The sequence below is a fragment of the Natrix helvetica genome, assembly GCF_964273705.1.
Source record: "Natrix helvetica genome assembly, chromosome: Z".
NCBI classification, from domain to species: domain Eukaryota; kingdom Metazoa; phylum Chordata; class Lepidosauria; order Squamata; family Natricidae; genus Natrix; species Natrix helvetica.
The window spans coordinates 109,897,150-109,958,420 of record NC_138554.1 but is presented as its reverse complement, the minus strand read 5'-3'; the positions used below and the strand labels follow the sequence as shown (position 1 = coordinate 109,958,420).

At 38.0% G+C, this 61,271-nt stretch overlaps 1 protein-coding gene across 3 annotated transcripts; it reads left to right on the top strand.

Annotated features, from left to right (window-relative positions):
• Positions 1–15,758: 15,758 nt before the first annotated feature.
• CASD1 (CAS1 domain containing 1) lies at positions 15,759–61,068 on the top strand (the record flags this gene model as incomplete). 3 transcript variants are annotated; one of them, XM_081971659.1, is made up of 18 exons in its annotated part: positions 15,760–16,283; positions 29,972–30,068; positions 30,551–30,671; positions 36,201–36,245; positions 36,719–36,781; positions 37,024–37,068; positions 38,494–38,617; positions 42,826–42,905; positions 43,853–44,278; positions 44,975–45,064; positions 46,573–46,692; positions 48,182–48,338; positions 48,938–49,017; positions 54,555–54,656; positions 54,852–54,992; positions 55,311–55,388; positions 56,625–56,717; positions 58,441–58,698. In XM_081971659.1, exons 1-18 carry the CDS (start codon positions 16,151–16,153, stop codon positions 58,696–58,698), a joined length of 2,253 nt encoding a protein of 750 aa, XP_081827785.1. In that variant the 5' UTR covers positions 15,760–16,150. The 3 variants fall into 3 exon arrangements, with proteins under 3 accessions (XP_081827786.1, XP_081827785.1, XP_081827784.1); XM_081971658.1 differs by having other exon boundaries at positions 15,767–16,283; positions 42,826–43,040; positions 58,441–61,068; XM_081971660.1 differs by lacking the exon at positions 43,853–44,278 and having other exon boundaries at positions 15,759–16,283.
• Between the last annotated feature and the right edge of the window lie 203 nt (positions 61,069–61,271).

The following is a 61,271-nucleotide window of genomic DNA, read 5'->3' as shown; positions in this document are numbered from 1 at the left end:
GAAGAGAACTTTTTTTTTAATCTTGTAAGTGTGCTTTAGATACTCCCCTTGCAGTTCAACTAAGTAAAGTGCATGATTATAGTACAGTATGTGTTTAATTTCTCTGCATAGTTCCAAGACACGTGGTTAAATTCTTTGTTAGGGAAATGGCATGCATCATACAAACTATCAAAGGGGAGGGGGAGGGAGAAACTAAACTTTCTTAGACGTAATGCATGGATCCAGACTGCCACCTGTTGTCTCAGAAAGAAATTGCAGAACTACAGAAATTTGGGGATCAGACTTTTATATACTATACATACACCTCCTAAAACAGCTCCCAAAAGAAACCAGCATGGCTGCATAAAGAACTCTCTGACAAAAAAGATAAGTATAAAAAGTGGAAAGAGGGGGACATAACTAAGGCAGAATATCAGCAAATAGCCCGAGCCTGTAAACATGAAGTGAGGAAAGCTAAGGCTCACAATGAAGAAAGGCTTGCCACAAAAGTAAACAATAACAAAAAAGGCTTCTTCCAACATGTTAAAAACAAGAAAAAGGTTAAGGAAACAATTGGTCCATTGCTGGGAGAAAGTGGCAAGAAGGTGACAAGCAACAGGAAGAAAGCAGAACTATTTAACTCACTTTTTGCATCTGTCTTTACACAAAGAGATAAAACAGTCCATCCTATCAAAAACAGCACCACAAAAATCAGATTAGGAACACAAGTTGAAATAGGGAAGAAAATGGTAAGTGAGCACCTGTCTACCCTAGACGAGTTCAAATCACCAGGACCGGATGGATTACACCCCAAGATTCTGAAGGAACTGATCTCAGAACCACTGAACTATATCTTTCAGAGATCCTGGAGCACCGGGGAACTGCCAGAGGACTTGAAAAGAGTTGATGTGGTTCCCATCTTCAAAAAAGGGAAAAAAATTAGATCCAGGAAACTACAGACCTATCAGCCTGACCTCAATACCAGGAAAGATTCTGGAAAAGATAATCAAGCAACAAATTAGTGAACACCTAGAAGTAAACAAAGTAATAGGCAAAAGCCAACATGGGTTTGTCCGAAACAGATCATGCCAGACTAATCTTATTGCATTCTTTGACAAAGTGACAAAATTAGTGGACCAGAGGTATGCCATTGATATAGTTTACTTGGACTTAAGTAAGGCATTTGATAAGGTAGACCATAACCTACTACTAGATATAGAAAAATGTAGGTTGGACAGCATCACCACCAGATAGATTCGTAAAAAGTTGACCAACCACATTCAACTTCTAGTCCTCAATGAACTGCATCTACATGGAGGGAAGTATGCAGTGGAGTACTCCAAGGCTCTGTTTTAGGTGCAGTACTCTTCAACATCTTCATCAATGATTTGGATGAGGGAATAAATGGGGAACTCATCAAATTTGCAGATGACACCAAGCTGGCAGGAATAGCCAACACTCCAGAAGATAGGCTTAAGATATAGAAGGATCTAGACAAACTTGAACATTGGGCACTATCTAATAAAATGAAATTCAATGGTGAAAAGAGTAAGGTTCTACATTTAGGCAACAAAAACGAAATGCACAGGCACAGTATAGTTGGTACCTTGCTCAATAGTAGTAACTGTGAGAGGGATCTTGGAGTCCTAGTGGACAACCATTTAAATATGAACCAGCAGTATGCAGCAGCTGCCAAAAAAGCCAACACAGTTCTAGGCTACATAAACAGAGGGATAGAATCAATTTCACGTGAAGTGTTGGTGTGAGGAGGAGCCAATGTCCCTACGGTACGGACGTGCGGTCTCGATGCTCTGAGACTGTAGCCAATACTTTTGTCACTGGGGGGTCCAATTGGACCTAAGCCGTCCCGAAGAGACGGTGCACAGGAAGACCACGTCTTGTTGCTATCAGGGACAACGCAAGTCTCTGATTGATACAAGAAAATGACTTCAAGCTGGCGACTAAAGGCAGCTTAGGCTGATGAAGTGTGGACAGCTAAGGAACGGAAGAAACGGAAAGAGAAAGTGTGTCCATCTGGTGAGGAATCCTTTTTGTTTTGAAAAAGACTGCCCTAAAAAAAAAACCTTCTTTTTTCATGCTAAATTAAATCCTTAAGCAGAAGTTAGCGGCGAAACTGATCTTCTTTGGTTTGTTTTGGTTAGTCTTCTTGTATTGAAATGTTCTTTGCAATTTTTTTTCCTCTCCCTCCCCTCTTCTTAAAGTGAACAGACCGGTTTTTCTTCTTCAACTCCTTCCTGCTTTATTTTTCAACTCAAGGACTAAAACCTCCCTCTCATCATCTATTATTTGCTATTAAACTCCATTTAAGAACTTTGTCCCTCCTAAATCTGAGACAACACAAGAAAGTGAAAAACTACTTGAAGTCTGTTGCTCGTAGGCTACAGGCTAGAGTTTTTTTTTTCTTTTGAAACTACGCGTTTGTTCTTGTTTCTCCTTTGATCTCACTGTCTTCGTGCTTCAAAGCTTGGTAACTAAAAGTGATAAGAGTCAAAGGCACAAACTGTTTACCATAGCTGTTCCTTGAGAGCCTTATTGGCACTGGGAGAGGGGAAAATAACTGAACCTATCTCTTGTGAAGATTAAAGCTACAGTGGCAGTAATTTATAATTTGGAACATGGAGCAATTTTCAGAAGAGGAATCTTTAATTTTGCAAAAGATTTGGGATGCAATTCAAAAGTTATTGTAGGTAACTTTGAGAATTGATAAGAAGATAGAGTCTATATCAGAAAAAAATGAGGGAGATTAAGCTCCAAAAACTGAGGAGAAAAATGAACCCAAAGATAAGAAAACGAATGAATTGATTTCTGAAACGATAGTAGTTGAAAGCAAAAAAACGGGAGTTTGGAGGGGGGAATTCGATGGTCCAGAGCTCTACCCCAAATTTCAAGACACAAAAGAAGAAAAAAGAGAAAAAATGAGGGTTTTAAAGAGAATTTTTTTTATCAGAAACAGGATTGACAATCAAAGATAAATCAATTAAAGCAATGAAAGGGCACCGAGATTACCTGAGAGATCCAACAGACAACAAGGTGCACAGAGATGTCCAGAAAAACTTTAGCAAGGAAATAAACAGAAAATTAATTCCACAAACGGCAAAAGAAATAAGACTAAATGCCTTCTGGAAGGATACAGGTTGATATATGAAAATTGATAATAAAAAATAATAATAGCTAAGTTTGATGATTAGCAAGTAGAAATTTAGTAATTTTTAGATTGTTTGCTTAAATAAATAGTTGATAATGGTTACAAAATATATTTCTATGTTGGCCGGAGGTGAAGAAACTGGATATATGTAATAAATGATTTCATTAACAAATATTAATAATAATAATGAAATGATAAGAGATATAGTTAATGACATATATATGTACTGGTTTAATATAAGGAAGTTTGATGATTAGCAAGTAGGAATTTAGTAATTTTTAGATTGTTTGCTTAAATAAATAGTTGATAATGGTTACAAAATATATTTCTATGTTGGCCGGAGATGAGGAAACTGGATATATGTAATAAATGATTTCATTAACAAATATTAATGATAATAATAATGAAATGATAAGAGATATAGTTAATGACATATATAAGTACTGGTTTAATATAAGAAATTTGGATATAAATTGCAAATAATTGCTGAGCTCTTACACCGTCTCCTGGCTAAGAATGTGAAGTGGTCCTGGGGCAGCCACATTTGCCATGGTAAAACAACTCCTGTGGGCGGATTCCTTCCTGGTACAGTACAGCCAGACCCTGCTGTTGTTGCTGACCTGCGATGCTTCCCCGTTCAGCGTCGGCGCCGTCCTCAGCCACTGCATGCCCAACAGAACCGAAGCCCCTATTGCATTTTACTCCAGGACCTTGTCCGCCGTAGAACAGAACTACAGCCAGCTAAACCATGAGGCTTTGGCTACAGTGGCTGGAGTAAAGAGGTTCCATGAGTATCTATATGGCTGGGACTTCGAAGTGGTTAGGGACCTGTTCTGACCCCCCTTCCTCCTTTGCCCACACAGAACACACTCTGGAACAGTACAAGGGAACAAGGTTTATTGCACAAACAAACAGAAGGTTCCGTGGCAGTAAATCACCAAGACAAAACTCACAAAAACAAAACACGAAAGCAGCTATCCAGCTTGCTAGAATTCCAGACTAGAACTTCTGGCATAAGTCATCTGTTGACTGCTGCAAAGGGCGTATGCACAGTCAACCCTTTTCATAACCTGGAGAGGAGCCTCCTGATCAGCAACTGAGAGCTCTTATCGCTGATAATTACACCCACGCTCCTTGCGTCTATAGGCGCGGCGGTAACGAGCGTCCAGGAACTCCCTGCTCAGTTCTGACTCACTGTCTCGTGACTCCTCCCCGCTGCTCCAAGGCATGGCATCGGGAGCCCCCCTCCTCTGGCTCTCACCGCTGCTCCATGCCTCAGGCGCCTCCTGGTGGCCGACCAGACTCTCCGATCCCTGCTCAGCGTCGGAACCCTGTCCAGGGTCCCCCACCTCCTCTGGAGCCGACTCATAGGGACCCTCACTCTCGGAGTCTGGTGGCAGCGGCAACGGCGCCTGCTGGGCCACAACAGGACCACAAGCTGTTGTTGGGTTTACTAGCTGGGGACCGACCTATCCCAGTGTTATTATCACCCCGCATGACCAGATGGACCATCTTCCTAGCTGCCTACTCCTACAGTATCATCCACTGACCAGGCTCAACTTTGGGGCATGCTGACGCTCTCAGCCGCTGCCTGCTGCTTGAACTTCTCGCTGACCTTACCCCCGAGACGCCAGTCCTCCTCATTGACTGCCTGGAGACTGGGCCTTCTCATCCAGTGATGTTGCCCGTCACTCTGCAAAGGACTCCACCATCAAGCAAATTTTAAACTGGGTGTGGAGGTGGTGGCCCAAGGGGCCTGTTGGGGCTGATTTCAAAATGTATTTTGCCAAACACGATGAGTTATCGGTTGTAAATGGCTGTCTACTGTGCGGGGACCGGGTTGTTGTTTCACCCAAACTGCGCATTGCAGTATTAGAGGCTTTACATGCAGGGCATCCTGGCATTGTCAGGATGAAGTCTTTGGCTAGGAGTTACGTGTGGTGGCCTAACATGGACAGGGAGATCGAAGAATGGGTAGCTACCTGCACACCATGCCAGGAGTCCAGCTAAGGGATGGGAGCAATCTTAAGCACCATGGTCTAGGGTGCACATTGACTTTGCTGGCCCAGTTTATTGCCAGACATTTCTCATAGTTGTGGATGCCTACTCGAAATGGTTAGAGGTAGTCCTGATGACCTCCACTACGGCAGAAGTGGTCATCAAGGTGCTACAGAGACTTTTCTCCACGCATGGCCTGCCCAACGTCTTGGTCTTTGACAACGGGCCCCAATTCACGGCCATGCAATTTGAGACTTTCCTAGCAGCTGAGGGAATCTGGCATGGCCTGGTCGCACCATTCTATCCGGCCTCCAATGGTCAGGCGGAGAGAATGGTGAGATCTGCAAAAGAGGCCCTCTCTAGGATGGGCCCGGGAGATTGGCAAACACGGGTTGACCACTATTTGCTAATTCAGCACATCACACCCAGTGCCACTACAGGGAGAAGCTCCTCCAAGCTTCTCATGGGTCGCCGGCTAAGGCCCACTTAGACCAGCTACACCCCAATTATTCTGCCTCATCGCCCCCAGACTCCACAAGCAAGATTTGGACTTTTAGCGTAGAGGATTCGATACCCTCCCACAACTATGCCAGGGGAACTCTGTGGATTCCTGCCACAGTGATAGGCACACCGGCCCTCGCTCTTACCTCCTGGAGCTCAAGGACGGTAGGAATTGGAGAAGGCATATTGACCAACTCCGTAGCCACCTCTCCAACTCCACTCTTAGACAACCAGAAGTAACGCCTGCACAAGTTAGCCAAAGCCCTATCCAAACAGAGCACTCACTCACTCCTTCCATGGCCAGATCAAGCCCGAGGGTACTGGGACACTTATCTGGTTTTGTTGCAGGCCTGCAGCGAGCTCCGAGTGAACCGGCTCAAGAAGCTCCAGCCGCGGCCTGTGAAAGATTCCAGAAGCTTCCACCAAGCGGATCTGTGGAGCAAACAGATTCGTCTGACCTGTCCAAGGAAACCCCTCTTACTGAACTGCGGAGGTCAGGCAGAGCTACCCAACAGCCCCATCTGTGTGGCTATGTAACTAGTAGGATTGTTCCATCCAAGAGGGGAGGGGTGTTAGATATTTGCTCTAGCTACAGTGGTTTCCACCAAGGTCCTCTGTTTTGGCAGGAACAGAGGTTTAATCCTATTGGTCGAAGGGTCTGACAGCTCCCTATAAAAGGGCTGCTGTCAGATTCAACCTTCGCTGGATTGTTCTCACTTGTTGTACTCAATAAAGAGCTGTTGTTACCGTTAAGCCTGTGTGTGCCTATACATTACCCAATCTAACATATTCCTTAGTAGAGATGTACGTAGCTCTATGGCAGTGATGGCAAACCTATGGTACGTGTGCCACAGGTGGCATGCGGAGCCATTTGTCAGGGCACGTGAGGCGCTGTCATGTCAGTTGGCCAGCGCGCATGCGCGCTCTGGCCAGCTGAGCTCACCCTTTTTAAAAGCCATTTTTCGCCCTCCCCAGGCTCCAGAGGCTTTATAGGAGCCTGGGGAGGGTGAAAAGAGTCTCCCCCCGCCCCCCGGAGACCCTCCGGAGGCTTCATGAGCTTCCCTGAAGGCTCCGGAGCGCAAAAAAACGGCCCTATGGGCAAACTGGAAGTTTGGGAACGGACTTCCAGTTTGCTCGGAGGGTTGTTTTGAGCGCTCCGAAGTCTTCAGGAAAGCCTCTTGAAGGTCCCTGAAGCCTTCGGGGCGCTTAAAACGACCCTCCGAGCAAACAGGAAATGACTTCCGGTTTGCTCGGAGGGTCATTTTGACTGCTTCAGAGGCTTCAGGGAAGCCCCCCGAAGATCCCTGAAGCCCCCGGAGGGCTTCTGGGGGAGAAGCTGTTTTCACCCTCCCCATGCTCCTATAAAGCCTCTGGAGCTGGGGAGGGCAAAAAAAGCATGCAAAAATGGGGGGGTCGCGCCTGTAGTGCACGCATGCACACTGGGGGGTCACGCATTGCATTATGGGTGCGGCACGCCTGCACACGACCCCCCTGTGGTGGTTTAATTATTCCCTTTCCTTTCGTAACTTTCAAATCAGTTTAATTGTGTAGGAATAACTTTGGGAGACAAGAAGAGCCGCAACCTAGAGGATGGTCTGAAAAACGAAATTTGAATCCAAGGGAGGAGGACGGATACAGAAAGGGTCTCAGAAAGGACCCTTCCTTAGAGAGGAGCCGATGTTACGATGAGACGACGTGAGATCTCAATGTTCTGAGATTGCAGTCGATACTTTTGCCGCTGGGTGGTCCAAACGGACCTAAACCGTTCTGCAGAGATGGTGAACAGGAAGAATATGTCTTTTGATCTCAGGGACATCGCAAAGTCCCTGATTGATCCAAGAGAAGTTCTTCAAGCTGGTGACAAAAAATCCAGCCATTAGGCTGATGAAGTCGGGGGGGGGGGCTCCAAAACGGAAGGATACAGAAAGAGAAAGTGTTTCCAGCTAGTGAGGAATTTTTACCATTTTAAAAGTGACTGTCTATAAAAAACTTAAAATTAATTTAAATTGGAAAACAGAATAAGCGGCGGAATTAAATTTGGAATGGTTTTGGACAGTGGGTTATCTTACTTTTTAAATGCTATCTTCACGGATGGAATTTCTGCAAGCCTTTTAAAACAAATGAATTAAGTTTTCTTCTTCTATTTTTTTCTTTTACTATTCTTTGTAACCAATGGACTAAAATTCTCCTCTTTCATTACTGTGGGTATTTTTCTAGCTCATTTAAGAATCGGACTTTTTTTAACTTGAAATGCAAAAAAGATACAAAAAGAAATGAAGAAAATTGCAACATTGCAACAATAACACTGCTACTCGGAGGCTGGAGGTTTGTGTATTGGAAACGAAACATTTTTTTTCACTGATTATCCTGGCTTGGCACTTCAAGGTCTCAATGCTTGTTTATAGAGAGTGATAAGAAGAAAAGCATACAGATGTTCCTTTGAAGTATATTTTTAACCAGAGAAAAGTGAAAATGAAATGTTATTGTGAATCTATGTTTAATCTTGTTAAAACCTTGTGTTAAGTAATTAAGCTCCCCGTTAGGAGAGCGAGTATGCAGAGAAGCATAATGAGAGTGATATGGAATAACACGCACAAACCAGCATACAGAGACACTGAATAGTATAAATATATAGTAGTTTACTATGTAGAAATATAGAAGTATTCAGAGTCCGGTTAACAGTCCAAGTCATACACGGTTCAGTAATTCAGTTATCAAAATATTCAGTCTAACACACAAAATATAGCTAAACAGTAGCAAACCACAATACCTCAAAAATACACTGACCAGCGTCTAACAAAACAGAGAGAGCTAACAGTCATTCTGGCTCCCTCTTATGGCTGCTTGAGGTAACAAACCAATTACATTTCTTAATCATTTAAAGTAACAGTAAAGTAATAATAGCTTATATACATTGCCAAGCCAAGCCTAGGGTTACATCCCTAACATTCTCCCCTCTTGGGTTGTCAATGTATTTACACATAACTTCACATTCTTAATCCATAAACATCACAACATTGTTTATGTCTGACTGTACCTTGTGCTTTGGTAAAATGATCAGCAACATTCTCTTCAGACATACAATATTCTAGTGTAATCATTTTACAACTAACACTTTGCCGTACATTCATATATCTCAAGTCAGTATGCTTTGATCTTGTCTTTACAGCAATATTTGTTGCCATCTGGATCGCTGCTTGGTTGTCCTCGTATACAACAATAGGCTCACGAACATTAATTCCCATATCTATCAGTAGTTGCTTGTAACAAATTAAATCGGTACATAACAAAGATAAACATGAAAATTTGGCCCCATTGTAGACAAACATATATGTTTTTGACAAATAGACCGCCATCCAACCAATGCCTTTCCTAAGAATATCGCAATACCTGATGTAGATTTACGTGTGGAAACTTCAGTTGCAAAACTTGCATCAGCGTATGCGGTTAATATCAGCTCATCCTTAGGCTATAAGTCTAATGTATAGTGTATTGTCTGTTTCAGATACCTTAATACATGTTTTGCTGCTTGCCAATGCCGTTCAGTTCGGCATTAAACCTTGCTAATTGATTAATGCTATATGAAATATCTGGTCTAGACCAATTACTAAGATAAGATAAACTGCCAATTAGGGACTGATAAATATTCCTATCAAACATTGGGCTTTTGTTATCATCATTGCTAAATTCCTAGGAGTTTTAGCAGTTTTACACAGTTCCATCTTGTAATTCCTCAGTAACTGATTGATCTTATCAGCCTGTGATATTTTATATCCTCTCCTAATCTTATCTATCTTCAATCCAAGATATTTCTTTATTTCACTAAGATGTTTATTTTAAACCTCTTTTTTAATAGTTTAATAATTTCAATGGCCTTCTGCTCTGTTTTAGTAATCAATGCTATATTGTCTGTAAACAATAACAACAATGAAACCATCCATCACTTTCTAGCTTAAATAAACAAGGATCAGCTAAACCAGCTTTAAACCCTATCCTTGCTAATTCCTTCACTATGCATTGATTCCACTCGTAGCCTGACTGTTTTTAACATAGTTTGAAACTTATAATTTGTAAACTCCGTCCCATTATCAGTAACTATAGTAATAACCTTGGCTTTTATCTTTCTTTCAGCAAATGTTAGCCAATTAAAAAATTGTTGAAATGTTTCTGTCTTGTCTTTCATTAAGTAGCAGAAACCATATCTTGAGTAATGATCCATAATACTCAAAACATAACAGGCACCTCCCAAACTGGGTTTTATAGGTCCAATAAGATCAGCAAAAACAACTTCTAAAAGTTCCTTCATTTTAAACCCATTATATCTGTTTGCTGGAGTAATCCTGCTCTTTTCCTTACTACATACATTACAATTTAAATACTTACTGCAAGGTTTTAATTTCACTCCCTCTGACAACTTTACAGTTTGTTGCAGTGTTTTGAAATTAATGTGCCCCTTACGCCTATGTAGCAGATGTATGCATTCATCATGTGGCTTCACATTGTCATACACTGAATTAGCGGTATGGTCATCAATTATAATATATAAACCCATTTGTTAATTTTGCAGTAATCCTATTACCTTCTTTTTCTATTATACATTTATCTCCCCTAAAGGTTACTACCTAGCCAATCTTAACTAGAGCTCTTACTAATAACAAATTAAATTTCAGTTTAGGTATATACAACATGAATAAATGCTCATTTACAAATGAACACCTTGCCATACCTTCACCAGATGCTTTCACCTTCCATCCATTTGCCAAAGATACATGTTGCTTGCTGGCAGACATTTTTATAAAACAATTCTTATTTCTAGTAATGCACCGTGATGCTCCACTATCAACAACCCATGAATCGTGGCTTATTGTTGCATTTCTAGAGATAGACAAAGTAGACATACCTAAATTGACATTATCATTTTTCTTAGCCTTTCTAGTATTCTGTCGTTTAGCATTTTTACAGAATCTAGCTATATGCCCCTTAGCCTCACAAGAAAAACATTTTCTAACAGTATAGGCATTTGAAGGTGACTCTTCATGTTGTGGTGGTTTCTCTCTCAGTTGCCCTCTTTCCAACCTTCTCCTGGACTCTTCCAACAGGCATGCAGTTATGTCAGTCAATGTCAGTTCATTTTGGGTTAGGACCTCGAGGGACGATACAAAATCATCATAACTCTCATCCAGTGATGACAGAATGATGTAAATTTGATGTAACTCTGAGAAAATAAGTTCCTTTTCATATAGCTCTTGGAAAACTCCTTTCATAAAGTTTAAATGAGCTGATATATCTCCACCTTTCAGAAGATGTGCCCTAAACAGTTTGCGGGTAAGATGTATACGTGCACCTACAGTATCACATACATATATCTTCTTCAAATTCTCCCAACATCTTGCTGCAGAATTCTCCCCAGGAATATGAACTAACTGTTGGTCAGTCAACGTTAGACCAATTATACACAATGCTTGTTCATTGCATCTTTTAAACTGTGCTATCTTCTTGGCATCATCCTCGTCATCTGGATCCCAAGAAGTCACATCCGGTGGATTCTGTACAGCATCCCACAATCTTTCAGTACGCAGGAGTAAGCTGCACTTCATTGACCAAGAAACATAGTTTGTTCCATCCAACCGGGTTATCAGTGATAAATTTGCTGATGGTGCGTGTGCCATTTTCTCCATAATAGTAAACACTTACAAACTAAACAGCTATCTGTATACGGTATTGCGTATCAACACCAACTCTCTTTTTAACTATGTCTGGTACACTCTGGGCCCATAACCAGTGTTAAGTAATTAAGCTCCCTGTTAGGAGAGCGAGTATGCAGAGAAGCATAATGAGAGTGATATGGAATAACACGCACAAACCAGCATACAGAGACACTGAATAGTATAAAAATATAGTAGTTTACTATGTAGAAATATAGAAGTATTCAGAGTCCGGTTAACAATCCAAGTCATACATGGTTCAGTAATTCAGTTGTCAAAATATTCGGTCTAACACACAAAGTATAGCTAAACAGTAGCAAACCACAATACCTCAAAAATACACCGACCAGCGGATGTCACTTCCGGGATCGGACGACAACGGACGTGTTTGTCTGCCGCTCGTCTCCCTGGTGGGTCCTTAAGGGACACAGGAGGCCTTGTAAGGGGCTCCTGCCGAAGGGAGGCCAGCCGAGGCACCTCGCATGTGGTGGCAGCCAGCTGGGGTGCTTTTCGGCTTCGCCTAGGAGCTGGGGAGCGGAGGGGGGGCGAGAGACAGCATTGCGCTGTTCGCCCTCTTGTCAGATGGCTCCAGAGGCTAAAAGAAAAGTCGGAGAAGTGCAGCTGGAGACTGAAAGTGGGGATCCTGACCGGCGCTCTTGGAGGACTTAGCAGAAAAGCAATAGTCACTTTGTGAGTTTTTTGTGTTTCTGTTCTTGAAGGGAGATTAGAGTGGACTAAGCGGCTTTGAAAATGGACCCTCTGGAAGAGAGTGGATAAAAGATTGATTTGTCATTTTGGACCTTTAATTGAAAATGACTTTCACAATTGCGGGAAACGACTCTGAACTGTTGCTCTAAAATTAAAAAAAACTTTCTGCGACTTCTTTCCCTGCGAAAGGGAGGGCCAAGATGGCGCTCGCCCCTCTTTCTTTGTCTCTATGCAAATGAAGTCTGTCCTTTGAAGCTACTCCCAGAGAGAGAATAAAGAAAAGTGGATTGTTTGTTTACTCTCCCAAAGGGAAACTGGGACCTCCTCCTGTGTATGGATCTTCTGATATTTGGCTGACCTCTCTTTCTCTTTCATCTTGGTGTATTTTACTCTTGGAACTGTAAATTGGGTGCCTTTGCTATTGTTTTCCTTTGGAGACCAGCGTAGTTGTGAAACCCTCTGACATCACCTTTCTTGGTAAAGTCCTGCATCTCTGAATTTAAGCAAATGGCTGTAAGGAAACCCCCGACCGGCAAGGCACACTCAGCCCCCTCATCTGCTGCCCCAAGACCTACGATGCAACAGTCTAAGATTTCTTCAATGTTGCAGAAAGGAGTGGCTGGAGAGGACCCAAAGGAACTATCTGTTACAGAAATGTTTAAAGAACTTATGAAGGGACAGAACGAAATGAGGGCTGAGGTCAAAGAAGAACTCACAGTGGTTAAAGAACATATAGCTGGAAATACACAGCGAATGTTGGTGTTAGAGGATGGAATGGCGGGGCTGGGGGAAGAAGTGAAAACAATACATAAGGGAAACATAGATGTGAAAATTTTCAGACAAAAGTAGAATTTGAAAGAATGTCCTTTTTTCTTAGATTCCAGAACTTACCAGAAGCAGAGAACGAAAACCTTAAGGATATTATGAGTACAATTTTAGCAGATTGTCTTAAGAGGCAAAAAACAATTATGGTGGGATATGGATCTAGTATATAGGATAAACTCAGCGAATGCTAGAAGACACAATGTTCCAAGGGAGATACATGTTAAGTTTGTCAGGAGATCCACAAGGGATGAGGTACTTGCGACCCAAAGGGAGGGACCACTGAAATATAAAGATGAAGAGATCACCATTCTCAAACAGATCCCGAAAAAAATAAGAGATAGAAGGAGGAAATTTTCCTCCCTATCAAAAAAATTGTATGAAAAAGGGATTTGGTTTAAATGGTTGATACCAGAGGGGCTGTTAATTTTCTGGGAGGGAAATAGGATCAGAATTAATACAGTTCAGGAGGTGGAGGCCTTTATCCAAAAGAATTTTCCGCTCTCAGAGAGGAATTGAGTGGGAGTAGTGAAAGAGACAGTAAAACACAAGATAGTAAGACTCAAGACGGGAAGGAGGGGAGCACTGAGGCTCTCTCTGGCGACAGGGAGGAAGAAGCAATATCGAAAAGGCTCAGATCACAAAAATAAAATTATCTGGAACAATAGCATTTAGTGATATATTGGAAAATGACAAAGAGAAATATGTAGGAACACAAGACTAACAATATAGTGTAAGATTTGATTTACTGTTTTCTTTTATAATTTTGTTTGTACAATGTTATATATGTGAGTATCGTGCTGGGATCTCTACCAACAGTATGGAAGCTGCCAAAATTTTCTGTATACCTATTTACCCTCCCCTAAATATTTGAAAACCAATAAAACTTTGGTTAAAAAAAAAATACACCGACCAGCGTCTAACAAAACAGAGAGAGCTAACAGTCATTCTGGCTCCCTCTTATGGCTGCTTGAGGTAACAAACCAATTACATTTCTTAATCATTTAAAGTAACAGTAAAGTAATCATTGCCAAGCCAAGCCTAGGGTTACATCCCTAACACCTTCTAAGCTAGAGCAGCAGTGTTCATTAGCTGGAGATAATGGCACAATTTCAACAGCAGAAAGAAGTTTTTAGTCTGCAAAATATATTCTCAGAAATACAGAAATTATCAAATACACGTGAGAGGATAGAGAAGAAGTTGGATGACAGTGCATCTAACAGCAAAATATGATGAAGAAATTGAAGATGTTTATCAAAGGGAAAAAGTGGCGGTTAAAATCCTAAAAATCGAAGAGGAAAATAAAGAAATTAAATTTTCTGATATTTATGGTGATTGGTTTGCCTCTGAAAATGGAAAGAGTGGAATACTGAAAGAGGAATTAAATGGAGGGGAAATCTACCCCAGATGGCAAGATACAGAAAAAGAAAAAACAAAAGAATTTATGGATTTAAAGAGAGAAATTTTATTAGCAACATCATTGATAACACTACCGACAATCAAAGATAAGCTGATTAAGGAAACAGAAGACGGGCAGCGAAATTACATGAGGGGTTTTATAAGCAAGGAGTTGCTAAGAGGAGTCCATACAAATTTGATTAAGGAAATGATTAGAGGACTGACACCACAAATGGCAGAAGATATGAGACTGTTTTGCTATTGGAAAGATACAGGTTGATAGATGGAAAAGTATAATTTAAAACTAGTTAAACTTAGTGAAATTTAGTGACAATAGATATAGTTAAATAAATAATTGATAATGATAATAATGTATACAATGTGTAGTGTTATGATAAGCAATAATGGGATATGAATATTGAATGGTATCCATGAAAGGAAGATTAGAAACCCTTTTGGATTATATATAAAGGTTAATAAAAAAGAACTAAGTTAGATACAGTTAAGTCTTGAATATTAGGGGGAAAATATTATGATACAGGATATAGTTAAATAAAGGAGGGATAATGATAACAACGTATATATAGGTTTGGGTACAACATAAGGAAACTGGATGTAAATTGTAAACAGTGATTTGGAAAGAAGGATTAGAAAACTTTGTTATTAAATATTATGGATGTTTAGCTAGAATAGGACATAAGGATTCAGTGTTATTGGAGGATTTTAGAAATAGTAAATGAAATGCCAGTATGTGGTTATGTATTAAATCTTGGTATATTTTATGATGGACGTTTAAACAATTATAGTCAAATGAAAAGGGAGATATGATGATGGTAATATGTATAAATATCTGAGTACTTGAGTTAATATGAATTATGTTTGTTGACGAGATGCACGAAAGCCTATTTGTAACCAACTGATACACTTTCTACAGTATGTAAAGAAGGATGTGTTGTCTTTGTTTTGAAAATTAAAAAAAACGTTTATAAAAAAGAAAGGACACTTCCTAGTTTTCGGGAGAGTAAAAGATGGGAGGGGTACTTTTACAAGATACTTTTGAACTAACCTTACATAAAGATAGGGCGAGTATTCATGGGTATACTTTTTGCCTGGGTATCAGGTATGGCTAATGAGTAGCTGCTCCCTCACCGCCTCCTTCTGAGTCAAACTAGCCCGTGTTTCTCCCGCGAAGGTCTGCCCTTGCAGTTTAAGCAGGTGGGGAGAAAATATTAGACACCACTCCAGTATCTTCATTCACTATGAGCCAGAATGCCATAAAAGGAGGGCAAAGACGACTGAAGTGGGGGGAAAGGCTCCCTCTCTGCTCTCCCAGCTGTCCCACCGAGCCCCGCGTTGGATGGAACGGGAGGCGGGTGCGGCAGCAGCGGATCCTCCTCGGTAGAGGGAGAGGAGCACAGAGGACCAGTGACGGTCAGCATTTCTCTTTGACAACTTGGAAAGTGTATGGACTTCAATTCCCAAGATTCCCCAGCCAGCTGGCTGGGGAATTCTGGGAATTGAAGTCCGCCTATCTTCAATTTGTTATAAGGTTAGAGGAACCGCTACCCGAGGTCTTTGCCCCAGGAGGCGGCAACGAGTTCCCTGGCTGCCGAGTTGAAAAGGCGACGAGTAGGAGGAGAAAACAGGGGAGGGGTCTGCGCCGCCGAGAGAGGCGGTGGGACGCTGAGCAGGAGCGACTCAAACGGGCGGTAGTGACGCCCTTTCAGCGGCAGGGCCGTTCCTCTCGCCTTTCCGCCGACTGCAGCAACAGCAGCAACAACTGCTTTTCTCCTTCCCTCCTGGGAGCCCAAGCGCTGCCCGTGTGCGCCCGCCCGCCCGCTTCTTCGCGCACTGTTGTCATGGAGGAGCCAAGATGGCGGCCCTGGCCTACAGCTTGGGCAAGCGGGAAATCAACCACTACTTCAGCGTGAGGAGCGCGAAAGCCCTGGCGCTGGCCGCTGTTCTCCTGCTCACCGCCTGCTACGCCGTCTCCCGTCGGTATCAAGGTGAGTAAAGACCGGGGCGGTGGGGGGGACATCATGTCCGCAGGCGGGGACTGGCTAAGGAGAGGGACATCACCGCGAAAGGTCTGCGGACTGCTGCTTCGTCTCCGTAGGGAAGAGCGTGTCACAGACTTCCGCGGATCCGAAGGGGTGGTCATTTGGGAGCGGGGCCTTTTGAGGTCCTCAGCCGACTTGGTCGCGGGGTTTTTCTCCTCCCAGGTAACATAGAAGGGCCGGCCAGGTAACTGAGGAGTCGGCTAGCATCTGCCCCAGAGAGCATCCTGCTCCCTCTGGCCTCTTTTCCATTACGTTGGGACGGATACGCGATCATATTTCTCTGCTTGGTTCCTTTCCCTCACAGACAGGTGCCTTTTCACTTGTTCAGATAAAGCAACAGCCCCCAATTAAGCCAAGCACTTCCTCATTTGTTACCATGCAGGAGGTGTAACGAATTCAGAGTTATCTAAAGAAATTCCTTGCCCTGAGGGGTAGGTCTAATTAGCACTGCTCATTATAAACAATGATGGGAAATGGGAGTGACGGTATTAAGGATGCATTTTGACAGCCTTGCAGGAAGTGGCTTGACAAGCAAAGTAGATCCTGAAAGATAAGCCAGCAATGATATATTTTGAAGAATAGAGGTTTGGATCACCTTCATGGTGCTTTGTTTTCTAGCTCCAGTGCAATTGGTATGGTAATTACAACTATTTGGGCTGCCATTTCAAACAATTGGTAACTATGATGACAAAATAAAGGCAAGGAAACTAGCAGGACCAGTGTAATGACTAGGGAGGCAGCATCTGATTCAGCATGCTTTGATTTGCTATCTTGGTGTCCTATAGTCCTTATCTATCAAGATAGATAGTAGCAAAATGGTAACAACTTCCAGTGAATGTGTAACATGTGTGTAAGTTATTTGCATTTAAAATCAAGACTTACCCCATTACAGGTAGTCCTCAACTTATGTCCACAACTGTGCCCCAAATTTCTTAAGTAAGTTTTGCCCCAGTATAGTATAAATCTTTATTACGCTCAAAGACCAGCAATACACATTACTTTTTACCATATGTTAAAAAGTACTGACATTAAGATATAATTAAAACATATTGACGTTAAAAGTAGATAATAACATACGTGTTCTCAATTTGTTCAGGTCACTCCCTGGTTTACCTGGGTGCAAAGCCGATAGGTATGGGAGTAAATACAATGGTCCAGAAATTGTCAGAGATATGTCCAAATAATTGGTACAAGATGACAAATAATTGGTACAAGATGACAAATACACTTCTGTAACCAATTTTTTTCTTGTGGACATTGCAGCAACCCAGAACTTTGCCACTGCATACTTGGTAGCCAGGTTTGTGTCCTGGAGGAGAAAACCTAGATAAAAATTGTCTGCCTTCCCTGGGAATCTCTCTAATAAGGGGAGAATATGTGCAGACCTACAAGTTCTGTATAGAACACAGTGTAATAGAACTTGTGAGATATCTTCCACTTCTCCTTACCACATATACAAACCGTTCTGCTGGTGTTCTCTTATACCTGCCCTGGAGGAGTGCTGAAGGAAGAATGTTAAATCTGGCTCTGAAGAAAGTTGTTTTGGGAAGATGAGGTCATTTAGATACCTTGCCGATTCCCACACACCCTGTTTGATTCGGTCCCTACTGTGGAGAGGCAACCTATTTAGTTCTTCTTGGAACTCCATGTCCTTCATTCTGTTGATTACTACTTGCTTTGCTTGATCAAAACCTAGAGACATTAAGAATACCGGTGAGAGCCCATAAGAGCCAAGCTTGTGATCAATCGCCTGTTTCCAGGGAGAGGGGAAGTTGTCAGACAACACTAGTGGGGACAGTCCCTCTGGAAAGAAATGCATTTTAAGCCAATGAATGATCATCATCTTCCAGGCTCTTACCTGAATTTGAGGCATGCCTGTCTCAATTCTTAACTGGTCATTTGGAGTTCCAGGTGCAGCTAAGATGGCTCGCAGGAATTTAGTTTGTATGGTTTCTAGCAAATCTTTCTTTGCAAGATTCCTGTTTGTGCCTCATATAGAATTTGTGCCAATGTTTTGGCCTCAAAAAGCTTTAAGACAGCAGGTACTAACTGACCTCCGCCTGTGTAAAAGAAATGTTTAATTGTGTTTGATTGGCTGCTTGTAATGTGTGATCCAGGTGTACCACCCCAAGGTATCTAAATGTTCTAACCTGTTCCAAGCTATGTCCTTCTATTTTCCAGGGGTATTGGCTAGGTCTTTTAGCAAAAACTAAAAAAAAATATTTATCAAAATTAAGGACCAGCTTGTTTTGCCTGCAGTAGCCGAGTGTTGCCCTAATTGCTCTCTTCAGTTCTACAGGGGTTTGTGAAATAATAGCAGCAGCAGCAGCATATAAGAGAATTGGAACTTTGCGTTGTGCTAGGTTAGGAGGATGGAAATCAGGGTTCTGTAAGAGATCAATCAGGAGATTAATATAGAAGTTAAAGAGGGATGGGGACAAGATGCAACCCTGCCGTATCCCTTTTTGTACCCTTACTGGGCCGGTTAAACTCCCTTGGGGATTGCACCAAATTTTCAAGATGGAATTGGCATACAATTTTTGTATGAGGAAGAGGAGGTGTTTATCAATAGTGGTGCATTTTAATTTCTCTCAGAAGGTGATCCTGGATATTGAATCAAAGGCCTGCTTAAAATCAAGGAAGGCCACAAAAAGAGAGGATTTTTTTTTATATGTGTATTTTTGTACTAAATGGTGGAGTACCAAGATATTATCCACCGTAGATCTTCCTTCTCTAAAACCGGCTTGTTCATCTTTGATTATCCCTCCTGAAATTAGCCAATCCTGAACTTTATAGTTTAGGTGTTTGGCATACAATTTACTAATAACGCTCAGAAGACTAATGGGTCTATAATTGCCTGGGTCATTTCTATTACCATTTTTTATAAATGGGTATGATAATTGCTACTCCCCAATTTCTTGGCATATTGCCTGTTTTATCTATAAATGTAAACAGATATGCTAAAAGTGGAGCCCACCCACTGGTGTTCTTTTTGATTATTTCTGGCAGGACATTATCAGCACCGGGTACCTTATTAGCCTTTAGGGCTCTGATCAGCCGGGATATCTCTTCTGGTGTAACAGGTGGACAGTAAGGAGTTTGGTCCAAACTAGTTTGGCTCTCCTTGGTTACATAGTCAGGGTCTGTATAAAGCTCCCTAAAATATTCTTCCCAGGCATGAATCGGAACCTGATTAGTTGGGGGTAGGGGAGGTTTCCCCAATCCTCAGGTGATGTACCAAAAAAGGGATGTGTTTTTTGTCCTGACTGCTGTAATTAGTCTTTGCCAAGACTCCATCCGAGCTGCACTTTTCTTTTCTTTTAGAAGGTTCTTATATTTTGTTTTCAGCTGCTTTAAGTACTGAGTGTGATCCTCAAAAGGGGCATTTTTACTTTTCTTGTACTCCATATTATATATCCTTTTTAGTTGCATGCTATCTCTATCGAACCATTTTTTATTCTTTGAAACTGGCTAGTGTTCTGTTAATGAGAACTGAATTCAAATTTAAAATTAAAGTTTAAACCCCTCTAAGTAAGATCCTCCAGACTTATTCCTTAGTAGAGATGTACGTAGCTCTATGGATTCTGGATCTAACATACATTTGGTAACTTCCTTAGCATTTTTTTTCATTCCATTTAATTTTTACCTGGGTATTTTGACTCTCTAACCTGGGTAGGTGGGCTGTGCCTGCCCTTAGAGATTTCTGGTGTAATGTGAGAGTAAGGAGTATTGCATTATGATGGCTTTCCAGTCGCGAGTCTACCTCCATCTTCTGTAAGAACTTCAGGATGTCATATGATATTATCTAGTAATCAACTGTGGATTTTCTTCCTGCTCCCCCGATAAGTATATTTTGGTGGATAGTCACCCAATGTGGACCCATTAAAGATCCAAAGATCCAAACGTACAGTCATTTGTCTTACACACAAACCTGCCCGATTTGCTTTAGGGTCTTTAAATTGTCTGGAATGCAGGGATTCACCTGCTACATTTTCATCATAGTGGATCTTAAATTGATTAAATAATGCTTGATCATTTGGTCCCATCTACTGTTTAAGTCCCCCCGCCCAAATAATTATTGCTGCTTTTTCTGAGCAGCCAAGAATAAAATCTTCTATGCTGTCCCAAATCTTGTTGATCACATTATTCTTATTAAGTGGAAGAATATAGATATTAAAAAGCAAACTCTACCTATTTAAATAAGAGTAATGTAGTTACAACCCATGGCTGGAAAGGTGGCAGTGATACACATTTAAATTGCAAGGATGTATTAACTAATGTCACAATACCCCCTTTAGCTCTCCTCCCCCCCACTTGCTTGGGACAGCTGGGTTTTAGTTAACCCAATAACCATCTAACTGAATCTCTGTAGAGGCCCAGGTTTCCTGTAAAAAGAGGATGTCAAATTGTGATATATAGTAAAAAAAGATTTGGTTTTTTGATGGAACAAACCAACCCGCTATATTCCAGGATATAAGGGAAAGTGGGTGATCTTTTGCAGCTCATCAGGAAACTTGATTTATACAAAGGGAAGTTGTCTGGTTGTTGCCATGGATTGAGGTGTCATCACACACAGAATTGACCTACTTTGAAAGTAGGGAGTCCCATCTAAAGTCCTGTGTAGACTCTTGAAGAATTTGTACAGGGTAAGAGGTTTTAGCACCAGCTAACAGAGCTTCCATTCCAATGCCTCTTCTCTGGGTGTAGGAGAAGGCATTATTAAGTCATATTTCATTCTTTAAGATGGTGGCTCTGTGGGTCATCTCTAAGTTTCTTGGTTTGGTGCTGAAGATGTCATGGGATATTCACACAGGGATGAAAGCATCTCCATCTCTACTGGACCTCTAATGCCCCCTTTGGGTCTTGGATTCTATTTTCCTTGCTCTTGTATTCATGCAATCCCTTGTTCTCTGGGGAAGACGTTAGAGGCTCAATTATTGGGAAAACCAGATCTGCTGTGTTCATTGTGACCAATAAGGATTTCTTTAAATTTTCTAACTTGAATAATATATTGTCTTGTTCTTTTTTTGGGAGAGTGTGAAAAGCATTAATGAGACCACTTCTGTGCTGTTAAGTATCTCTTCACCGGCCAAGGCTAGTTGACTCCCACTGTCTTTCCCTTTCCCGAGGTTGAAAATGAGGAGGAGGCAGCCACCTTGGGAGCTCGCATGTTAACAAATAACAGAGTAACCCTTTCCTCACCAAAGACTCTGATGGGAAAGATTTGAAAGGAGGCTAAATGTGCCTTTATCTTGAATAGCATCTGTGGTATGATGGGCTGTTTGAAAGACAGGAGAATCTGCTTCCAATTTGGGGCTTTAGGGAGCCACTCCACAGCATAGAGATCAATCAGACCCCTGTGACAGTGAAGAAGCTGACTTAGGGAATTTAGTATTGCACTTCTGGAATTCCAATGTCCATAATTAAGTCCATTCATATGAATCCTAAAAGCAATCCTTTGGGTTTGTAGTGAGCGATGTGATTGTTGTAATTGGGGGAGATGTGCTTTCTGGCTTCTTCTTTATTAATACCTTTCCCTCTCGTTGCCTTGTCTGGGGAGGAACTGTTTTTCTGAGAGGACTGCCACTTTTTATCCAACTCTTTAACTGTTTCTCTGGCTCTTTACTCTTTTTCCTCTTCCTTATCCTGCGTATGGCAGTTAATCAAATCTTCTGCAAAAACTTTAGTGGGGGTGCCTGGGGCCCGATATTGTACTTGAAGAAAAACAGCTAAGTCTTTTTTCAATGTCTCTACATCATGTTGGATGGCAATTAATTGTTTGAATATTGAAACCACTGTTTGCGCTGTGAGAAGGCATTGCTTGCCATAAACTCCATTGAATTTTCCCAAGGTAAACTCTCCGTACTCTGAATTATCTGGTTGTTGTTCGCCTTTTGTTGTTGTTGTTCGAATTTTGATCACATGCCCATGGGGATGCTGTTCATAAGTATGAAAAATGGTCATGTCACTTTTTTCCAGTGCTGTTGTAACTTTGAAGATCACTGAGTGAATTGTTGCAAGTCAAGGACTACATGTAATATATAAACCATATAGCCAAAAGCTATTTGAAGAATAGGAATGTAAAGGAGCAAGAGTGTCTTTGTTTCTCTGTGCATTCTGAATCATTATAATAGGAATTACTTCATTTTATGCATAGTGACAAATGGCTGCAGGATTTGCTACATTGTGAGGATAAGAAACTGTTGAAATAAAACTCTTATGAAACACCTGTACTTATCGGAGTTTAAAAATTCTAGAAAAAGTTAGTGCTTTCCTGTTCAGCATCAAGTGACAGACCAAAAGGAAATCCATGCTTAACAACCATTTGTTTAGCAACCGTTCAAAATTATGATACTGCTGAATAAAATGGCGTATAAGCACTCCTCCTGCTTACAATAGTTGCAGCATCCTTGTGGACACATGACTGGGATTCAGTCATTGGCAACCTTTGTGCATTTAGAAGGTTGCAGTGTTATATGGCCACAATTTGCAACCTTCCCAGTTAGCTTCTGTCAAGCAGAGTAAATGAGAAAGTCAGCAGGAGATTGCAAGCTGAGGTTATTTGATATCTCAATCATTACTGCTACTGCCATCATTAAGTGGGTGGGTTACAGGATATATTTTGCTTAGCAATTGCTTTGCTTATAGTTATAGTTTATGTCTGAAACTAAGAGAAAGGCTAGAAGTAAGGGAACGTTGGAAGAACTGTTTCGAAAATTTGAATGGTAATAGTTATATGTTACAAAGGAATTCAAATATCAGTTTTGGCATCCAAGAAAAAAAATGAAAATGAAATCATAAATACTTGGTGAATGTTGGCAATCAAACTGCATATGTTATTTGTATAATTGGAAAAGGTTTGGACAAATTATTTAATATATTCAGGGCTTGTCCTGCCTGTCATTTGTAAGAACACCATTGTTTTATTGTACAGAGAAAAGCTAATAACAGTGAGTCAAAAATTAAAGGACATTAGGTGCTTGGCAGAAATTGCTTGGAAAGGTGATTGGCGAAATTGGTTGAAAGGAGATAAATACATATTTTCATTCTTCAGCAGCTGAAAGCAGTTACATTCTGTTGCCATCATGTTCATGCATCCCTAACCCAAACACATATTCCTGAGCCCTTGTAACAGGTGTTTGAGCCTTTATTTCATCAAGACTCACAATCGGATGGTTAATGAATACATACTGAGTTTGAACATTTACAGCTGCTGCTACAGATCCATATTATTGACTGGTACTTCCTTTCTGGATGTGGAATCCTAGTCACAGATTTCTTCTGATGATGTAATCTGATTTCAAAATTCCACATCTAATTTCTTATTTTTAGCTTGTAATTTTAAAATACTTTCTAAATGTTTTAGATTAGTATATTTATTTGGTGTATTTTAATCCATTCTTTAAGTAAAAAAACCTTACGTATAAAATAAATAAACAACTTATTTTGATCCTTATATGCTCACAATCCGAAAAACACCTCATGGAACAAGACTTGAGGAGAAAGGAATAAAGAAAATCAAAGCCAGATATTTTGAAAAAAGCAATTTAGAGATAATTTGGGTCCTAAATTTATATAACAAAATCATTTTAATATACCTAGTTAGAGAAGCCTGTGTAAGAAACCTTGGAGGGAAGTTCTCAGCCATCAAGAAATTGAAAGTTTTCAATGAAATAATATGTACGAGAGAAGCAGTATAACACTGATGCATGTTTCCCTTCTTCCCTTCACCAATCTGCCTGTCTCCCAATTTCCCAGCATCCTCTCTTTCCTTACCTTCTGTCACATCAAAGTGCCAAGTTTCTGTCTGGAACAAAATGTCTCTGTGTTGTTCTATGTTCAGGACAGAACAACCTTGTTTTGTTCTGTACATGGAATGGATCAAAACTCCCCAAACATGCAATTTCAGTTTGGGCACATTGTTTGAAACCAGCTGTTTTGCACCTAGAACAATTAATGAATAGAGAACTTTGCATATCCCTAGGGGAGCAATTACAAGCAAGATAATTCAGTTATTCAGTTAGTAAGATTTTTATACTACATCTAATTGCTTTTCTTTCTATTTTGGCAATGTACCAAACTCAAAAACAAAACAAACCTCTGGGGTTGTAATATTAGATTCCATTTTCATCAGTGTTTTTCCATAATCACTTATTTTTAAAGTGATAGCAATCTTAATAATTGCCAATTTTGTTATATTTACTTATTTAAAAGAATTGTATGGCCAGACATCTTAGAATGCAACTCTAATTGATACAGCTAAGAAACCAAGTTTTTTTTCCTTTTTTTTTCTATGTAACAACGTTTTGTGGATTGAAGTGATTGTAACACTTCCCATTTCTCCTCTTAAGTGAATGAATTGATTTTTTCTTCTATTCCCTGTTACTTTATTTTTTGGCTGAACCAAAACCTCTTTTTTATTTTAACAATTCTTCCTTCTACTGTTTATTAAATTTTATTAAAGATACTTAGAAACTTTTGCTTTTTTTTAAAGCCTGAAACGAATAAGAGAAAGTTGAATCTGCCACTCAGAAGCCAGAACTTGGTTTTTCTTTTTCGTTTGAAACAATGTATCTTCTGTTCTATGTTCCTTGATTTTACTGAAGTTGGAGGGTTTGTAGCTTGGATAAGAGAAGGAAAAGAAAAGATAGAACCCTCCATCTCTGAAAAAATTAGAAGAAACTTGTGCATAAGTGATTTCAAAATAAAAGTATTTTTATACATCAAAGAGATATTGAAGGCGAGAGTGGCAGTGGAGTTTAGATTTTTTTCCCCGGAAATATGTATCTACATACAGATGAGGAAGCCTTAAGTCTCCAAGATGTTTTGGATGGACTTCAAAATTTATTGGAAGGATCAGAGAGATTTGATAAGAAGTTGGATAAATTATTGTTTTGCGTAGCAAAAGATGAAGGGGTTGGAGCTCCAAAAACTAAAGAAGAGAATGAAGATATAGAAGATAAAGGCAAGACAACAGATGAATCTACTAATGAAGCACCCATGAGTGAAAGTGAAAAGATATTGAAAAGTGAATTTGACTATCTGGAGATCTACCTCTCTATCTGGAGCTCTACCTCTCTTGTCAAAATATGGATTTGATGATGGAATTAAGAAGAGAAACAGCTTTAGAAAGACGTCTGATAATCAAAGACATGTTAATTTTAATACCAGCTGAAGGGCAACGAGACTATATGAGAGATCTTTTGAGCAAAAAAGTGCAGAGAGAAGTTTTCAAGAACTCTATAAAGAAGCTAATAAGAGAATTGACGCAACAACTGGCTAAAGAGATAAGAGTGTTTTATTACTGGAAAGACACAGGTTGACAATGAATGCTGATAATTAAAAACTTAGTTAATCTTTGGTGATTAATAAGTAGGACTTTGTAGATGCTTATAGAATATTTTTGTTTGTAAAATGTTTATTCATTAACAGATAATCCATTATGATAATAACAGTGAAATAATAATTTTAATTAGTTAAAACAATTTGGATATAAACCGTAAATTGGGACCTGGGAAAAAGATTTATTAATTTTACCAATATTTTTTTGTTTGGATTTTGTTATAAAGATGTAATCTCTTCTGGGTACTTATAAATTCTACTAATAAAATTTTGTTTAGATTTATTATAAAGATGTTAGATACCTACAATAACAATAATGAAATGTTACTGGTTAAAGAGATAAGATTGTTTTGTTACTGGAAACACAGGTTGACAAGGAGTGTTGATAATTAAAAACAGTTAATCCTTGATGATTAATAAGTAGGATTTTGTAGATGATTATAGAATGTCTTTGTTTTTAAAATGTTTATTCGTTAACAAATAATCCATTATGATAATAATAATGAAATAATAACTTTAATTAGTAAAAACAATTTGGATATAAACTATAACTTGGGACCTGGGGAAAAGATTTATCAATTTTACTAACACTTTTTTGTTTTGGATTTTGTTATAAAGATGTAATCGCTCCTGGGTACTTATAAATTCTATTTATAAATTTATGCTTAGATTTATTATAAAGATGTTAGATAACTACAATAACAATAACGAAATGTTACCGTAATGGATAATGTTTAATGATTTTATATGTGTTAGCATTGGTGAAAACAACTGTTTACAGAAACAGCTAATGAATGCCAGTATGTGGTTGTGTCTTTAAATATAAATGATTCTAGATAAAAGCATGTTTAAACAATTATAGTTAAATGAGAATGATGGTACCTTGATGGTAAAATACATAAAGACTTTTGATTTAAAATGTACAATCCAATCTGAATGAAGTATAAAGAATGATTGTGGTAGCAACGCACGAAATTTATTTGTAACCAGTCGGCATGCTTTCTGGAAGATGTAATGAAGAATGATTTTTTTTGTGTGTGTTTTTTATTTAAAACAATAAAAAAATTTCCAAAAAAATTTAAAAAAAGAAAGAAGCCAAGAGTATTTAGGTAGCTCTACTTGTAATTTCTTTATTTCTAAATGCAAAATAAAAAACTGCATCTAACTATGCAGTTAGGAGAGAGAAAAGAGTGCCAATAGTTCTCAAGTTACAACTATTGGGACTGGAATTTAAGTCATAAGTTGTTGCAGTTATAAATTGAGTGGGGCCCAATTTTATGGCAATTTGGGTGACAAGTAAATGAATTTTGAATGGTCACTAAGCAAATGACATGGCTATAAGTGAATCCAGCTTCCCAATGGGCATTATTTTCTGGAAAGCAGCAAAAATCATAAATTCTGATAATGTGATTGCAGGATACTGTAATTGGTCATAAAGGCAAGCTGGTTGTCAAATGCCCAAATTATGGTACCATGACCACGTGGTTTGTGTGGCATAAGTACAGGTTGTATGTCACTTTTTCAAACGCCTTCATAATTTTGAATGGTGGTTAAACAAATTATCATAAGTTGAGAACTACCTGTGAGCTTTACATATATCTGTGTTGTGTATTAATATTATGTTGCCAGTTGTTTTGGGACTATACCCAAGACGCCTATTACTATTGGTATTACCTTTGCTTTCTTTGCCATAGTCATTTTATTTCTATTTACAATCTTTGTATTTTGTTATCTTCTCCAGTTTTTCCCTTCTATTCTGCTGTCTCCAGCTTACTGCCATATCCATTATACAAACTGTTTTTTGTCTTTATTAATCAACAGTTGTTAGGCCTAATGTGACATGTGCCAACCTGTTTGAATCTCAAGGATCAGAGCACTTTAGGTTCTTCATTTTCTATTTGTCTATCTTATGGTCCCATCTGTTTTTGCTTACAACCTATTATTGTTACTTTACTGTGCCATTGTTTGTAGGCAGCCCGTGCAATTATATAGCAGGAGCCAACCAGGTAATACACTTTCTTCAGCTTCTTTACAAAGTTTATTATTATTATTGGTTCATCATTCAATCAATTAAATATTTAGAGTAGATTAGGTATTTTTATCTGCCTACCAATTATTATTATTATTATTATACGATTGTATCACAGCGGCCAGTTGTTTCGCCGGATTTGGCATTAATTACTAGTTGGGCTCCACCCAGGGACCTAGGATGTCGTAACGTATTTTTGTAATATGTGTGCGGATCCAAGCAGTGCGGCCTTTTGCATTTGACTGATGGTGATTTTGTCAATTTTTAACTGTTTTAAATGTAATTCCAGTGCTTTTGGAATAGCACCCAGTGTGCTGATTACCACTGGAATTACCATTGCTGGTTTGTGCCATAATCGTTGGATTTCGATTTTTAAGTCCTGGTATTTCGCGATTTTTTCATATTCCTTCTCGGCGACCCTGCTATCACCTGGTATTGCGATGTCTATGATTGTAACCTTATTTTTCTCAACCAGTGTGATGTCTGGTGTATTATGCGCCAGTATTTTATCCATTTGTATGCGAAAAGATCTTGACCATCTGACCCTCGACGACTTTTTCAGGCTTATGTTCCCACCAGTTTGTTGCTGTTTTAATATTATAATTTTTGCACAAATTCCAGTGGATCATTTGTGCCACTGAATTGTGCCGCATTTTATAGTCAGTCTGCGTGATTTTTTTTCAGCAGCTGAGTATGTGGTCAACAGTTTCATCAGCCTCTTTGCAAAGTCTACATTTGGCATCATCAGAGGATTTTTCGATTTTGGCCTTAATGGCATTTGTGTGGATAGCTTGTTCTTGCGCAGCCAGAATAGTGACTCTGTTTCTTTCTTTAATGTACCTGCTGTTAACCATAACCAAGTTTTTTCACTGTCCACTTTATCTTTTATGTTTTCCAGAAATTGGCCACGCAATGCTTTGTTCTGCCAACTCTCCATTCTTAATTTTATCACATCTTTTCTGTATTCTTGTTTCGTCTGTTGGGCCCTCAATAGATTTTTGTTCTTTACTTCGATTAATAGATGTTCTTGACTTTCTTTTAAATAATCAGCCAGTGCATGTTTTTCTTCTTCAACTATTTGCTTCACTTGTAATAATCCTCTGCCACCTGATTTTCGGGGTAGGTATAGTCTATCAATATCACCACGTGGATGTAAACTGTAGTGCATTGACATTAGTTTCCTGGTTTTTCGGTCCAAAATGTCCAAATCAGCTTGTGTCCAGTTAACTATACCAGCTGTGTATCTTATAACTGGTTTTGCCCAGGTGTTTATGGCCTTGATTGTATTTCCACCATTCAATTTAGATTTCAAAATTTTCCTAACTCTGTTGGTGTACTCTCCCCTGACAATAGTTTTTACTTGTCCATGCTTGATGTTATCCAACTGCAGAATGCCTAAGTATTTGTAGGCTTCATTTTCGTTGCATTTAATTAGTTGGCCATTGGGCATTTCAATTCCCTCATATGTAGTGATTTTGCCCCTTTTTATGGATACAGTGGCACATTTTTCATGCCAAACTGCATTGAAATATCTGTGCTGAATACTCGGACTGGGTTTGTCAATGATTGGATTTCTATTTCTGACTTTCCATAGAGTTTCAAATCATCCATATATAATAAATGCGAAATTTTTTCAGCTTCTTTGGCTGTTTGGTAGCCTAATTTCATTTTTTTAAAGATTACTGATAGTGGGATCATCGCGATGATGAAGAGAAGAGGTGAAAGTGAATTACCCTGGAAAATTCCTCGCTTGATATTAACCATTCCGTAGTTCTCTTTCCCTACTGCCAACTCAGTTCTCCATTGTTTCATCGCCTTTTCAGTAAAGGATGTAATATTTTTGCTAATGCCAGTTGTTTCTAAGCATTTTATGATCCAACTATGTGGCAATGAGTTGAATGCCTTTTTGTAATCAATCCAGACCATATTCAACTTTGTTTTTCTTTTCTTACAATTTTCTAATATCATTTTATCAATTAGGAGCTGATCTTTTGTGCCCCTGCTCCTTCTTTTGTTGCCTTTCTGCTCTATTGGCAAGATGTTGTTTGTTTCCAAATAATCCATAATGTTATCTGCAATAATGCCTGTGAGTAATTTGAAGGTTGTTGGCAAGCATGTTATTGGTCTGTAGTTTTCAGGTATTGTTCCTTTAGTTGCATCACCATCATCATCATCATCATCATCATCATCATCATTATTATTATTATTATTATTATTATTATTATTATTATTATTATTATAATATTTCCTTTTTTCTCTTTAGGTAATGATACTTGTGAATATCTTCTCTCGACTGGAAGATTCCTTGGGGACAAAACATGGCAACCTTATAGCTGTATGATGCATAGATACAAACAGAGGTAAAATATTGTTGTAAACGTATTTAAGGCAAGACACAAACTAAATTTAATTTACATTTAATGTAAAACCAAACATTTATGTAGAATATTTGCTGTGATTAGTTTGCTTGTCATGAGTTTAATATTTTACATCTTCTGTTAAATTAAAAATACCTATTTGATAACAATATTTTGATGTTGGAATATTACTATCAGTTTTTTAGAGGTGTGTGAGATTGTGGTCTGCTAAGGTTTTTTTTAATCTTGATTTTGAATGGTTATTGTTGCTATTGATGTTATTACTGTTAATAAGACTTCTTGGACACCAGGATGGCAATTGTGAATATAGTTTGGATTTTTCAAATATTTTGGTATATTTCATTTTATAAGCCTCTCTGAATAAATAGGATTTGCCCACCAATATATTCTTCTATTACATGTTTGCAAACTTCATTTTTGTTTTTATACTTCAAACCAATTAATATTGATGTTTGTTTTTACAGTGAAGCAAAATCATGCCTCAAAAACAAATATATTGCATTTATAGGCGATTCTAGGATTCGTCAGCTATTCTACTCATTTGTAAAACTCATAAATCCTCAAATTAAGGAGGAAGGAAACAAGGTATAACTTTCAATATTTTTGTCCTCACTATTTTTATAGCTATGGAACCATAAATATGTACAGAACCATTATCACTGTTCTATTCATTTACTCTATGCAGGATATCCCTAATTCAGTAGCATATGTTCATGTCACAAGAAACGTAATAAAAAAGTTAATAAAACTTGCAAGTATTTTAAAAATCAGGATAAAAAGAAAAGGGAAGTTATATATGAGCTGTGATGGCACAGTGATTAGAGTACAGTATTGTAGGCTACTTCTGCTGACTGCCAGCTGCTTAAAAATTTGACAGTTCAACCTCACCAGGCTCAAGGTTGACTCAGTCTTCCATCCTTTGAGGTAGGTAAAATGAGGAGCCAAATTGTTGGGGGCAGTATGCTGACTCTGAAAACCACTTAGAAAGAGCTGTAAAGCACTGTAAACCAGTATATAAGCCTAAGTTCTATTGCTATTGCTATAGAAACATTCTTAAAAGGCAGTTTTAACTCTTGTACATTTTTTGTCATATATTTTATAAAATAAGCATATATATTAGAATTTATGCAATTCTTAGGCAAGCATTTATATTTAGAACTGTATGCAATCCTTGAATATTTTTTCCTATGGTTTGCACCCAGGTTTGTATTATGCCTCTCCCTAGTTCATTGACATTAACTGGAGGAGATAGTTCTCAGTATATCTCCTGCTTTGCTCCAGGATCAGATGAGTAATTAAAAGTATAGTTGTATTGGGCAGCTATTTCTTTTCAGTCTTTGACACTGTTATCCTCATCTTGATATTGTTTCCCTGTTGTTAATACTATGTTTTTTCCAAAAATAAGATCTGGTCTTGTTTTATCTTTAGCTCCAAAATAAGGACTAGAGCTTATTTTCTGGGAATGTCTTATTTTTTCACGTGCAGAGGGCAGCGAGTGCAGGGGCCGATGGGTGTGGGAGCGCTGCTACTGATGGTGGCGCTTTCTGTCCGACCATCTGCCTGTCTGCAGCTGCAACAGGGCAAACTCTTAGCGTGCCCCAGCCTTCACTGCCCTGCCTGCTGCCTCTGGGATACTGGAGCTCAGGTCTTGCTCAGGCTGCTGCTATGACGAGGCAGAAGGCATGTGGTGCGTCAGGATCGCTTTCCTCCCCCATGCCTCTGACTGGTCCTGCTGCATCTGCTGCTGCAGGCCATGTCAGGGCTCTTTGCCCTCCTGACCACGCTGCTCTCATCCGCCCTTCTGGGCTGCTCCTGCCAGGGCCCCTTTCCCCAGTGGTCACTTGTGGAACCATGCCACATGGCTGTTGCCTTTAGGCTCTGCTCCTCCCCTGTCCTCTGTGGCTTTGGCGGGCAGGAGCTCCGTAGAGGCCCTGCAGGCCAAGGGCTTGGCGGTCAGGGAATATGAGATTTTGGGTCACAAGTAGGAAAGGGCAATCTCCCCCTCCCTTGTCTGTCCTGCTGCAGGGCTGCCACAGAGCTCCTGCCCACCAAAGCCATGAAAGGCAGGGATGGGGCGGAGCGCAAATCAACAGTGGGCAAGGTAGTGTGGATCCTCCAAGACCACTGGAAAGGGGCCCTGACAAGACAGTGGCAGGGGGGTTACTTCGGAGGTCGTAGATCTGGGCCATGAAGGAAAGCAGCTACCATGCTAAGGGAGGGTGGATGTTAGCTGTTTTCTGCCCAGAGGATGTGCAGGGGAATAAGTGTTTTCCTCTAGCTTCATCATCCGGGTACCGTTTCGACATGGGCCTTCAATTTATGTGGGCTTCTGAATCTGTATACCCAGAAGCGAGGTAGAACTTCCTCCCTTTAGTTACTTTATTTTTTGCAGTGTTTTATTTTCTGCCCTTGGATCTAATCTTTTTGGGCGATATACACATCTGTCGTGCCCGCCCACTCCATCCCACCATCTCTCTACTTGCCTGTGGCTGTGGCCAGACACTTGCCGCCTCCTATACGGGCCACGCCTAGCCCCTCCCTTCAGTAGGGCTTATTTTGGTGTAGGGCTTATATTACGCATAATGTTAAAAATCAGGCTAGGGCTTATTTTTGGAGAAACACAGTACAATGGAGAAATAGTGGTCAAGACGTCATTAAGATTTCTGAAGAAAAAGGCTTTATGAGTCCTTCCAATCACATAAATATGTCTGACATAATTTGTGTCATGTACCCATTGTTGAGGTTGAAATATTCCTAGGTGATGAAATTGTACAGAAAGCTATAAATTCTAAGAGTTTAAATGTTGTAACATCTCTTTGGAAAAGTTTTGTCCTTGTCTTAAGTATAACAATTTGTTAATGTGCACACATGCATCATACCCATTTGTTTCATTTCTCCTTCCCTTATAGTTCCTAGCTTTAACAGGGTTCTGGTATTATTTAAATAATTCATTATAACTTGGAATTCTCTGAAACCTAGGTGTTCTTTGTTGGACTAGAAATGTGATTTTTTAAAACCAGAGTTGATAACTATGGTAGCATTAGAAAAAGAAATAATTTCTTGCTAGCTTAATAGATTAAAAATAAATGACTGATAGAAAAAAATACCATATTTCATGTTCCCTTGCCTTTGTTGTGGTCTGTCTTAGAAGGAAAAAAATAGATGAACCCAGGCGTTCAAAATGGTCTGATTAAGATTTAACTCCAGCACTACTGTAACATCTTAAGCTTAAAACAAATTGCCCATAAATATACTATTGAGGATTATGTTAGAGCTTTGGTGTACTTTCTTGAAATATTTGTAATGCACCTTCAGTAGCTAGACATTTATTAAGCAAGTGCCAGATTACACAGTTGATGTTTACTTTAAAAAAAAAAAAAGCTATGGGAACAGTTTTTGAAACCATAGTGGGGAAATCATGTTTTTAAGAAATCCTCCAAATGCTATTTCTATTGGCTTAGAAACCCATTGGTAGAAAAAGCAACTTATTTCCTGATATAAATAGTGGTTCCAGAAGGGAATGAATTATTTTAATCAAGATTATGAAGTGAGAAAGAAGGTTTTAAAAAATTCTAGCTTGCACCATAGTTTTATCGCTGATTTACATATTTATATGTAATATATTTGTATATTATTCTTACCATATTCTGATTGAAGCAGTGGTGGGTTCCGGATCCCGTTGCAACCGGTACGATTGCAACAGGGCCCAGCGTGCATCACATGAAAATGCGCAGCACGTACATGCGTACATACCTCTTGCGACGCCTCCACGAACTTCCGCAGTGCTCCAGCTGCTCAGCGGAGCGCAGGCTCCGTGCGTGGAAGCACCAAAGAGCTCAAATACAGATAAGGCGCTCGGGTGAGTGGCTGGGCCATCTGGAGCACCATACCGGAACAGTACCCAGTGCTCCCAACAGGCACCGTTACGCTCGTACCAGGGTGTACTGCCTGCAACCCACCACTGGATTGAAGATTAAAATTTATTTTATTTATTTATTTAATTAAATTTTTAAACCGCGCCCTTTCCTAAACAGGACTCGGGGCGGTGTACAGTCATATTAAAACAGTATAATACAAAATATAGATATACATTCAATATACAAATATGCAAATAGGTACGCGGAGGAGGTAGGATGTAGACTGTACAATATGTAAAATAAAATACAAATAAACATTAAAATACTCTTAAAAACTGCCCAATAAGATGTTTGCCAGGAGGTTAAATGGGACTATGAATCGGTTAAGCCAGCTAACTGGAACAGGTGGGTCTTAAGCTTCTGTCGGAAGGAGCGGAGGTCTGTGGTAGTTCTAATATCGGGGGGGAAGTCATTCCAGAGGGTTGGGCCCATCACAGAGAAGGCTCTGCTCCTGGGCGCTGCCCGTTGACACTGCTTAGTGGACGGCACCCGGAGGAGTCCCTCCCTGTGAGAGCGGATTGGTCGCAGGGATGTATGAGGTGAGATGCGATCCCGCAGGTAACTAGGTCCCGTGCCATGGAGCGCTTTGAAGATAGTAACCAACACCTTGAAACGCACCCGAAAAACCACAGGCAGCCAGTGCAGCTCGCGCAGGAGTGGTGTTATATGGGAGTATCTTGTCCCTCCCATGATGGCCCGCGCGGCCGCATTCTGAACTAGCTGTAGTCTTCGGGTGCATCTCAAGGGGAGCCCCATGTAGAGAGCATTGCAGTAGTCCAGGCGAGACGTCACCAGCACATGAGTGACCATGCGTAAGTTGTCCCGATCCAATAGGGGGCGCAATTGGCGCACCAGGCGAACCTGGTGGAACGCCCCCCTTGCCACGGCTGCCACATGGTCATCCATCGACAGCCGGGCATCAAGGAGGACGCCCAAATTGTGCGCCCGTTCCACAGGGGGCAGTTGTTCGCCCCCTATGGCCAGCGATGGAATCCACTGGTTGAACCGGGGCGCCGGAAGCCACAGCCACTCAGTCTTGGAGGGGTTGAGTCTGAGTCTGTTGTCCCCCATCCAGACCCGAACGGCTTCCAAGCACCGGGACATCATTTCGACGGCCTCGTTGGGGTGGTTTGGGGTGGAAATGTACAGCTGTGTGTCATCAGCGTACAGATGGTATCCAACCCCAAAACCACGGATGATCTCACCCAGCGACTTCATGTATGTGGTGAACAGGAGGGGCGAGAGGACCGACCCCTGCGGCACCCCACAAGTGAGTGACCTCAGGGTCGACCTCTGCTCCCCTGCCAACACACATTGCGTCCGGTCGGAGAGGTAGGAGCAGAACCACCGCAAAACGGTGCCCCCTACTCCCAGCCCCTCCAGCCGGCGCAATAGGATACCATGGTCGATGGTATCGAAGGCCGCTGATAGATCTAATAGGACCAGGATAGAGGAACAACCCCTATCTCTGGCCCTCCAGAGATCATCCACCAACGCGACCAAGGCCGTCTCCGTGCTGTGACCCGGCCGGAAGCCGGACTGGCACGGGTCTAGATAGTCGGCCTCTTCCAGGTGACGTGGGAATTGTTGTGCCACCACACTCTCTACAACCTTCGCTAAAAAGGGAAGGTTGGAGACGGGACGATAATTAGCTAGCTCCACCGGGTCCAGGGAAGGCCTCTTGAGTAGGGGCCTCACCACCGCCTCTTTCAAGGCGACCGGCAAGGACCCCTCCTCCAATGAAGCGTTCACAAGACCCAGGAGCCAGCCTCGTGTGACCTCCCAGGATGCCAGTACAAGCCAAGAGGGACATGGGTCCAATAAACATGTAGTGGCTCGCAGTCGCCCACGTAACCTGTCCAAATCCTCAGGGGCAACAGAGTCAAACTCCTCCCAGCATGATGCCTCAAGACTTGCTTCCGACGTCTCCCCTGGGCCACTGACGGGCCAGGGGAGATAATATCCATAAAAATCAAATTAATGTTGGATATGGAGCCTTTAAGCCTTCAGATGTTGCTGAGTAACAATCTCCAGAATATTTCAACATTGATATACTGACTGGGCTGCTACAGTATAATTAGGAAGGCAGCAGGATTCTCTGCTACTAATTTACATGGTGTTTATAAACAGCATGTAAATGTTTGTAAATCTACAAGTTTATGGAAAATATTACATTGTGCATGTTTTATTTTGACAGCATGAAAACATTCCTTTTGAAGACAAATCATCTTCACTTAAAGTGGTAAGTATTGCTGGTTTTCTAACTCTAATAAAGAGAAAGAGTTGGTCTAATGCTGGAAATAGTAGTTGAATATTATAGATACATGTCCAGCAGTGGAAGGAGTATTCAGCCAACTTTTCAACAAGCAACATTTATCTTCCATTCTCTTTGGTAGCAAGACAATTGTGGAAGGAAATGCTTTGAAAGTTTGGGGCAACTGAATGCCACAGAAAAATAGGCAATAATCAATAGAATAAAAATGATAATATTTTTTATAGTTTAAATCAATTATAGATGTTGTAGACATTGTAACTACTAGGAATTGTTCCAATTTTTTTAGATTGGTTACAGTGTAGCTCAGGCATTTTATATTTGAAAGAAAATATTTCTATTTTAAATCATTGATTGGTCCTTCCTCAGATCCATGACAAAATTCAACACATAAGAGGTTTCAAGATTTTTACACTCACACAAGTATGTCCTTTTCTCTTCAGGATTTCTTGTGGTATCCAGAGGTCAATGGTTCTATGAAGCAAAGTATCAAGGCTTGGATTGAAGTGAGTTGTATAGGTTATTTTTATGTTTACTATAATTATTATGATAATTCCAACAAATGAATGGTTTCTAGAATTTGTAGTCTTGAAAGTAATTTTAGTAAATATTATGTGTCAGGTTCCAAAGGGTACCAGAGCTGACATTATGATCATAAATGTGTTTTACAAACGCTGTTTTCTAATTAAGAAATCAGTCAATGATAATGATTTGTGTTGGGATTAACTTAACTTTTATTATGTCATAGGGTTCTTCATCCAAGCCTCATATACTTGTAGTAGGAGCTGCTACGGTAAGTTATTTGGATATTAGTCATTGCAGTAACCAAATAAAATTATGACCATCTCCGATTTCAGCTGTTCCAGATTCCATATACTGTAAACTGATATTGTTTTTTTCTTTTTTCACTCTGTTATTTCAAGTTACCCAGAGAATTAGGTTATTGGCTGACCTATCATTATCAATATAGCATACTAATCTTTCTTACATAGCATAAGTTGCCAACCTGGGCTTCCACACATTTCTTTTTCTTGCTGCTACTGTTTCTACAGCTAATATAGAGTGTTGTTAATTCTTGACTGACAGCTGGCATCAGAATATATATATATATATTTACTATGCTTTTATAGACTGCTAATACATATATGCAAACTCATTTCAGGTAGTTCTCAATTGATGGCTATATAGATAGTCCTTGACATGCCCACAGTTGGAACTGGAAATCTGGTCATAAGTCATTGCACACTGTCAGTCCCATTTTTCCATTTTTTCCAGCAGTTGTTAAGTGAATCACTGCAGTCATTAAGCAAATCACGTGATCATTAAACGTATGAGTGTTTTTTTCCAGAAACTGAAAAAAGTTTGGAATTCACAGACATGACCATTGGACGCTGCAACTGATCATAAAAGCAAGATTGTTGCCAGTCAACAAGTATAGTATAGCATAGTCAACAAAGTATAGTCACATAACTATCAGGGAGCCATGGAACCATGTAGCACAATATTTTATATGAGTAAAAATGCCTTACAGGCCATAAATCATCCATTACCAGGCTGCCGTAATTCTGAAAGGTTGTAAAAAAAATCAATTGTAAGTCAAGCACTAACTGGAACTGGCAACTCCATTGTTAAGCAATGTGGTCATAAAGTGAAAAATCATGTGCCTGCGCTGACTAATGACAGTTCTGGTGGCAATCATTAAATGAATCACAGTTATTAAATGCAATGGCATGTAACCACAATTTACAACTTCCTGCTCTCTTCACCATTTGCCAGTGGTGAAGATCACAAATGGTGTTCATATTACCATAGGTAATAAGGTACAATGCGATGGCTACAACTTCAAGAATCAATCTTATATCTCCTAGTTCATTACTATGGTAACTTGAATAGTTGCTAAAGGAGTGCTAATTAAATGAATATCTATCCTATCCTATTGAAGAATAAAATATAAGAACAGTAGATTTGAATATTGTGATAGTATTATCAGTCTGATCACAATTATCAGTATTAGAATTAATATTTTTAAAATGTCTTATTTTTAGAAATGTCTGAAAGCTGTTAGTTTCATAGTTTGCAATATTCTATATAATATTCTATATGTATTTTATTCAACTATTATTTTGATTTATTTGTTATAAAATATATCAAACTGTTGCTTATAAGATTTCTGAAATAGTAACAGTTTTAATTCATTTTCCTTTAATATCCTTTTCAGTGGTCTATAAAAATTCATAATGGCAGCAATGAAGCACTCACACAATACAGGATCAACATCACTTCAATTGCACCCCTTCTGGAAAAGCTGGCAAGGAGTAGTGATGTCTATTGGGTCTTGCAAGGTAAAATTTAGATCGTATTGCACATTGGTGTATTGTTATTGTTATTGGGATAAGCTAAATAATTAGTTGAATTATCCAAAATGCTTGTAATTTTCTTTTAGCATCAGAATGCCAGATTTTTTTCTAGGAATGGCTGCTGAAGTTTGCTCCATATTGTGGATCATTACTGCTACATTATTAAATTTCTGCGAAATCACATTTTGTACTGGAAATAACTCTTAACATGGTATCTGACCAAATACTAAACAAATATTAACCTCCTTTGGAACAGATGATTTGCTCTAAGCTAAATTAGAGATTAGAAAATTTCCCAAAATGCAGATTTAAATAATAGCCTACAATTTTCCTGACCACCTATGAGAAAAAAAATTATATGTCAACTAAAAAATAAGGTTTATTGTTAGACCTCTTTGCTGTGTGGAATCCAGAATAACTATCAGAATAAAGAAAGTTAAGAATGTCTTCCAAAAGTGGACTGTTCAGTGGCAGAAATCAATTATATATCATTTAGTTGGAAAAAAAATCAGGCAGAGGTTATATATACAGCCACCTTTCAAGTATGGTTTATTTTGGGTAGCTGGATTAAGCAGCAAGTTTTATGTATTTTATAAATCCTTTTGTGGCATTATATTATCCTAATTGGGGGAGGCATTGTCAGAGTTATTCTTGAATTTATTCCTATATACTGGGAACAAAGATAATGCATTTGGGTCAATATTAAAGGTTGTGGGGGAAATGACATTGCCATAGGTCTATACTACAGGCCACCCAACCAAGCAGAGGAAGTAGATGAACTTTTTGCTAGTCAGCTAACTAAGGTATGTAGGAAGCACACCACAATAGCAAAGGGAGATTTTAACTACCCTGACATCAACTGGGAAACAAACTCTGCACCAAGTGGAAGATCCAACAGGTTCCTGTTGTGGCCCAGCAGGAGCCGTTGGAGTTGCCACCACACTCCGACAGCGAGGTGTCCTCTGAGTCGGCTCAAGAGGAGGTGGGGGACCCTGGACAGGGTTCCGACGCTGAGCAGGGCGCAGAGAGGCTGGTTGGCCACCAGGGGGTGCCTGAGGCATGGAGCAGTGGTGAAAGCCAAAGGAAGGGAGCTCCTGATGTCATGCCTTGGAGCAGTGGGGAGGAGTCACAGGACAGTGAGTCAGACATCAGCAGTGAGCTATTAGATGCTCGTTACCGACGTGCTACCCGGCGTAAGGAGCAATTATAGGAGATAATGGCTCTCAGCTGCTGATCATTAGACTCCTCTCCAGACTATAAAGGGACTGCTTGTGGACACACCCTTTGCAGGAATCAACTGATCATTGGAGTTGGAGAAGCTCAGATCTGTGTCGTACTTTGGCAGGCTGGATTGCTGCTAAAGGTTTTACCTGGAAATGCTGCCCAGAGTGCTATCTTGACCTTGGCAGGCTGGATTGCTGCCAAGGTGGAACCTGTATGTCAATAAACATCTTTGAAGAGACTTTGTGTCGGAGTGTCTTGGTATACAAGAGGAGGGGGTCAGAACAGGTTCCTAACAAACCTAGCAGACAACTTTGTTTTCCAAAAAGTAGAGAAGGGAACAAAGGGATCAGCCATATTGGACTTAATTCTCACTAACAGAGAGGAAATGATAGAAGGTGTTGAAGCCATAGGAACCCTCGGGGCAAGTGACCATGCAATATTGGAATTCAACATTATCCAAACACAAGTAGTAGAACAAAGTCAAACTAGAGTCTTGGACTTTAAGAAAGCTAATTTCAATAAACTTAGAGAGAGCTTGGGAAAAATTCCATGGATGAGAATCCTCGAGGGGAAAACAACTCAAGAAGCTTGGGAAATTTTGAAAAATGAGATTAGAAAAGCCCAGTCTAACACAATACCAATGAAGAAGAAAAATAACAGCTCCCAAAAGAAACCAGGATGGCTGCATAAAGAACTATCTGACAAACTGAAAGACAAAAAAGGTAAGTATAAAAAGTGGAAGGAGGGGGACATAACTAAGGCAGAATATCAGCAAATAGCCCGAGCCTGTAAAGATGAAGTGAGGAAAGCTAAAGCTCACAATGAAGAAAGGCTTGCCACAAAAGTAAAAATTAACAAAAAAGAGCTTCTTCCAACATGTTAAAAACAAGAAAAAAGTTAAGGAAACAATTGGTCCATTGCTAGGAGAAAGTGGCAAGAAGGTGACAAGCAACAGGGAGAAAGCAGAACTATTTAACTCATGTTTTGCATCTGTCTTTACACAAAGGGATAAAACAGTCCAGCCTATCAAAAGCAGCACCACAAAAATCAGATTAGGAACACAAATTGAAATAGGGAAGAAAATGGTAAGTGAGCACCTGTCTACCCTAGACGAGTTCAAATCACCAGGACCGGATGGATTACACCCCAGGGTTCTGAAAGAACTAGCAGATGAGAACTCAGAACCACTGAATTATATCTTTCAGAGATCCTGGAACACCAGGGAACTACCAGAGGACTGGAAAAGATCTGATGTCGTTCCCATCTTCAAAAAAGGGAAAAACTAGATCCAGGAAACTCCAGACCTATCAGCCTGACCTCAATACCAGGAAAGATTCTGGAAAAAATAATCAAGCAACGAATTTGCAAACACCTAGAAGCAAACAAAGTAATATCCAAAAGCCAACATGGATTTGTTAAAAACAGATCATGCCAGACTAATCTTATTGCATTCTTTGATAATGTGACAAAATTAGTGGACCAGAGGAATGCCGTTGATATAGTTTACTTGGACTTCAGTAAGGCTTTTGATAAGGTAGACCATAACCTACTACTAGATAAAGTAGAAAAAAGTGGGTTAGACAGCATCACCACCAGATGGATTCGTAACTGGCTGACCAACCGCACTCAACGGGTAGTCCTCAATAGAACTGCATCTACATGGACGGAAGTATGCGGTGGAGTACCCCAAGGCTCTGTTTTTGGTCCAGTACTCTTCAACATCTTCATCAATAATTTGGATGAGGGAATAAATGGGGAACTCATCAAATTTGCAGATGACACCAAGCTGGCAGGAATAGCCAACACTCCAGAAGATAGGCTTAAGATACAGAAGGATCTTGACAAACTTGAACATTGGGCACTATCTAATAAAATGAAATTCAATGGTGAAAAGAGTAAGGTTCTACATTTAGGCAACAAAAACGGAATGCACAGGTACAGTATAGATGATACCTTGCTCAGTAGTAGTAACTGTGAAAGGGATCTTGGAGTCCTAGTGGACAACTATTTAAATATGAGCCAGCAGTGTGCAGCAGCTGCCAAAAAAGCCAACACAGTCCTAGGCTGCATCAACAGAGGGAGAGAATCAAGAGCACATGAAGTGTTAATACCACTTTATAATGCCTTGGTAAGGCCACACTTGGAATACTGCATTCAGTTCTGGTCGCCACGATGTAAAAAAGATGTGGAGACTCTGGAGAGAGTGCAGAGAAGAGCAACAAAGATGATTAGGGGACTGGAGACTAAAACATATGAGGAACGGTTGCAGGAACTGGGTATATTCAGCTTAAGAGAAAGAAGGACTAGGGGAGACATGATAGCAGTGTTCCAATATCTCAGAGGTTACCACAAAGAAGAGGGAGTCAAACTATTTTCCAAGACACCTGAGGGTAGAACAAGAAGCAATGGGTGGAAACTAATCAAGGAGAGAAGCAACTTAGAACTGAGGAGAAATTTCCTGACAGTTAGAACAATTAATCAGTGGAACAGCTTGCCTCCAGAAGTTGTGAATGCCCCAACACTGGAAGTCTTTAAGAAGATGTTGGATAGCCATTGCCTGAAACGGTATAGGGTTTCCTGCCTAGGCAGGGGGTTGGACTAGAAGACCTCCAAGGTCCCTTCCAACTCTGCTATTGTATTGTATTGTATTGTAATTTGAAGCATGGATAATAGTCTTTTTTTCAGCAACTTTCTAATTATAGGGATGGAATTCAGTAAGATTTTTTTTGCTTTATTTGAAGAAATATTTTAATATTAATTTATCCCAACTATTTCATTTGGCACCAAACTAATTATTTGAGCTGTGATTAAATGGCAGTTTGTTTCAATGAAATTTGGTGGCAATCAAATTTTTCCTTGTTTGCTAAAAGGGTGTAGGCTAGTGATTTTCTACTCTCTTGGAACTGAATATTTATTTATTTGGTGCTTTGGTTTATAAAGTGGTAACTCAGATATTCTTTTCAATCCAGATCCAGTTTATGAAGATATGTTGAGTGAAAGCAGGAAAATGATCACTAATGAGAAAATAGATGCTTACAATGAAGCAGCAGTCAGTATTCTGAACAGCAGCTCAAAAAATTCAAAAGCTAAAGTAAAGGTTTTTAGTGCATCTAGACTAATAGCAGAAGAAACTATAATTCAGTCATCAGACGGCTTACATCTTCCTGAATCAAGCAGAGAAACAGTGAGTAATCTCTCTGAAACACAGCCATTAGAAATGATAATGACAAAAAATAGTTTTAGACCTTATAATAATAATGACTAACTGAATGAACTTGATTACTATTTTAATAGGTATTGAAAAACTGTCTCAAAACCATTTTCAATTATATACAGTGGAAATCTTTTGCAAAGGCAACATTTGCAACTATAAATTTCATGATATAATATTATAGAAATTTGAATTAAATTATTTAACTTGCTTAATTTAATGATTTGTCTTTCCCTGCATAAATCATTTCCAATTAATTCTGATCATTGCTTATATTCTCTCGTATGCAACAAGTAAATTGACCTGAAAAAACTGATTCAAATTCAGTTTTGTCATTAATTCATTTAATTAACACTATAAAAGTTGCAGGGTGTTAACTTTAAAAGCACACCTGTAATGTAAGAAAGAAATTACTCTGTATTTTATGGTTCTGTGGATTGTTAAAATCCAGAAAATTCCTATATTGTCTAGGAATTCTCAGCCCTTTATCTTGGTTCGCCATGTATTTCAGCTTTAAAAAGCATTGAGATATGCCAACTGTTCCATGATGTAATGTAATCAAAGAGATTTTATCATGATTTTCAATATCCAATTTGTGATTAGATGAAGTTAAGTATTTTGTTATGCCATATTGTATTGTTATTATTTTCACAATTAACTTTTTCAAAATACATTTTATGCAAATAAATTATTATATTTGGTTTAATAAAATGCACTTTAAAATTTAACAAAGGTAAACAAAATCCACTAACAAAATTATGTTTTCAATTTTTGTTTTTCAATAGAGCGCAATGATTCTAATGAACAATCACTGCAACAAGATTGTGAAACCTATTGATGGCTCATGCTGCCAACCTCAGCCTCCTGTGACTTTGATACAAAAGCTAGCTTTTTGCTTTTTGGCTTCATCTGTAATTGGATATTTGATTCTTGTTCTCATTCGTCATAACAATAACCAGAAGAATAAACTGTGCACTGATATGGAGAGTGGAGAAGAGAAAAAACCTGCCACTAATTCTCCAACAGTTTCTACTCTAGAGACACTTTTCCAGTCCTTGTGCAAACTTGGCTTAATTATGGGCTACTTCTACCTGTGTGATAGAGCAAACCTATTTATGAAAGAAAACAAGTTTTATACTCATTCATCTTTTTTTATACCAATAATTTATATCTTGGTGTTAGGAGTATTTTACACAGAAAATACTAAAGAGGTATTTTTTTCTTTTGTGCTAAAATTAAGAACTTAGATTAAACAAAATGAACAGTAATGGCAAACAGTAGTGCCCTTTGTATTGTTTCATTATTTCTGCTTTTAGATATTATAATCGTCAATAAAATGGGAAATAAAAATTGAGAGTTTAGTCCTATATGTTTTCTTCGAAGCCAGTCTCATTGTATTCAGGAACTTGAATCAGCATAATAAACTAAAGTGTTTATATTGTAAAACCACTAAAAATAAAATTGTACTTTTTGAACAATTGTATAAATATACTTTGTTATTTAATACTATTTTTATTCTTTTTACCCAAAATTATTGACAATGTTGTTTCAGTGGACAACATTTAGTCAGCCTTAAGGTATTTCCTAAAATGCCTGTGGCCATTCTTCCTCTAAAAGTACAATATTGTGTCAGAAATCACTTTCTGCTGTGTTTAAAAAGCTAATTGGCAAGAAGTATATGAAGTTTGTTAGCTGAAAACAAAAAAAGGTTGATGGCCTTGCAGCTTATTCATAGTGTTCTGTGCAGTCCTTTGTCTTGCAGTCCCTGTCAAATACTATACTTATGGTTAATTGCTTTTGTAATTATTAGCATGATAATTTCAAATGCATTTACTATATATAGTAGTAGTAGTATGGTTTCCTTAATTGTTCTTTAAAGTAACTACTTTTTCCTTTATTTTGCACAGACTAAAGTGTTAAATAGGGAGCAGACTGATGAATGGAAAGGATGGATGCAGCTTGTCATTTTGATCTACCATATCTCTGGAGCAAGCACAGTAAGTAGTTTTTTAAAATATAATTATTTTTCAGGAAAATAGACTTTTGGACTACAATATTCAATTTATAGTAACCTTTTTAGACATTTGTTTCATTGGGATGGTTAAAGATTGTTTTCAAACATATACCTTTGTCTCAGTTTTAATATTTTCTTGTAGTATGAAGGGAGGTAGTGTGAATAAAAATATCAATTATTGAAAGTGACTGGATAATTTGAAAATAACATTAATTATATTTTGTGTATTTAATGCTACCCTTATTATGCTTCCTTCATCTTATCTTTATGATTCTCAAATTGGAGACATCCACTTGTGGAATTGAGATTTGACTTTCTATTGGGGAGATTTGAAAACAGTGATAATTATATCTCTCCATAAGATAATACTAGCAAACAATACTAATTGATGCTGTTGGAAGAAATGTCCTTCTGGGTTTGGCTCCAAGTGGGGAAAAAGACACTGGAGACATGGAGGCTGCTTGGAAAGATGGTTTTAATGGTGGACAGGACCACATGGCTTGAGGCCTGAACAGAAAAGGTGATCACATGCTTCAATGTTGGTGGAGAAGAGAAGAGAAGGAAAGGGAAGCGAAGAGACTGAAGAAGGGCTTGCAGGGCTTTTTATAATCTGTTCAGCCCCACCTATCTGTTTCCTGTTCCTGTGTAAGAAATGTATTCTGATTGGTTGTCAAACTCACATGGGTCCATGCAAGGGCAACCCTCTAGGCTGAGTTTTGAATCCAGGTTTGGTTGAATTCTCAGAGTTCTCAGATGCCATGTGGTCAGTTGAGTAAAGTCTTATATTATCATGCCTTCATTCCCATCCCCCTGGAGCTGAAGGGGAGAACTCTTTTATTATGTAAAGGAACTGGCTGAGGCTTTAATGGCTCATGGACAAAAGGTGGGGGCAGGAAGCTGCAGGGAAAGTTACCTTGTCTTTTTGAAACATGTTTCTTTTCACATCCAGAGAAATATTCTGCTTTTTCAATATTTCCTAGGATATTTCATTTTTCTGGGGGAGGGCTGGGTGATAACTTCCTACAATGCAAATGAAATGTAATATTATTTATCTCCTCACTGGTGTGACATCTCTTTAGGAGAGCTGTTTTAATTATGGCTTTTTGTGTATGGTTTTAATGAGAGTAACTATTTTGTTCTTCTGATGGAGTTGTTGGAACAATGTCCAGTCTTTATATCTAAACTGTTTTTTTATTTATTTATTTATTTATTATAAATGCTTCTATGTTGCTTCTATTATTTGACTTTAATTCCTACATGCATACATGTAAAAAGATCGGTCTCTTTCATCATGAAATCAATGAATGGTTAGTTGGGGATGTATTGAAAAGACAAAATAAATATGGAATGGAGCTTTAACATCTAGTAATATAGAGGTTTACTGAGGCAAAATTAAAATCAAATGGATTTCATATATCATTATTTTTAAATTGGAATTTAATCAGTGAGAATTACTTGATTTTTTTAATACTCCTATGTTTTTGTTCATAGTTCCTGCCAGTGTACATGCACATCCGTGTTTTGGTTGCTGCATATCTATTCCAAACAGGCTATGGACATTTCTCATACTTTTGGATTAAAGGAGATTTTGGCATTTATAGAGTGTGTCAGGTAAGAAACTTTTATATACATACCTCCATCTCACAATACCTAGACTTTTGTATTCATTTGAGGAAACTTTGCACAGTTGTGTCTTTTAGAAAAGGACTTTCCTTCAATTTCATATTGAGATAAAAAATTATGAAAATGGAGAGACTTTGTTCTAAGCCTAATAAAATTTTAAGCAACTGTTTTATAAAACTGATAACTGCAGACTCTCTCTTTTTCAGAAAGAGAATTGCCTCCTCCCCAAGCATTATAAAGCTTAGGAAAAAAACCTCTAGTTTCTAACCTAAAGTTCAGATAAACATATTGGTTCTAAGTTTTAAGTTGCCTGCTAGAATTCTTGAATCGTTATTTTCAACCAAATAAAATTGTTATGAAATGTCTGGAATATAAAATTTCATCTTATATTCCAAAAAAATTTCGCTTCTATTTTAATAGATGAAATGTCTACATTGGAATATAAGATGAAATTTGTAGCTTAGTACTTTGACTTATGCCCACAAATCAATTTACAAGTTCTCCAACTTAACCATTTTGCAGTCAAGAACATACACATTGCGCTCAAAAGGTATTAGCAAGATTTTTAAAAAAGCTCTGCCCAATGAATTTAGAGATAAACTGGATGCTAAAGCAGACTTGCAAAATTCCAGTTCAGCAGCTCCAGCTAATGATTAGAGATTTAGAAACACATTTATCATATTAGTTTTATTATCTACAATTACAGGGCCTGATACATTGTGCATGGTAAAGAAAAATGTTTTTTTCTTTACCATGCACAATGGTAAAAGTTTTTTTTTAATCTTTCTAATACCTTGTGAGTGCAATGTGTATGTTCTTGACTGCAAAATGGTTAAGTTGGAGAACTTGTAAATTGCTTTGTGGGCATAAGTCAAAGTACTAAGCTACAAATTTCATCTTATATTCCAATGTAGACATTTCATCTATTAAAATAGAAGTGAAATTTTCAGATGATACACCTTTAATAGCAACGTCTTGTTTCTGTTTTTCTTTACCATGCACAATGCATCAGACCCTGTATCAAGTTTATTATTGTAGATAATAAAACTAATATGATAAATGTGTTTCTAAATCTCTATAATCATTAGCTGGAGCTGCTGAACTGGAATTTTGCAAATCTGCTTTAGACCGGCTCTATTGCAGCAAAAGGGAGTTATTTTGCCTAGATCTGAAAATCTGTAGTTTGAATCTATATTCCAAAATGAATGCGGACTTCTGTGGCGAAACAAGAAAGTGTTATATGCGAATTTTAAGATTTTTTTAAACTGAATTTTAACTCAACTTTTTTAGAGCCTGAGTTACAAAATTGTTACTCATCTAAATTGTAATAGAAATAATCTAAACTACAAATGTGCCTAAAATAGTCTGACACTTCTGGTGAAATTACAATCAGATTAAGATTATATTAAAATGTACAAATAAATTTATTTTTATATTTCATTGCCATATATTTAGGTACTTTTCTCAATATTAACAGGTTTTGTTTCGACTGAACTTCTTGGTTGTGGTGCTATGCGTTGTAATGGATCGATCTTACCAATTCTATTACTTCGTTCCTCTAGTCACTTTCTGGTTTTTAATCATATATATTACATTAGCTTTGTGGCCTCAAATTATCCTGAAGAAAGCCAATGGTAAATATTTCATTTTACACCAAAAGAACTGTTAATATACCTAACAATCACTATCTAATACTCAACTATTTTTCTACCAGCATTTGAATATCTTAAAAATTATCTCTTCATTTCCCCATCTTTGCTAAATAGGAATTTACTAAAAGTTGTGTGTGTGTGTGTGTGTATGTGTGTGTGTGGCTCTTTTTATGCACAAAACAATTGTTTTCAGGTCTTGGCCCAAACCAAAATTATATGGAGTATAACGAGTTTCTTGTCTTAAATATAATTACCATAGAAAGAAGTAATTCAAGGCTGTAGAAAATTCTAGTTAAAAGGTTTCATTGGGGATGGTAGGATCAGATGTTGTTGATGGTTATGATGATTGCTGAAGGGAGTGTCTGGAGGGAAATGCTGGGGAGATGGGAGTGGGGGTGGGGGGTGGGGGTGGGCTCTATATATAGATGATGCACTACAGAAAGAAAGTCTTACCAAAAAGAGCTGGTCAATGTATTGACCTACTCACAGAATTTACACAATGTGTTTACTGCATTAAAAATAATATGGAATTTTTCTCTAAAAATGAATAATAATTTCTCTTCATTGTTGCTTTTCTACAGGTAGTTTCTTTTGGCATTCTGGCTTGCTGTTAAAATTAGGATTCCTGTTTGTCTGCATTTATTTTTTAGCATACTCTGAGGTTTGTATTGAACTTTAAGTGTGGTAGACTACAAATTCAATCTAGAATTAACACTTAAGAGAAAGCATTCACAATGTTGAAACAGGCAAGGTAACAATCTAGTGTGTTTGAAAAGAACAAGGCATTTTTGTTGAAAACAATTAACATGCTTTTAGCTCTGTGGTAATGCATTAACAATTTTATGACAAATTGGGTGTTGAAATGCCTGACAATCCAAAAATGAGGCATCTGTTTTCATAATGCACATTAGTCTGTGCTTTTTAATTATGGCGAGAGGGTGTTAGATATTTAGTTTTAAGAACATTTATGTTTTTATTTTTCTACATCTACTATTAATAAACGTGGTAGGATATTAGGAACAAAAATGTTCTAAAGAGTAGTCAAAGGAAAGATTATTTGGATGTTTTATTATGTATATATGTGTGTGCACACACATACAAGCAAACAAACAATACAATACAATACAATACAATACAATACAATACAATACAATACAATAGTAGAGTTGGAAGGGACCTTGGAGGTCTTCTAGTCCAACCCCCTGCCTAGGCAGGAAACCCTATACCGTTTCAGACAAATGGCTATCCAACATCTTCTTAAACACTTCCAGTGTTGGGGCATTCACAACTTCTAGAGGCAAGCTGTTCCACTGATTAATTGTTCTAACTGTCAGGAAATTTCCCCTCAGTTCTAAGTTGCTTCTCTCCTTGATTAGTTTCCACCCATTGCTTCTTGTTCTACCCTCAGGTGCCTTGGAGAATAGTTTGACTCCCTCTTCTTTGTGGCAACCTCTGTGATTTTGGAACACTGCTATCATGTCTCCCCTAGTCCTTCTTTCTCTTAAGCTGAATATACCCAGTTCCTGCAACCGTTCCTCATATGTTTTAGTCTCCAGTCCCCTAATCATCTTTGTTGCTCTTCTCTGCACTCTCTCCAGAGTCTCCACATCTTTTTTACATCGTGGCGACCAGAACTGAATGCCGTATTCCAAGTGTGGTCTTACCAAGGCATTATAAAGTGGTATTAACACTTCACATGATCTTGATTCTATCCCTCTGTTGATGCAGCCTAGAACTGTGTTGGCTTTTTTGGCAGCTGCTGCACACTGCTGGCTCATATTTAAATGGTTGTCCACTAGGACTCCAAGATCCCTTTCACAGTTACTACTACTGAGCAAGGTCTCACCTATACTGTACCTGTGCATTCCATTTTTTGTTGCCTATATGTAGAACCTTACTCTTTTCACCATTGAATTTCATTTTATTAGATAGTGCCCAATGTTCAAGTTTGTCAAGATCCTTCTGTATCTTAAGCCTATCTTCTGGAGTGTTGGCTATTCCTGCCAGCTTGGTGTCATCTGCAAATTTGATGAGTTCCCCATTTATTCCCTCATCCAAATCATTGATGAAGATGTTGAAGAGTACTGGGCCTAAAACAGAGCCTTGGGGTACTCCACTGCATACTTCAAAACAGCACATTTTGAAACAACTACAAGAATTGCCAAACCACTACAAACACAAGCAAACCTTGTGGATTTGTGAACTGTACTAAATTTTTCAGTATTTCTGGATAAATATGACCCAAAATGTTTATTTTTATATGTCCTAAATAAATAAGTATAATTTTGACTCATTTCTTTAATTGGGTTCTCTTTATCTAGTTTTAGGAATTGTCTGGAAAATATATCATAATTATGCAAAAAATATTTTTAGAAACATTCACAAATATGTAAAATTGTATATACCGTATTTATTCGAATATAGCGCGCACACGTGTATAACGCGCACCCCCTAATTTTCGATTAAAAATCGGTATAAAACTTTGTTTTATACAAAAAACGTTGTTGAACACGTGCGGCCATGATAAAAATCATTTATTGACAACGTAAACTGGTATAAACACAATACCGAAATAAAATTACCGGTAACAATATTTATTTAAAATGCTTCAAAGTCAGACTCATCATCAGATACACCAAAGAGTTGTTCCCATTCTTCTCGAGTTAATTTTTCATCAGTGTCCCAGTTGGCAGGAACATCTCCAGTTTCTCCAGTTTCTTCGCTTTCTTCTGAGTCTGAATTCCACAGCAGGTCGTCTTCTGTGCCGTCCATTTTATTGCTGATGCCTGACTTCAAAAAACTCTTGATGATCATTTCTTTTGGTATGTCTTCCCATGATGTTTTAACCCAGGATGTCACGAGAGATAGGCCAGGTTTCTTGAGGTTTCCTTTTGCAGTCAATTCTTTGTCGTCGGATTTCATCCAGGTAATCTACTTTTCCCTGACTCTGTCTTTGAAGGGTTTATTTAAAACGACATCTAGTGGCTGAAGAATAGAGGTTAGTCCACCTGGAATCACAGCTTGAAATGTTTTTAGACTTTTCAGTTTGTCCTTCACAGTGTCTGTCAGGTGTGAGCGGAACTGGTCCCATACAAGCATGGATTTCTTCAGTAGTGCGCCTGGTCTAGTACTCCAAACTTTATTTAACCATAAAATGATGCCCTTTTCATCCATCCATCCTTTAGGATGACAATGGATCACGACACCTGGTGGAAATTTAACTCCTTTTGGAATAGTCTTTCTTTTAAAAATCACCATTGGTTTAAATTTAAAACCGTCTGCCATACAGGATAACACAACGGTAAAATGAGTTTTCTCATGGCCTGTAGTTCTAATCTGGACTGTGTGCTTCCCTTTGCTGTCAATTGTCCTGTTGCCTGGTAGGTCAAAACACATGGGGGTCTCATCCATATTGCCTATCTGTGAAAGTTCAAAATTAATCTGCTTGCGTTTGTTGATTATAAAGGTATGGAATGAAGCGATCTTCTCTTCTAAATCATTAGGCAGCTTCTGTGCTATCTTTGTTCTCTGGCGTATTGCAAGTCCATGCCTTTTCATAAACTTGTGTCCATCCATTAGAGGCTTTGAAGTTTGAATCTTTGCAAAACTTTTGGGCTTGAAGTCTAATGTGGAGTGATGTGACAATGTACCCACTACTTCTTTGGTCAATGATCCATTCATAAAGTTCCTTCTCCATGTCTGGGTACATGGCTTGTCTCCCTCGTTGTGCTTTTTTTGTTTTATTCATATCTTTCAGGACGACTTTCTGTTTTCTCCATTCTCTAACATTCGTCTCTGGTACAGTGAATTCTCGGCTAGCTGCTCGATTTCTGTGAATTTCAGCATGATCAACAACTTTGAGCTTGAATGAAGCGTCATATGCAGAACGCTTTCTCTTGATACCCTGAGTTGCCATCTAATGGGCAATGCTTACTATCTAACGTGTGAGGGAGGCGAGGAAATGAAATCTCACCCCCAGTTCCGGCCGCCCACTGTACGCGACGAGGGGACTTTTTTCTTCTTCGCCCTCACGTACACGTGTGAGCGAGGCGAAGAAATGAAGAGGGGACTTTTTTTTCCTTTGCCTTTTGCTGGGGCTGCCAGCGAGGCGAAGAAATGAAGAGGGGACGTTTTTTTTCCTTTGCCTTTCGCTGGGGCTGCCAGCGAGGCGAAGAAATGAAGAGGGGACGTTTTTTTCCCTTTCCCTTTCACTGGGGCTGCCAGCGAGGCGAAGAAATGAAGAGGGGACTTTTTTTCCCTTTGCCTTTCGCTGCGGCTGCGAGCGAGGTGAAGAAATGAAGCGGCAACGAGGGGACGTTTTTTTTTCCACCACCCCAGCCCAGCCCTCGTTTATAACGTGCACCCACACATTGATTCCTTTTTTTGGTACAAAATTTTGCGCGTTATACTCGAATAAATACGGTAGATAATTGTGTATCAATTTAACTTAATTTCCCCCCAAAATCATAAAGTTTTTGTAACAAAAATTTACACTTCTGAAAACACACAGCTGAAGAATGAGTTGTATATATTTTTCATGTCTGAAACACATACTTACATGTTATGTTGTTACATAATACAATAATTTATTTTGGCATGCAGACATTGCTATTTACCAAATGTTACACTATATGCAGATATGTACAATATGAGTTTTACATACATATATGTATGTCCATGGAGACATATTACAAGTAGTCCTCTTACAACAGTTCATTTAGTGATCATTCAAAGTTATAACGATACTGAAAAAATGACTTATGACCATTTTCACACTCATGACTGTTGTGACAACCCTATGGTTACATGACCTAAATTCAAATACTTGAAAACTGACTCATATTTATGACAGTTGCAGTGGCCCAGGATAATATGATCACCCTTTACCCACCTTCTTACAAGCAAGGTCAGTGGGGAAAGCCAAATTCACTCAATAACTGTGTTATTCACTTAACAACTGCAGTGATTCATTTAACAACTGTAGCAAGAAACAAAATTCACTTAACAAATGTCTCACTTAGCAACAGAAATTTTGGGCTCAATTGATGTCATAAGTCAAGGACTACCTGTACATATAAATCTATATACAGATGGGTATCTGGAGAGCAGGGAATATAAATGATGAAACTTGTATGATGACATCACTGCAAGTGTATCCTTGCAGTGGTTTGTAGATGTTGCTGGCTATATATTATATTTCCATATTTTTTTAGCATTCCATTTTATAATTAGCCTTTTAATTAATAATTCTGAAGATTTTTAGTACAGTAAACATTCTGTTCAGTAGACAAAGATCTGGAGCCTATTAAGGAAGTGGGGAATATTCAGCCTTATATTTATGCATACTGTATGATTAATTTTAAAATACTATTTCCTTTTCAAAGAATCAATTATTGTACTAATTAGTTTTAGCTATGTATTTATATTAAGACTTGGGAAGTGAATGGGTTAATATATTTGGCCATTATATTGAAATATGAAATTATTTCATTTTACAAGTATTTAGGAATAAAAGGTGTTAAGGAATAAACTGTTGTTTTTTCTCCAGGTCTAAGGTCTTAATGAGATATAATGCTTCATGAATGTAATCTCATTTTGCTAAAAAAAATGTTAACGTATATTAGATGGAATCTGATGTGAAATAACATCATTTTTCCTATCATTAAATGCTAAGATTAATTATATTTTCAGGATGTTTGCCTTTCATATGTAGTGGATATAAAACATCTACACACCCCTGTTAAAATGCCAGGTTTATAGGATGTAAAAAAATAAATGAAGCATATTGATGGCAGTGCTTTTCTTCAGCTGGAACTGACTTTAATCAAGGTGGACAGAACTATACCCAGTTCCAAATATCAATCAATTTTTCACAAAAGCTTCAGGCCTCTGCTAAAATGCTGAAGATGAAGAGGATTTTCATCTTTCAATATGAGTCCTCGTGTTAAATCTAATTTTTTAATTGTACAGCTTATAGGTAGATTAAAAGGGGGGGGAATCTGAAATGATTTACCTTGGTCTTATTTTTTTATATCTTGAAAATCTTATGATGTGTGGACTTTTTATATCAACTGCGTGAAGAAGTATGGAATCTTGTATTTTCATCTAAATATATTTCTACTCACGGAAATGGAGTATTTGTGTCAGATGACCTACTACTGTAACATAGTTGTGTACATATATGTTTGTTTCTTACAGGATCTATTTGAAAAGGTTTTTTCTATATGGCCATTGTCCACGTTTTTTGAACTAAATGGGAGCGTCTATGAATGGTGGTTTAGATGGAAATTAGATCGATATGTATGTATTTTAATTTTTTTCATATATCTTTTTATGTGATCTTATCATAGCTATATTCTCATGTTTAAATTATAATTTCAGTTTCAAAGCAAAATATTTTTTTAAAGGGAATATAAATTTAATGTTACTCCAACTATAATGTTAAATTAATGTTTGCTAAATGCTGAGATAAAGCAATATTATTTTCTCTTACAGGTTGTTTTCCATGGAATGTTGTTTGCTTTCATTTATCTAACTTTTCAGAAACGGCATGTCCTCTCGGAAGGAAAGGGAGAACCACTCTTTCCTACCAAAGTTTCAAATATTTTCTTATTTATTTCAGTAGTGTTTTTTCTGGTACGTTTCTAAACTGCGATGCCTAAATACTGTTTTTATTAAATTGGAGGTTTAAGTGACATGTGACCAAGACTATCTGCTAATAGACACTTATATAGACTTGCTGGAAAGGGACAATTAGTGTTTTAAATTTGAATGATTTCAAGGATAGTTATTTTATGGCTGAATGCAATATCTGTTTTCATAAATAGTTGAAAAAATAATTGCTTTATTTGGCTCTTACTTTATTTTAAATTTATAGACATATTCCATCTGTTTTCATAAATAGTTGAAAAAATGATTGCTTTATTTGGCTCTTATTTTATTTTGAATTTATAGACATATTCCATCTGGGCAAGTAGTTGTAAGAATAAAACTGAATGCAATGAAATGCATCCTTCTGTTTCAGTTGTGCAGGTAATTATATTCTTTGCCATATCTATGATTAAATTGACACATATAGCTAATAAAGCACAAAGTATTATATTTTGTAAATAAAATTTGAATTCGTATTCACAAAGAAGAGAGCAGAGCCAAATTAATTACTGCAATAATTAAGCATTTTGTTGATTAATGGAGCAAGGGGCCCTAACCCTTGGGCTAAGGACTGTACTAGTCTGCGATCCATTGGGAACCAAGCCATGCAAATTGCTGTCAAGCACACAAAATTTTATTTGTGCATGCATGGGAGCTAGGTTGCGTGCATAAAACTCGCCCCTTTCCCACTGCTGCTTTGGAGCTGGAAAGCTTGGGAACTGTCACAGTGGAGTATATAGCTATTATACATATTTATAGCAGACATTTCTGGTTAATTTTACTTTCACTAGACATAAATTATGGATTCTATCACTGAAATACTTCTAATCAGGCATGTGCAAAATGGGACATTTTAGCAGTGGAATATTCAGTGTTCTCCCATGAAATTTTAGTTATTCCCAAGAGCATGCCGGTATGGGCATTTTTGACATTCTTCATGTTGCTCTGCAAAATAATAATCTGGAATACAATCTGTGATGAATGTACTTTTAGAAAAGCACAAATCATATCCATGATGTATTCCTAAATGAAATATTTTGGGAGCAATATGAAAAAGTGCACATCCCTGCTTTCAGTCTCCCAACAACTGTACAGAAAAATATTTTGGATTTAAAATTCTTTTTTCTCTTTCGAATTAAGCCTGGTAGACATTGGAATAGGATTCTTCAGAATATCTAGTAAATCTTTGTTCCAAATTTCTTTTTTGTATCATATGAAAGCCTCAAGAAGCTAAAGCATGCACTCTACTCTAGCATGATAATCATACATATGCATATAGACACTTGCAGTCCTTTAAATCTTAGTAATATATGTGACTCTTGGAGCAGAAATTGTTCGCTATGTGTTGAACTCAGGTTGGCTTGAACTTAGCTCAGCAATTTGTTGTTACTCAATTTATGACTAATAGATCCTCATTTTTGAGGAAAGTATTTGTAAAGATATTCAGGTGTAGGTTGTAATTTTTGTATATGATAAAATTTAGCAGTTTGCTTATTCCTTGGTAATTTTCATTTTAACAGAATTTGAATTTCTTACAACAAAGTTGGTTGTGTAACCTAAATGCATAGCATAAACTGGCTATATTTTTTTACATGGTATTTTGTTTTTGTCTTTCAGATTTTAGCTTTCATCCTAATTAGGAATATACCTGGCTATGCTCGTTCAGTATACAGTTCATTTTTTGCATGGTTTGGCAGAATTTCTCTTGAGGCAAGTATTTATTTATTTATTTATTTATTTGAACTTATTAGTCGCCCCCTCTCCCCACGGGGACTCGGGGCGACGTACAAAAGCAACAATCAAAACAGTATCATATAGAGGAGGTAAAAATAAATAAATAAATTACAGTGCTTAGAAAAAGTTAAAACCCCAATAACATTAAAAATTTAAAAACTAAAATTAACAGTTAAAAAATGACCAAGGGGTGGAGAAGTTGTAGAGTTATGCCAGGCCGGCTAGTCGAAACAGGTAGGTCTTCAGTTTCATACGAAAGGAGCGGAGGTCGGTTGTTGTCCTAATGTCTGGGGGGAGGTCATTCCAAAGGGTAGGGCCCACCACAGAGAAGGCCCTACTCCTGGGCACCGCCCTCTGACACTCTCTGGAGGATGGCACCCGGAAGAGTTCCTCTCTGTGTGAGCGAGCATTAAGTAGCATTACATAGTTCTAATTTTAAAACTGAAACATCTAAATTGGGTGTAATAAGAATTCATTAATAAAGCATCACATAGAAAGCATGTGAGCCCCCCCAAATCCACAATCTGGATTGTGTTCTATATTGACTTTAAAATATTCCTTCTGGATTGCAATTTTTAATGGGATGCAAAACAAAGTAAAGTTAAATAGAATTAAATGAAAATGGAAGTTTTATTTGGCTATTACCATATCTTTACCTGGCATCTCATCCCATTGTTTTGATCTGATATTGTTTTCTAAAGGTGAAGTATAACCATCAGGCCTTCTAACCCACATGGACAATTATGCAAATATGGACAGTTTTGAAAGGAGTGTCATGTAGCAGTTTAACATGAGTACCACTAGGATACTCATGTTAAAAATCTACCCTTAGGCATCCAAGCCTCCCGAATGACTTGATTGATGTTTCATTCTGTCATAGCAACAAACGTCACCATATGGCTTACGTGGTGAAAATCGCAGAAGAGAACGTTACTGGATTGCATTGACAGAACTAATATATAGCAAAAGCAATACCACTTAGACTTACTTACCGCTTCACAGTGCTTTACAGCCCTCTCTAAGTGGTTTAGAGTCCACATATTGCCCCCAACAGTCTGAATCCTCATTTTACCAACCTCGGAAGGATGGAAGACTGAGTCAACCTTGTACTGGTCAGGATCAAACTACTGGCAATCAGCAGAGTTAGCCTATAATACTGCACTCTTAAATACACACGCAGTGGTGAAATTATGGAAAAAAAAAACCATTTGTACAAAGCAATTTGGATTTGATATTCACTGTGAATAAAGAAAGCAATTTATATTCCAGCTTGAATAAAAGTCACCAACCCTTACTAGAGGGAGTTTGTTTCTTCATCAGTTAATATCCTCCTCCTGACAGACCTTTTTAAATTGTATTTTATCATGGGATATTTTAATGGCTAATTTTAATTTTCTATTTTATTATTAATGTGATTTATGTTTGATTATTACCTCCTCCATGTATGTATATGTATATGTATGTATATGTGTGTATCTGTATGTCTATATGTATGTATGTATATTTTTATTGTACGCCGCCCTGAGTCCCTTGCGGAGAGGGAGCGGCTAACAAATTAAAAATTTGAATTTTGAATTTTTTTAGTAATGATACTTTGCTGTATAGAGATAATCTGTTTCACTAAGCTTACAGTATGTAGTCCACGTGTTCAAATGTGCAGTATCCCATAGTTCTAATTCTTATTATATTTTCTTTCCAGCTCTTCATCTGTCAGTATCACATTTGGCTGGCAGCAGATACAAAGGGAATCTTGGTCCTTATTCCAGGAATCCCCATGCTCAATATTATTGTCAGCACTTTTATATTTGTCTGTGTGGCTCATGAAATTTCCCAGATCACAAACGATCTTGCACAGATTGTTGTTCCAAAAGATAATGTAATGCTGCTGAAAAGGTTAATATGGGCATGTGTGTTTTTCTCCGGATTTCTCTTTTTATCATCTTTTCAAAAACAGTGAAGGTGTTAACTTCCACAAAATCCTTCAGTCATTGCTTCTGCTTCATTTTATATGTCCTGAATAAATGAAAATCAGCTGGAATTACATACTCCATCAACTCTGTTTCTGTTCCTGGGGAGCACAAGAAAAAGAAACATAGGAAGTACACTAAACATGTATATGTTGTCTAAGGATAACATCCATTCAGGAAAATAGGAATGCGTTATATATAACTATGGGGAGAAAAAAATGATTTTTCTGCTGGAGGATTATTCTGTTTACAAATCTTTCTAAAATTAATGTACAATCGAGCAAAATGAGCTCAGCTAAAAGGCATTTAAGACTTTTTCTGGAAGCATTTCTTAAAATGATTAATAATTATTTACATTCACTGTATGGAAAAACAAAACTGCTTATGCTGCAAAAATTACATAACCCACCTCTTGATGGCATTTTGAATTCCTGGAATCACATAGAGAAATCATTGAAGACCATAAGGCTTCAACAAAGTACTGCATAGCATCTGGGAACAAAATGTCTATAGTGATTTATTTTAAATTTCTGAGTATATGTATTATTTCTGGGGAATTGTCAAGAACTGAGGGATAAAAAGACACTGAAATATAATTTAATGTTTACAAACTGCATTTCAGTTCAGTAGATCTTCAGCAACTTCTCTGTGTATAATGATTGACATTCACTTTGAATATTTTGAGCAGTCTTATTTTTCTTCCACTATTTATTTTTAATCAGTATTTTCAAGTCTCTTTAGTTTCAAATGTTAATTGGAAATGTAATATTTCCTGTGGTTTTCCTTTCTGGTATACTGCTGAGTTACATTTTACTTTTACTTTTTTTCATGAAAATAATTTCATTGGAACCAGATAACTTTTTATCTGACACACTTCTTCAAAGAAGTTGGGCATTTAGTTGTGATTGTTCTATCATTTCTGTAAGAATCACTTTTTGGCTTGGGAGAAAGTTTTTTTATTGAGAATTTGCATGGACTGCATGTGAAGTAAGGACAAAAAAATTACCTCCTCAAATATAGGAATTTCAAAGCTATTTTACCAATCACTGTTTTAAAAGGGCTATGAAGCTGTTGTAATTTCTTTTTGAAATTAATCATGCACAATCCCATGCAAAACAGGTAGTTCGGGAATAGTATTATAAAGTTTTAAAATACAAAATGCTTCATTATGTTTTACATATGCCCTTCAAATTCCATTAATATTTAGCTATATTCTCAGTAGTATTTCTGTTCCTATTCCTAAGCATGCTGTGCATATGTTTAATACCATACAAAGTAATTGAATTTGAAGGAAATAGTGTGACTTAATCTGAAAAAAGTAAATGGAATATGCCAATTCTGATATTTTAATTCTGGCAATTTGGAGTGTATTCTGGGCAATTTGTATTCAAAATAAGATGATAAGTATTATCCAGTATACTAACATTTGTGTGGAATATGTAGCTTCTAAGATGCATATTCACATTAAAAATATCAGCTTCAGCACTAAGTTTGAGAACTGGAGGTTTGTGGTGAAATGGTGTGTGTAATCTACTTTTTTGTTTTACATTTTGGGGCATTGAAAACTGAAGAGCATTTTGAAGTGCTTGGGGAAAGTTTTTTGGCAAAGAAATGTCTGCCTTTTAAAAAAATAACACTTTAGGAGGTATGTTTATGGTATGTTAATTGGGGACTTAGCTTTGATATCAGTTGCAACATGTCCCTAATATGTCTGCATGTTGCATCCAGTTTTAGCACTTGAAGAATGAATAGACAGTATTGTTTTCTATGCATATGTGCAATTATAGGGCTTTTTTATTTATTAGTGTGTTTTGATGTAATTCCCATTGTAATAGATTATACTAAACAATGGGAAAGGAGAAGAGGAAATCCCACTAAATAATAATAGGAATAATAATAGGTTCCAAACTGTTAAATGATTGTTACATTAGCTTCTTGTGTAAGTCCTGTGTTTATCTGACCATTTATTTCAACAGGTGTGAAAAGTTCTGTTTTACCATTAATGATTTGCATTTTTTTTCTTCAGTTTTGTTTAACATGGATGTAATAGCTGGCAAGTCAGAAATTGAATGTACAAATGAGATCCAGTGAGAATTTTTGTTCAGTTGGGAGTGTTTTGTTATGTTATAATCTGAATACTATAGATATTTTATTTATCTGTTGTACAGATTTGGTTAAAGATTATTTTTTAAGTTTGAAATATTGCACTTGTTTGCTATATATTTTTTAAAGAATATATTTCAAATTTATGTGAAAAAATGAAGTAATTTAAGGTTTAAATAAATGTGGTGTAAGTGCTTATTTTTGTACTAAAGGAGCATCAGTTAAGTAAAGGAGTGTTATGTGTATGTGTGTCTTTTTTTAAAAAAAATATTAAGTTTTTAAAAAAATCCCTGGCTTATCCTCCAACATAAAATACATGAAAATACTACAATATTACTTATACAATTCTTATATAAAATATTGCAAATATATTGTTAAAAATAACCCTTTCATAAAAGGCTCCAGTAAAAAATAGGACCTCACTAATGTTTTGCTGTATATAATTTAAAATTACTGTATA